Source organism: Artibeus jamaicensis, unplaced genomic scaffold, assembly GCF_021234435.1.
Source record: "Artibeus jamaicensis isolate MK-2021 breed Jamaican fruit bat unplaced genomic scaffold, CSHL_Jam_final contig_456, whole genome shotgun sequence".
NCBI lineage: Eukaryota > Metazoa > Chordata > Mammalia > Chiroptera > Phyllostomidae > Artibeus > Artibeus jamaicensis.
In genome coordinates, this window is record NW_026521839.1 from 3,885,837 (window position 1) to 3,956,688 (window position 70,852).

General features: G+C 49.5%; 1 protein-coding gene and 2 long non-coding RNA genes across 5 annotated transcripts; 1 reads left to right on the forward strand and 2 right to left on the reverse strand.

The window, feature by feature from the left end:
- Positions 1 to 12,078: 12,078 nt before the first annotated feature.
- LOC119050979 (uncharacterized) lies at positions 12,079 to 15,193 on the reverse strand. The gene is made up of 3 exons (XR_005082850.2): positions 14,964 to 15,193; positions 12,556 to 12,599; positions 12,079 to 12,184 (listed from the first exon to the last, which is right to left on the reverse strand). It is a non-coding gene; the product is annotated as an uncharacterized LOC119050979 (long non-coding RNA).
- Positions 15,194 to 18,819: 3,626 nt separating this feature from the next.
- Positions 18,820 to 31,198, reverse strand: LOC128627600 (uncharacterized). The gene is made up of 3 exons (XR_008391849.1): positions 31,109 to 31,198; positions 25,978 to 26,045; positions 18,820 to 18,930 (listed from the first exon to the last, which is right to left on the reverse strand). It is a non-coding gene; the product is annotated as an uncharacterized LOC128627600 (long non-coding RNA).
- Positions 31,199 to 31,435: 237 nt separating this feature from the next.
- Positions 31,436 to 45,896, forward strand: SPRY4 (sprouty RTK signaling antagonist 4). Of its 3 annotated transcripts, none has more exons than XM_037147648.2 (2): positions 31,436 to 31,620; positions 41,403 to 45,896. In XM_037147648.2, exon 2 carries the CDS (start codon positions 41,451 to 41,453, stop codon positions 42,348 to 42,350), a length of 900 nt encoding a protein of 299 aa, XP_037003543.1. In that variant the 5' UTR covers positions 31,436 to 31,620; positions 41,403 to 41,450; the 3' UTR covers positions 42,351 to 45,896. The 3 variants fall into 3 exon arrangements, with proteins under 3 accessions (XP_037003543.1, XP_037003545.1, XP_037003544.1); XM_037147650.2 differs by lacking the exon at positions 31,436 to 31,620 and adding an exon at positions 31,634 to 32,551; XM_037147649.2 differs by lacking the exon at positions 31,436 to 31,620 and adding an exon at positions 32,573 to 33,538.
- Positions 45,897 to 70,852: the final 24,956 nt, after the last annotated feature.

Below are 70,852 nucleotides of genomic sequence, written 5' to 3' on the forward strand. Positions count from 1 at the left end.
CTACATCCAACAGGGACAGGGTGTGGAAGTGAAGCAGGGCTGGAGGATAGAGGGTGATTCCTAAGTGGAGAACATCAATAACACTTGGAATCATGTTTTGAGGTGTTCTCAGAGCTTCTGTACCTTGGTCCAGAACCTTTAGGGTGTCAGCCACCCTCAGAAGCGCATCCAGCCTGTGGGCTCCCCCTGCCCGGGGTCTGGAACCAGGCTCCAGCAGGGCCATTTGCCCCAGGCATGGTGTGTACAGTCAGAGGCAGGGGCCCAGGGTGGGGCAGTTGTCAGTGGAGACAGGCTCAATTACTCTCATTCTGTGCAGTCAACAGAGACAGGATGAATAATGGGTCTGAGCCAGAGAAGCAAAGGTTAAGGTGAGGAGGGGGAGGGAGTGGACGGGGGACCTTCCCAGGCACCGCGCCCACTGAACACGATGCCAGGGAGGGTGAGCAAGGACGGGAAGACGTCGGGCGCTGGTCCGCTCCTGCTTTGCCGGTCCCAGCCTGAAGTCCTGGCTGCTGACATTGCACCGTGCGACTGACTCTAAATGCCTTGAGTGGAGAGCTTCGTCCAGACCTTATCTCAGTGGGCCAGCACGGGCAGGGATTCAGTAACCTGGGCACCCTCTCACCCTGACTCTTTTACCCAGAGTGGCCCCCTTTTCTTCCCCAATAATAGCAGGTCACATGACTAAGGGCCTCCTACTGCCAGGCTCAGGAGAAACTTCTGCTCCCCCAACACTTTACCTAGAAGAATTTGAATAAGGGGCCTTGCCCATAAGAAGAAATTCAAGATAACCTTTTTCTGGCACTGTCTGTACAGCAGGGCAAACTTCTAACGACCGGACATCTGCTCTTCTCACTGTCCTGCAATGACATTCCTCTGCTCTGAAGCCCCAAGGTGACCCTTAGCTCAGAATGTCATATGCACCTCCTTTTCCCTCTGTCTTTGAACCTCTGGTGCATGTCGGGTCCCCATTATTAGACCTGTCTAAAGAATCTTGAGAAGAGAGGGAAGTTTCTTCCTCCTCCACTTTACAAATGAGGACACTGAGGCTCAGAGAGGGTTGTCAAGATTGGCTCAAGCTGGTTAAGTGGCAGAGAAACACCAAACCAAGATCTGTGTGGCCCCAGAGCCCAAGTTCTCAACAACTATACACGCTCTCTCTTCTCTTCTCCTTTCTGTCTCCTCTGTTTAAGCCAAAGGCTTTCTGACACGCTCTCCCTCAGCCCAAATCAGACCCTGAATCTTCGGAGGGGTGTGGGGCTGGGGGCTACTCAGGAGACTGACCTTGGAAGAACAAGGCCCCTCAGGTGGGAGAGTTACTATTTCTAAGACTTCTCAAGAACAGGAAACTTCCCGGGCTGCCTGCAGTAAATCCAAGCCTTCCTTCCTTTGTGATTTCACCCCGGGAGCAACACTCCAGGATGACTCATCTCCAGACCGGCAGGAGATCTCCTCTGGAGACTGGAGGTGACCTTGGCCGGGCACTCACATCCTGTGCCTGGCTTCCTGATTTGTCAAGTGGGCAGCCCCCAGCCTCCCTGCCAGGCTTGTTGTGGAACAGAACAAAAGGGTGAACACAAAGCATGTCGAATATAATTTCTGAAAAGAGAATGCAAAATACTGACAATCCTCTAACTCCCACCCACGTTCCACATACCAAGCCATTATCTAAATCCTCTCCCATCTTAATTCTGGCTTCAGGAATTCGCCGGCATTCCTGCTTCCTCTTGGGTGCACAGCAAACTGCAGGATCACTGGAAAAAGGAAAGGTGGCATGGATAATGACCCTATTTTTCCGTCAGTAATGGGTCACTCCTACAGCTCCCCATCACCCTATTTGAACGATGTAATACTAATAACAGCTAACAGTCATGGAGCCCTCAATACACATGTATTTTATATCGTTTTTTTCCTCATTGAATCCCTCTGTGTCTATGACTAGCCCCACTTTACAGATGAGTAAAATAAAATTCAGACCAGTTGATAACATAAATGTAAATGTCACACAGCTAGTAGAGGTCAAAGCCCAGATTCCAAATCAGATCTATCTGTCTCCACCAGGCTGCAGTGACTTCACTGACTTCACTGTAGTTCTTCTACTGTTTTTTAAAATTTTTTCTTCTCTCACTGACTTCATTTTAAAATAATGAGCCCCGGCACTCTCTCAGCACCTTCCCCACTTAATTTTTCTCCATAGTTCTTACCCTCATTAGCAATGAATTACTGCCCTGCTCCTCCGCCATCCATGTGCGCGGGGATTTGAGCGGTGTCTTGTCACTCTTGCGTCCCGCTCAGTGCCTACAATGCCTGACACGAGGTAGGTACTCAATGCTTATTTGTCAAACAATGAATTTGGCCAAAAATCCTCATCCGTGATTTCCGCCTGCCCTGTTTACTACATTGCAAATTTTGGCAGCATCTTGTTGACCTCAGCGCCCCCAGAATGTGTCACCCTCTTCCGAGTCTAGAATGACACTTAGAACACAGTAAAATATTCCATCAATATTTGGGAGCATGATTTAACTCTTTCTATGAGGTTTTGGAATGCGCACTGGGGCGGGGGGAGTCTGCTGTTTGGGGAATTCACTCTCGGCTCCCCACAAAAAAGAGAGTGGTTAGAAGGAAAACTGAGGAGAGCTGGGAAGCAGGAAGCTTTGCTCCCTCTGGCCCTGGATTCTGCCCTCCCTGTCCTGCACCAGGAAGCTGATGCAGGGCTGATGGACAGGTGGGCTCCCCAGCTTATGCAAAGTTTTCTGCATTTTGTTGGCTATGCTTCTCTGACTCATCTTCCCTGGGCCACGGGAAGGGTTCAGTGTGTGGCTTCACAAACTCTGCTGGGCAACAGGCTTAGTTGGCATTGGAAATGTATGGGGGGAGGGGGCAAAGGATCTAATTAAGCAGAGTAGGTGATAGTGTCAGGAAGAAAAAGCAAGCAAATGACAATTTGGATATCTGCCTGCAAATAAAAGAGATGACTGTCGTTTTCTCCTCTGGCTCCTGTTTGCCCTATAAATCTCAGTTCACTAATCCAAGTGTTTTAATTATCACTGTATAATACAACATGCTGTGTTGGGCCCACTGTAAGGAAATTAAAAGGAAGGAGGGAGGCAGAGGGACTCAGGCTGCTCCAATCCTTCCATCTCGCCGTTTACATCAATCTGAAGGTGTTTTTCCCCTTTCTACGTAAACACAACGTGGGGGTTTCCAGCATCAAACACACTACCTTTCTCAGGTCACCAAAAGGAACTTCTGGCCCAGAGCTTTCTCCCCCAGAGAGGCAACTTGTGGACCAGGAGTTACCTTGGCCACCGCCGACAATCCTAAGAAATAGAAAGAACCACATTATGAATTAAATACCAAAAGGAGAGTTCCTTGATGGGAAGCAGCATGACTGTTAAGGCTAGCATTTAAATCTCACCTCCTCTACCTGCTAGCTGGGTGGCCTTGGACAAATCATTTAACTTCTCTGAGCCTTGGTTTCTAAAATAAAATACAGCAATAACAGAATTAAACATATAACACTTGGCACAGTGTCTGACACACTGTACGTGCTATGCAACACATTCCCCTCTCCTAGCCTTGATCTTCGTCATTCCAGTTTCCTAAAGGAAACTTCCAGAAAGCCATGTGGCTCACTCTTTCCCTTCCTTCTCAAATGCCACCTTATCAGCAAGCCGTCCCTTACCTCCCTAAATAAAATGCTAGCTACCCCGTGAGCTCGAGCACGTGCACACACACACACACACACACACTCCTTCCCCCTTACAGTCTTTGTATTTGTCCAGAGCTGGAAGCACTACTGGACATTTTACATATATAAATTTGTTTAAATTTTTTGTCCCCTTCATCTAAAAAGTAAACTCCAAGAAGTTTGTTTTGTTGACTGCCATACACCCAGCACCTATACAGAAGTGCCTAGCATTTAGTGGCTGTTTAATAAACATTAACTGGATGAATAAACAGAAGCTATTCTTTTTTTTTTAAAAGATTTTATTTATTTATTTTTAGAGAGAGAAGGGAAGGAGAAAGAGAGGGAGAAAAACATCAATGTGTGTTTGCCCTTCGTGCGCCCCATGATGGGGACCTAGCCCACAACCCAGGCACAGGACCTGACTGGGAATCAAACCTACAACCCTTTGCTTTGCAGCCCGGGCTCGATTCACCAAGCCACTCTGGCCAGGGCACAGAAGCTATTCTAATGATGATTGAAAGGCCTATTGGATACCACATAGGCCAAAGTTCTTCACAGGCTAGGAGACCGAGGCAGAGACACATCACAGGACCTGCACTCTGGTTCCCGCTTCCCCAGAACTATGTGGCGCTGGAGGCTGGGGCCCCGACCCCTGCTGTCTAGCTCAGCCTGATCAGACCAACGGCTCAGCACGTGGGTCCCCTGTGCTCCTCGTCTGGGGAACGGAAACAATCAAGCAGACGGTTTCCCTCCCAAGTGCTTGGGACCCGGATGCCCCAGTGATTGGCAATCTATAAAAGCAAAAAGGACAGGTGGAGATACCGCAGCCGCTCTGGAAATCCATCAACAAATGTGCTCACAGATGAGGAAAGGCAGACAGCTGCAGCACAAAGAAGCCAAGATCCACCAGCATCGAGGACCCTCCTGGCCTCCGGCACCAGCTGAAGGCAAGCACTGCAGTTTCTGGGGCTTCTGGACGACTTCCTCTTGCACAGACATAGGGGATGCTGGGAGGAGAGATGCAGCGCCTAGCTCCACCACTGCTACGTGGACAGCCCCTCTGGAAACCAACTTTTCATCTCTTAGGATCCTTCTTCTAAGGGTCAAATGAGGAAGCACATGCACAGCACCTGGCACAGTGCATCGCACGCAGCAGGCACACAATAACATGAACTGTTCTATATGGCACTGATGAGGTTCGGAGGCAAGCACGTCCTTCCCATCCCCATCCCCATCCATGTCACCAGCTTAGAATTAAGTTCTTGCAAAAGAAAGGAGCTATTCACCCTTAGAAATCCAGCACCAGTTAATTTTTTTAAAGGATCCCATTTTCCCATTCAAGCAGAGTGGAAAGAACTCAGACTCCACATCAGGCCCCCCTCTTTCTCCAAGCCACTCAGGACCTCAAAAAGGCTCCAAAAGAGAAGATTCCGGCCTGCAAGTGTCGGCCTGTCAGGTTCTTGTCACCCAGAAAGTGGGATTTGGCCTAAAGCTCCCTAAAGGCAGAGGTGACCAACACCCTCCAGCCCCAATATCCTGCCCTCCCTTCATTACCTACAAATCAGGTTTAAAGTAATAGAGACTAGAGGACCCAACCAGTAACCAGAACATGCTGACTCAGTGAGGCCTATTCTTCCGCTGCAGTGTGTGAGCTGATCAGGCTCCCCAACCCATTTGTCCATCTGCATATAAGGAATAGCGATGCCTATCGTGTGGGACTATTGTAAGGATTAAATGAAAGAAGGCAGCTACACACAGTGTCTGGCATATTAGCTGCTTTGAATATTCAAGCCAAGAAGCCCAGGGCAGCCACTTGGAATTACAAACATTAATTGCTCCAAAACAATATCCTATATACCAAAAGACAGCCCTTCCCTAGACCAGAGATCAGAGTGGACCATTCTGCCATATGCCGCAGATTCCTTCTAAGAAGAATATTAACTGCACGAGAAGCTTCCAGAAATCTTACAAAGCAATGGGGGGGGGGGGGAGTGGAGGGAGAAGTAAGGATGCAGAAAGGCACAGGTGAAACTGAGATCCAAGCAGCTTCTGAAAAACTGTGCCCAGTTGGAAATGATAGGGAACGCTCCTCATTAAGTAACTGTGGCTTTGGTCTTCCCAATGCAAACTGCCACTTGCGATGACTGGGTACTCTGAGTAGGTTCCCCAGGCAGTATGGCTCCATGGTTATCAACATTAAGTACTAGGGTGAATCGAATCTAACTAAGGTGTTCCAAAAGCCTCCGGGGGGCAGGGGGGTCCAAGAGGTGGTGACTTTTAGCTACTTGTGTAACCTCTCTGGGCCTCAGTTTCCCCACCTTCACTGGAGCTAATGATTACAGCCTCTGCAGGGAGGTTACAAGGCTCAAGGGTGCGCACTCGGGCGCTTCCAGGGTATAGCCAGACGCTGGCGAGCGGGTCCCAGCAGTTCTAGAGGGAAAAGGCGGGGCAGGAATGGGCGTGCACAGGTCCACACAAGCCGAGGTCCTTTCTCCACTGCAGCTGTTGAAAAAATAATCAGAAGAAAGCAACTGGAACGCGATCTGGGGCGCGGCGGGGGCGGGGGCCTCCCCCCACGCAGACGCCCCGGAGCCGCCCTGGGCCTGTGGCCTGGCCTGGGAGGCCGGAGGCCAGGAGCGAGCGCCCCGCGGGAGCGCAGAGGCCCCGCTGCGCGGGGCCGGGCGGGGGCGGCGGAGGCGGAAGCCGGGGCGGCCGGAGCGCGGTGGGGATGTTTAAAGGAAATTTACAATCATTTCCTCTCTGTGGTTTGGTGACAAATCAACAACATCCTGTTCTTTTGTGAGGCTCCGGGCGCCTGCGAGGCGGGGGCAGCGCTCCGACTCTTAAAGAGACACACACCGGCCCCCTTCGCCTCCACCACTCCCCTGCGGCTCCAAAATAAAAACTAAAAAGCCACAGCCTCCCCTAGGCGCCACCTCCGGGGGTGCGCACGACCGGAATGCGGAGGCAGCTGTCCAAGCCGCCCTGGGGCTGCGACCTGGATCGCTTCGCGTCCCCTCCCCCGCGGTGTCCCCCCACCGGGGACAGGAGGCAGTGGCGGCGCGCCCTTCTAATGGATGTCGCCGCCCAGGGCCATCTCCCGCGGAGGGGGCCGGCAAGGGCTGGAGGGGCGCCCGCCCGACGCTTCCTCTCCCACCCCCTAGCAAGGGCAGCGCCGCCCCAGCTTCGGACCTCCGGCTTGTTTTCATCCCATCCCGAATCCCCTCGCCTCGAACTTTCCAGCCCCAAAATACCGGACTTATGGTTAAAATGTCGACGTACGCACACGAGGTTTATAAAGCGCCAAAGAAGAGGGAGGCTTCCCCAGTAATGAGAATCAGATGGCTAGGACCAGAAAAATAAAAAAACACGAACTGCCCTCCTGGGATTTCGGCCATTCAGTCATTTAATGAGCATGTTTTACTAAGCGCTGGTCACCATTCTAGGCCCTGGCACAGCAGGAACAAGCCAGACGCCGTCCCTACTCCAAGGGGCTTAGATTCTGAAAATGAATGAATGCATCAACGATCGAACAAACGAACAGGATTAGTTCATACGCTGTAGCGCTTTGATAAAAGGGTCATCTTCTAGAACTGGCTTTCTATGGGGAGGACTCTCGGGGCAGGTGACCAACTGACTTGGGAGCTGAAGGGTGAAGAGGCGGCTCCAGAGCCCTGCACAGAATTGGTTGAGGAGTCCCAGGGTCCACCTGAAGAACACCCCGGGGCTTACCTCCTGGATACACTTATTACGCCCTATTATCATTACCTGTTTATTTGCCTGTGTCCTTTACTGGTTGGTAAGCATAAGGGCTGAAAACACAGAGCCACAGTGACATCCAAGGTAAGAGAGACCTGGGTCCTTCTACTGTAATAACCAGGGCAAGCTCCTTCCCTGCCCTAGGCCTCAGTGTTTTCATTTGCAAAACGAGAGCGCTGAAAGAAATTCAGTGGTTCGCCGCACCCTGGGCGTAACTAGGATTACCCAGGGAGGTTTCAGAAATACTCCTCCCTGATCCCACCTCAGACCAAGAGTATCCGACCCTCTGGTAATGGAGTCTGGGCACTGGTATTTTTTTAAGTGTTTTTTTGTTTACTTTTATTGATTTTTTAGAGAGAAAGAAAGAAAAAGAGAAAGAAACATTGATTTGTTGTCCCATTTATTTATGCACCCATTGGGTGATTCTTGTATGTTCTCTGATCAGGGATTGAACCCACAACTTTGGCATAACAGAATGGCACTCCAACCAACTGAGCTACCTGGCCAGGGCTTGAGCATTGGCATTTTTTTTAAGATTTTTAATCTATTTATAGACAGAGTTGTGGTGGGGAGAGAGAAAGAGATGGAGAGAAACATCAATGTGTGGTTGCCTCTCACGAGCCCCCCACTGCAGACTGGGCCTGCAGCCCAGGTATGTGCCCTGACTGGGAATCGAACTGGCGACCCTTTGGTTTGCAGGCGGGAGCTCAGTCCACTGAGCCACACCAGCCAGGGCTAGCATTGGCATTTTTTTAAAGGATCTCGGGGTGAGTTTAGCGTACAGTTAGGGTGAAAAGCCAGTGACCTAAGTGACCTGTAAAGTGTGAGTTTCTAGCACCATGAGAACTGTTTGAGTTCAGGGTATAATCAGCACATAATCTTGTGCTTAGCATCCACTAAGTGTATCATATACCAAATATGCTACGTTTATATTTCATTTTACAGCATTTAAGTCACAAAGAAAACCCCTACCAACTTATATAGGTACTACTATTCCTTTTCATGGATGAGAAAACTGAGGTACAAAGAAGACACAAAATTTGGTCAAGGGCATGCAGCTGGCTAATGAGTGGTCTTGCCTAAATCCTCTAAGCTGCAGTGTCTTTCCAGAGACAAGGAGCAAACTTCTACCTAACAGAGTTGTATAAAACACCAGTGGCTTCTAAGAGAAAATAATGGGGTGCTTTAGGACCACTCATACATCTTGGATGGAGGCAGGCGGCTGGCCTGGATGACCTCTGGGCATTCTGACGGCCCCAAAGTGTGCGTGGCCAGCGTGCAGGTCCCAGTACAGGTCCCACGGGAGAGGTTGTAACCCTAAGAAAACAGACTTCTAAATTTCTCTGCATTGATCCTCTTGGTCATTTTCAAAGATGATTCCCCCAAAACATGAAGGTTTGCTTTAACCAGGCGTAAGAACCATTTGGCAGGGTGAGGAGAGACTGCACCCCAGCATGGCCAGGGTAGCCTACAATCACCTATGCCCACATTCTCATGTGTGGGACCTGCCGCTGCCCTCTTCACCCTGACCATCTTCACATTTGAGCAGGTCCTGAGGCAGGACCCAGAGGAGGTGTGCTAAGTGGGAGCTGAAATAAGTTTCCCAGGGAAGTAAAAGCCCTGTTAAAACAGACAGTAGAAGAAAAGGAGGGTCTAGTTTTACAGTAGAACATTTTGCTGCTGTTAAAAAGGAGAAGAGAGCTGCATGGACAAACTGGAGAGATTTGCCTGTGGTATACAAGGTACACAATAGGATCTTCTTGCAGATATTTATATAAGCACCATGCACATAGGCACGGAGAGAGAGCAAAGAAACCAGCAGAATAGTGGGGAAGGACAGACTCCAAAGTGGTGCTGCTGACGCCTGGGCAGATAGATACATGGGCGTGGCAGGGAAGGGGGCACTGGGATGGAGTGTGTTGTATTAATGGTGTGCTTTAATGTCTATATTAATGATAACAATCATGTATTGACTTTCTAAGATAAAGGTACTTCTATATAAATAACAATAATAAATATTAAAAGGGAGAGTATAAAAACCCATCCTGGGAACTGTCTCCAGGGTAGACTCCTGGCAACGTCATCTGTGCAGATTTTCCCAGTGGGGGTGAATGGTCCCATTGCTCTTCCACAGTCGTCTTCTCCTTAGCGTGGCACTCTTGTGGCAGTCTCTCACCTGGTCAGCTGTCTCCCCTCTGGTCAGCGAGTGTCCCACAGGAGGTGGGTTTGAGAGCTGCCAGCTCCAACTGATATAAGAAATGACAGAGCTCATCTGAGAGGGAAAGGCTGCCCAAGGCGCCGTTTGGCAGTAGAGGTGGGAACAGGGCGTGCAGCGGTATTCCAGGGCTCTGACTTCTCTGCGTGTCTACCTGTTATTCTGGAAGCTGAGAAATGGATCTGACAGACCAAGACCTGATGAGAAACAACAGTATTTGTGCAGTTTGAACCTTACTCCAGAAATCCCCAAAGCTAGGGGCAGTGGTCCACTTGTAACAACGTACATAGGCAGAACTGTCTGTGCTAGTGAGGACTTGAGAACTCAGCAAATTCGTGGCCGGTGTGACTGGCACAAGGCCATGCTCTGAGGAGGAACTGCTGGGCCATTCTATACTTCCTCTTACTCATGTTTTCTTAGATCCTTGCAGTTTATAAATAGCATAATGTCCTGATGAAGAACATGAGCTAAAAGGACAGAGAACCCAGTAGATTCTCAGCTCTACCACCCTCACTAAGCCTCAGTTTCCTCTGCTCTAAAATGGGAATAATTATAGTATTTAATTCAAAGAGTTTTTTAGTAAAAATTTAACTAAAAAGAGATGATATAGGAAAAGTCTCGAACCCTGCACCTAGCACACACAGTCGATGGTAATTCTTGGCTTTATAACTAACAAAAATGAGATTCAAGGCAGTTATTAACTGTACCTTTCAAGTGAGAATAAGGTGCCTGAGTGTTGAGGTTTATCATCAGCATTCACACACTTACTAGCTTAAAACATCTCAGACATAAGTCTGAGTGTTGGCCTCCAGAATTAAAGGTCTTTCAGAAGACCTGTGTCCACCAAAATCTTGCATGGTTGAGCTATTACTGCATTAAAAAATGATCATCTTCAGTTCTGGCTGGCGTGGCTCAGTGAAGTAAGTGCTGGCCTGTGAACCAAACGGTCACCGGTTCCATTCCCAGTCTAGGGCACATGCTTGGGTTGCAGGCCAGGTCTCCGGTGGGGAGCACCCGAGAGGCAACCACACATTGATGTCTTTCTCTCTCTCTCTTTCTTCCTCCTCTCTCTAAAAATAAATAAATACAATCTTTAAAAAAATTATCACCTTCACCTGCAGCCATTCAGTAAGGCCCTCGTGCCAGATGCTGTACATACAGATAAAGACAAATTATACTCCTTCCTTCCCTTCACCTACGCCTGATATTCTTTGAGTCTTCCCAAATCCCTTAGGAATCCATTCATTTTTTAACTTTTGCTCCTGCCTTCCTCAGCCTAGTTAGGAGAAAGAAAGTTTCTAGAGTAGGAGGCTTAAACTAACTGATGGGCCATTAGCAGCATAACAAAGCAAAAGGAATTTTCCAGGTCACCAGCCAACAACTTTAGATCGGTATTTAAAATTCACTTGCTTAGTGGGAGACAAAGAGGTTGATCAGCGGAGGGTGGGGAAGGGCTTCTCCCAGCTGATGAACTGAGCAACACCCCTTTTGATGGCCAGCAAAACCAGTGAACACCACAACATGCTGCTTGGTTTCTGGCCTGACTTTTTATCATTGTAGTTGGAACACAGGTATGAAAAAGAAAACAACCATCTGTTTGCTGAATTCATAAATAAAAGGTTCTGCTTGGCTTCACATTTAGGGAACATGTGGATCCCTGCTCTGGCTTCGACCATGATTTGCTAAAATATTATAACGTACCCATAAATTTCTTCCGAGCCCTCTGAACAGTCTCTCTCCCTCTCCGCCGCTCTCTCTCCCAGGCACACTCGCGTGCCCATAACCTGCCTCATTCCAGCTGCGGCAAGTTCAGCAGGAGAGGAGCCATGCTCAGACTGTGCTTCCCCCATCCCGTGCTTGCACTTTAAAAAACTTATTTCTTCGTAGTCTGGAAGTCATTGGTGAAGGCGGTTTCAGCACTTAATTGGTAAGCAGATCTGTTCTGGTAGAATATTCTTCCAGGGATCACCTTTGCCGCAGAAGGAAAAATGAGCAGCAGAGTCGTGCTGAAACTTCACAGCTGGGCCGCGTGCCCGCCCCGCACAGCTCCCCTCTCCCACAGTCACGCCGCCCCACACCGTTCAGAGCCCCCAGGCCTTAAAGTTCCTACAACCTCTTGACTCCGGGGGCCACACCAAATTGCACGAGGCTGCTTATGTAGTAGTTATACACAGTTCTAGACTTTCCCAAACTCTCTAAAACTCAACAGAATTTTTTTCAAAGGAACATAAAATATGAAAAACAGATTAAAACCATTGTCTCTTATTGAAGCCAATCAATGTTGCTCAAAAGTGTCCCTAAGATTCAATGTTTGAAAAAAAATCACTATTTTAGAATATCATCCTACTATTTATCTAAGTATAACTCTGGCAGTATAATGATGTCCAACTCCTTGCTGTGCATGTAGAAGACTTTTTGATCCAACCCCCGCCCACCTGAACACCATTCAATTACGCCCAGGGTGTCTACTTCCCAGATTTGCTCCTCCGTTTTGTTCGGGTAGGTCCTCCACCAGCTCTCTGGGAAGAGATACATGGGAAACATATTTTTTGAGACCTTGCATATCTGAACGTGTCTTTCCTTTATTCTTTTTTCACATTTTGATTGGTAGTTTCACTAGGTATAAAATTCTAGGTTGTAAATCATTCCCCAACAAGCCTAGGTCTCTCTAGTGTCCAGGTCTTTGAACTAGAAATATCCTTTTGCACGGAAGGCATAGCCCCACCCCACCTCCTGCCCTTATGTAGCTTAACACCTCCTTATCCTTGTCCAGGAAACTTCCCTGCCCAGCCACCTGCCCCTTCTAGTTGGGTAGATGTCCCTCTCAGTCCCTCCCACAACACCTGGGTATTACCCCCTTAGCACACTCATTAAACCCTCTTATCCTTACCTGTTTATTTGTCTGTGTCCTCTACCAGGTTGTGCACATGAGGACTGAAAATACAGAGCCACAGTGACACTCAACAAGTATTTGTAGAACAAAGGAATAAATAAATCAATGGTTGTAGTGGCAATTTTTATTACAAGATACAATTGCTAATAAAATGTTTAACAAATGCCCTTCCCAGCTGGTGCATGCTCTGGATTTGGGGGTAAAGAACAGGATTAGTCTGGGGGAAGAAAGGCCCCCTTGGTCCTAGGAGCATTAGAAAGAACCCTTAGAATTTCTTGTTCAGTATCTGCTTTCTATGAGGACAGGGACCAGGTCTGCCCTACTCACTTCTGTGTTCCCAACAACTAGACCATAACGACAGTTTAATAAAGAGCTGTTGAATGGATGAACTGGTCCAAAGGGAGTCCTATGCATTCTGCCACCGAGAAAACTAAGAGAGAAAAAGTCCCTACACTGTCTTACAGTCTTGGGAAATGTGTAGTTTGGGATAAAAACTCAATTCATCATCTCTTCCCACCCCACCTCAAAAGAAAACCAGAACCCTCCCCCAATTCCCCGTTCCAGATATAGGCATTCCCTTCTTAACCCCGTGGATTTGAAGCCCCAGAATTGTTTGGCTTGGACCCTCTTCTCCGTAGTCTGTTTCTTTTCAATCATCAAGTCCCCTGCTTCCTCTCTCTTTACAGCCATTTTCACACTGAGCCTCCTTTTTCACCCCCCCTTGCTACTCTCGCCATTGAGGCCCCCAACAGCCACACCTAAGTTTCCACAGGCTCCCTCCTTCACTCCGAGTCGCTTCAACTCCCCTGTCAGATTAACGTCTCCGAAGCATCACTGTTCCGTGTCTCTTTACTGCCCCAAACACCTTCAGAGGCTCTTCATTTCCTTCCACATTAAGTCACAACTTCTCTGCCAGTTTTTAACCTTCAGAATTAATCCTAATGCTTTGTTTTTCCCTCCCTATGCACACCAGCTCACTTATCACACATATACAACTCACTCGGATCAGAGAGATGTTACAGTCTCAGAGCAAACTTTACATAGTTTGTGCCTTCTCTTCTCTGGAATGTTCTCCTCACCCTTAATTCAGTCCATCCTTCCAGACCTGGTTTAAATCTTTCCTCCTCCAGCGTGCCTTCACTGACAACTTCAAGCCTTGCCAATGTCCCCAACTTTAAAGTCCAAATAGTATTTAATCATCTTTGCAGCCCAATTAAACCCAGATACACACCTTATGTAAGACTATACAGTCTACATGGGTTAGTGTGGTTTTTTCCCAACTACCTGGCAGCTCATTGATGGCAAAGATGTAAGGATGTTCTGTTCTTGCACCTAAGGGCACCTTAGAGTTCAATTTACAATAGTATTCAGGAGGTAATAAGAGGGCTGCCCCAGACACAGACAGACCTGGGTTAATCCCAGTCCTAGCAATTACTGTGTATATTTGGGCAAGTAATTTATACCCTCTGAGCCTCTGTATCTTCATCCATACAAATGGAATGATAACAGTGCTACCTCATAGGGTTGCTGTGGAGATTAAATGAGATAATTCCAAGTAAAGAAATTTGCACTTGCTTTGATACATGGTAAGTACTCAATATGTTTGCTGTTGTTATAAAAGACCCCAACCCCTGTTCTTGGAGTTGAATTTTGGCCTCGAATTTGCATAAGGCTTTCTGTCACTGAGTCAGCCTTGCACACAGTGACTTCCTTCCACTCCCTACCTCTGTGTCTGCCCCTTTCTGTTCAAAGCACATCTCTGCAAGCAGTGGCTGGGGGCAAGTCCCATCATTCTAGGGCATCTCTGGCCCCGCTTCATCATCCCTCCTGCCCTCAGCACTCTTGGGTTCAGTGCAGAGTTGTCTGAGTGGGAGCCTGTGATCTGTGAATCTTCTGAAGCTGTTCTTTCTTCCACTTGTCTTTATTATCATCATTGTATTATAAAAGCAACACATGCTCATGATTTTAAAAAGAAAGTACAGAAGAGTGTAAAGAGTCAAAGTCTCACTCCCCACCCACACCTCCATTCCTACTCTCCGGAAGTAACCTGTTAGCAGTTTCTCCTGTGTATTTGCAGGCAGTGTCTGTGGCCATACAAAGAAACATATGCAGACACAGACACTGGTCTGTGACATGCTTTACTCACTGAACAACCAGCCTTGAACACCTTGCCGTACCCACACCTGATAGATCCATCACACGCTGTACAATGGCAGCTTGGATTTCTTTTGTAGAAAGCAGCTATCAGTGATTTCATCAGTCCCCCTACATGGGTACGTAGGTTGCTACTTCTAAAATACCATGATGAACATCCTCGCATAGATATCTTTGTGGGTCACTTCAGTCTCTAAGGCTTCTGGTGGCCACACACACACAACATTCAATTCCTAGACCCACTGACTCACCGGTCAGCAGCATGAGCACCTTCTTCCTGACCTCAAAATAGAAGAAAGAGATCACTGGGCTGTTTCCTCTTGAGCCTGCATAATAGGAGTTCACAAAATCTATGTTTCTCCCTTTCTCTGGGAGCAAAGAGGAAATCCCAAGCATCAGGGAACAGGACTGTAGGATCCAGCTGTGTTCTCAGGTAGCCCTCCCTGAGAAGGCCCCCCACGCCCCCCACCCCGCACCTCTGAGAAGGAAGGAAACACATCCCTGGTTCATGAGACACAAGTCCAGCTGTTTTCCGTGGGCCTGGGAGGGATGTTGATGTGACAACGAGGACAGTAGCTGAGACGGGCTTCAGGTGGTGGCTGGGAGGAGGTGAACACACAGGGCTTTCATCAGCAGTGACTCGACATTATTATCCCAGCCCACATCCGTCCCTTCACTCCGTGTCCTTTCTCAGGCCAAGGACAGGATGGAATGGCAGGAACTGGGACTGCGTACCTGTCACTCGGCCTGACTCACGGAGGACTCCCAGCCAGATACTTACTGTACTCGGTAGAAACCCCAGGGGCCTGAGGGAGCTAAGGCTGGAAAAAGGTGCCACTGGGCTGTGTCCAAGTTGCTTACTCATCACTCTGGAGCCCACAGTGAGTTACCAAACCCTGCTAAGCCTCAGTTAGCCCATTCCCCTGCCTGTAAAAAAGCAAAAGCAACACCAGCAGTCCCTGTCTTCTTCTGTCCTTGAGAGCAGGAGGTACACCAAGTACTTAACACAGGACATGACACTACAAAGCAAGCAATAAATCTTTGATATTTGCTTCCCTGGTATCTCCCTCTTGCCTAGTACAGTGCCTATTTCAGAACAGGTGCTTAATTAAGACTTTTTTTTTCAATGAATGGATAAACATCTTCATTCCTGGAGGGCAGACAGGGAAATTGCGAAATGACCTTCCAGGTCTCTCCAACCTCACATCACCCCATTGTGTTCTTTAAAACTGGTAGCTCAGTGAGAATGTGGTCTGGTTTGGTTTTCACTTGATTTTCCTCTCTCTCTCTTTCTGGCTTCCTAGGAGAAAAGATGTTCTATTCTTCCTGGCTCGTCCTGAAGGACCAGCTACCTAAGACAAAGAAGCTCAGGGCCAAGGTTGGAATGCAGGCTCACCTTAGAGTTTTAAAGAGAAACCGAGCCCCGGGACCGTGGAACATCACAGGAAGGAGGAAAGGAGAGTCACACACACATTCAATCATTACGTACCTGGAGTGTCCACTGCGTCTGGAAGGGAAACTGAAACGCTGCGGCCTGGCCCTGCCCTCACTTTCTTACCGTGCTGTGTACGTCTCGACCCCAAATTCCCGGCTGCCACCTCCACTGAAGGGGCTTCCTTGGAGGTGATCCCAGGAGTTGCCACTGCTAATCCAGGTGCTCTTTCCACCATTTCTGCTCCTCACTAGCTCTCTCTGCACCTTTCTCCTCCTTAAGTTTCCCTGGGTAACTAGCCTTCTATTCTCTTCCCGTCTCCTTTCTGAGTCCCTAATTCTTTCCTTCTATCATGGGATGAATTGTGTCCTCCACCAAAATCCACACGTTGAAGCCCTAGCCCCTTACGCCTCAGAATGTAACTGTACTGGGGGATAGGGTCTTTAAAAAGCAATTAACGAGGTCTTTAGGGCGGCCCCAACCCACTGTGACTGGTGTCCCCAGGGAGGGAACAAGGACATTGGCAGAAGGCAGGTCCTGGGGAGACAGAGAGGAGCCCGTCTACAGGCCAAGGACGGACACCTCAGAAGAAGCCAACCCCGTCGACATTTTGATCTCTGACTTCTGGACTCCAGAACTGTGAGAAAATAAATTTCTGTTGCTTAAGCCGCCCAGTCTGAGGAACTTTGTTATGGTAAACCTTGCAAACTAATACAGCCCTGTACTGTGGGACGCAGTCATTCCCCCTACACAGGCCGTTCTCCTCCGTAAACTCATCTCCACGGCTTAAACTATCATGTGCCTACCCTCCCCAATTCCCATTCAAGTCAACATGCCCGCACATGGGACTTGGACACATCCAGAGTCCAGCTCCAAAATCCAATGCCTGCCAGACAAGTCCTCCTGAATAGTTTGGCCAATTCTCAAACCTCCGGAGGTCCAGAGACTGTCTGAAGGTGGTCAGTCCAACTACCCTGTGTTACAGATTAGGAAACTGAGGTACTAAACGAAACAAACAGAAACCAATTTGCTCTTTTTCTGACTTCCCTATCCCTAAAAACACCATCTACTGGTCCCCATTCAAAAATGTGGTTATTTCACATTACAATATACAGATGATGTATTACAGAATGGTACCCTTGAAACCTAGTATGTGTTAATTTTATTAACCAATGTAACTCCAATGAATTCATTTTTTTAAAATGGGGAGTCATCTTTTATCCTGCCCTCTCTTTCATCCTCATAGCCAACTGGGCAACTTCCACGGAATCCTAAAACCACTGTCTGTTGTCCAGTGTTTTAGTTTTATCTTGCCCCACGATAAACTATTTCAGTACATGTACGTTTAAGTAAGTACTGAGTTGTTGGGCCTGGGTCGTCTGCTCTGTTAGAAAGGTGGGAAAGCGCTGAGGGTAGGAGCGCAAGCTCCAGATGCTTACACGGGTTTGAGTCTTGGTTTCATCTGTGGACTTAGGCAAGTTTCCTGAGCTCCAAAGCGAAGACAAAAATGGTAACTATATCACAGGGTTTTTGCAAAAATTCAATGTGGATTTGAATCCAGGGTGGTCTGGCCTCACAACTCTTTGTATTCTATCATGCTACCTCTTCCTCTGGGAATGTAAAGGAATCGGTTCAGTTTCTGACAGTTGTTTGACAGTATGGTGGCCAGAACCCCCTGGATGACCTTCCCAATAAAAACAGTTCCAAACATTGAATAACATTTACATAATGTCTAACTTTTTTCAAAAATGCTTGCTGAATAGGCAAAAAAGTAAGGAGTATACAGAGGCCAAAAAAGAAATGAAATGGGAACTCTGGAACATAAGGGAGTGCCCAAGACAGCTCAGACTGAGGCTATCTGCCCGAACTTGGTGATCTGAAGCTTCCATTTCGATGAATACAAAGAGTGAGGAGGACAGGGGATAGAGCCGGAACTCGCACAAGGTCAGAAGTCTAAGAGAAGCCCCTCCACAGGGTCTACAAAGAGTTACAACCTCTGAGTGGGGGGAATGAGAAAGAAATTCATGGTACAGAAGGGGCGTCAAGGAAATTTGTTTGACCAACTTTGATACCTGATAAGGGAATAAAAAAAAAATCTCCCCTGAAAATTCACATAACTGCAAGCCAGCCTTCATGCCGTCCATGAGTTTTTAGACTAAATTCATTCCACCTGTACCCTATGTAATCTGAAAAAACCTCAAGCAGAAAATTTAATTTAAGGAGCTCAAGGTAGGAATAAACCCTAGTAACCGGTAAAAGCAAAAAAAAAAAAAAAAAATCCTCTCTTAAGGGACTGCAATTTCAACCTATGCCTTAAGAAATGCCCATTAAATTCCAAGAAATTGAACCTTAAGTTAAAAATCACAAAACATAGCAGGAAACAAGGCATCATAAGTGAGAACTAGCAGAAACGACAGAGACCATAATCAGACCCACAAATATATGCAATATAGAATTATCAAGCATAGAATACGAATGGGCATGTTTAATATATTTTAAGAAATAAATGTGACCTTTAAATATATTTGCCAGGAGCAAAAGACTACAAGAGGCAATCAAGCCAGTTTGAAAAACAAAATGAAGTGAAAACTAGGCTGGATTAAATAACAGACTAGATATTGTTAAAGGCAGAATTTGTTTACTGGAAGACAGATATGAAGAAATCCAGAGGGTGATCCAGAGACACAAAGAGAGAACGAACATAAAGAACCGTGTACCTGACACTGGAGGGTAGAATAAGGTGGTCTTTCAGCAGCCAGAACGGAAGCCAGAAGGGTCTCTTTAATCTGCTGACAAAATAAGTGGCAATCAGAATTTTATTCAAGAATTTAAATATGAGGGTGAAAGAAAGTAATTTTCTTCTTCTTCTTTTTTTAGATTTCATTTCTTTATCTTTAGAAGGGAAGGAAAGGAGAGAGGGAGAGAAATATCAATATATGGTTGTCTCTTATGCATCCCCTCTGGGAACTGGCCCGCAACCCAGGCATGTGCCCTGACTGGGAATTGAACCACGATCCTCTGGTTCACAGGCCTGCACTCAATCTACTGAGCTACATTAGCCAGGACAGAACGTCATTTTCAAACCAACAAAAATGGAGAGAATTTTGTTCCAACAGAACCTTACTGCAGGAGATTCTGTGGGTTCATTTCAGACAGGAGGACGGCAGTTGACAGCATAAAGAAACTATAGTAATCTCACCTGTCCTGAGAAAACAGAGAATACAAACACAAACTACAACAGAATATAAATGGGAGAGCAGGTAGGAGGCACAGACTTAAGGGTTAAAGGTAAAGTAGTTTAAAGTCCTTGTTCTGTGTTAAGAGGGAAAAAATTGAATTAATTTTTAAATATGTCCAGAAAGTATCCAGACATGTAATATGAAAAATAGATGCATTCATCGAAGAAGATACAAAATACAAGAAACATTGCACACAGGACAATGACACCTCAGTCCCCTTCAAAGTAAGCACCTTGGGACCTGACATACTTCTCCCAATCACCATCAGCTGCCCTGTGGGACTTCCCTGAATCTCACTGATGGTCTAAAATCTCTTCCCTTCCAAAAGTGATTTTCGTTTTGGGAAAAGCCAGTAGTTTTGGGGCACCAAATCTGGGCTGCAGGGGGACTGAGTCACCTGGGTGATTTGATGTTTCACCGAAAAACTCTGCACATGACGTGATGCATGAGTGGGCACATTGTTGTGATGAAGCTGCCAATCACCAGTTGCCCATAACTGTGGCCTTCTGAATCATCCAAATAGTTTCCACAGAGAAATGTTCAAGCTTAACACAAAATTTGATGCAGGTTTGTTGCTCTACTTGCTCAGTCATTTTGAATGCAATGGTCACCAGTACACATGTTCACTCGACAATGTCAACTTCCCCCACTGACTAGTACAGGGAAGTCATCATTGTTCACACATGCGCATTCCAGTCCACCCTCATGGGCTGCCAGGTTACAGTGATGTCATACAAACCGTTCTCATTATATTAACAATGGCTGGCCTTTTTCTGGACAGACCTCGTATCTACAGGATCCATAGAATAAACAGAGAGACAGTACCTTTCAAGACAATCAATGGGGGGAAAATGGGATGCATTAAAAAAAAACTTCAATCCAAAGACAAAAAAGTAGAAGGGAAAACAAAAAAATTCCCAGAGCACTGGAGAGGTAGGTATACGTGAAATCTCTGCACCTTCCTCTCAACTTTATTACAATATAATCTAAAACTTCTTGGGGAAAAAAAAAACAGTCTTACATGCACACACACACAGGACAAACAGCATAAAATAAAATACAAAAAAATCTAACTATTTCAATAACCGTCAATTCTCATATAAATGCATACAAACTGAAATGTAATGCTCTGCATTGAAAAAATCAGACTGGCTAGAAAATAAAATACAGTTAAAAATGTCTTTGTTATGAGTAAAACAAATGAGTTAGGCTGAGCAGTTGCTAAAGTTTGCTTCTGCTTTATCCAGCCAATGTGATTTCTCTATAAAGTCCAATAGAACAAATTTGATCATTTGAGGAGACTCTGATAAAGGAATAGTTTGCAAACATGGGGAGAGTGCAGAGAAATCATACGGAGAGTGCAGCAGCCTAAAACTGGGGAAAACAGCACTCCACTGTCACCTGTGGGGCTGAAGAGCCAAAGAAGGCCGGAAAGTCATCAGAACCTATTTTGGCTCCTTCCGATCTACTTTCCACAGTCGCCAGAGTAACACACTCCCTTGAATACACTCATCTACAGCTTCAAGCCTTTTTTTTTAAGATTTTATTTCTTTATCTTTAGAGGGGAAGGGAAGGAGAGAGGGAGAGAAACATCACTGTATGGCTGCCTCTCGTGCATTCTCCGCTGGGAACTGGCCTGCAACCCAAGCATGTGCCCTGACTGGGAACTGAACCGTGATCCCTTGATTCCCAGGCCCATGCTCAATCCACTGAGCTACACCAGCCAGGGCAGCTTCAAGCCTTTTAGTGGCAACCCGTAGTCCTGGAGAAGGATTAAATTATGTATCCTACCATAGCCTTCAAAACTTTTAGTGATCTGTCCCCTCTGCCATATCTCTGGCTTTTTCTCAGACCAGAGTCTACCTCATTTTCGGCCCTGCAGTCACAGTAGCTTTCTCTTACATCCTTGGATTAGCATGCATCCTTCCTCCCACCTCAGGGCCTTCAGGGCCTTTGCATATGCAGTTTAAAGATTTTATTTATTTATCTTTAGAGAGGAAGGGAAGGAGAGAGGGAGAGAAACATCAATGTATGGTTGCCTTTCATGTGTCTCCTACTGGGAACTGGCCTGCAACCCAGGCATGTGCCCTGACTGGGAATTGAACCACGATCCTCCGGTTCACAGGCCCACACTCAATCCACTGAGCTACACCAGCCAGGGCCTCTGGAATACTTTTTATTCCACTCTCCAAACCCATTTTGTCACCACTCGTCCTTTTAGGCTGAGCTCAAATATCGTTTACTAAAGGCATTTTCCCAGAGTCATGGCCGTCATTCAATACCTTCAGGGCATCAATACATCTCCTGCAGGCCTATTACCATCCACAGGCATAAAGTCAATCAAATCAGAGAACAGGATGTAGATTTTATTAATCAAAGGAAATACACTTGACTCAATTCCCATTGTTGTAATTTTTAAAAAAGATGTTATATATTCATTTTTAAAAAGAGTGAAAGGGAGGGAAAAAGAGAGAGTGAGAAACATTAATGTGTAGCTGCCCCGTGTGCCCCTCACTGGGAACCCAGCCCGAAATCCTGGCATGCGCCCTAAACTGGGAATCAAACCGGTGACCCTTTGGTTCCTAGGCCAGCGCTCAATCCCTGAAGCCACACTGGCCAGGGCACATTGTTGTCATTTCCTATTTATATTTGTGCAATTATTTGATTGATGCATGTCCACTAGACTGGACGCTCCATAAGGGCAAAAATGGCATCATTTTTGCTCACTGTTGTATAGTGCCTGACACCTAACAGAAGTTTAATAAATTCTGATAAAGTAAGAATGAAAACATCCTTACTAAGAGAAGGGCACTTGGCCCAGAAACAAGTGTTATATACCCTAAGAAGCTTTGCCCAGTTTCATTACTCAATTTGCATTCATTCACTCACAGATCATTAACATGACATTACTCTGTATCAGACAGAATTAAAGGCAGCTCCTTCAAAGGCCTTTCCTGAATGGAAAAACACTCCCTGGGCTGCCTACATGGTGGGAACGCGGTGGAAGGGCCTCCAGGCCAGGATAGTAGGTGGCATCTCAGTAAATCTGTGGGCACTCAAGGTGGAGGACAGGGAGCACCTCCCCATTCTTGGGGAGCCCACCAGAGGCAGAGAGAAAGTAGATGAGTCTTTCCAAGGGCCCCAAATGGCAGCAGGACCATAACCAATGGCTCCCAAGTGACTGACCTGTGGGCATTTTGGTAAAGTGGGGCTGAAAGAGCTGAGTTTGGCTGGCTCCAGACAATTGCTAACCACAGAGAAAATCCTCTGCCTTGAAGGTCCCATTTGGGAAAGAAACCAAGAGCACTTCTTTTGATTAATAAAATCTACATCCTGTTCTCTGATGTGACTGACTGACTTTACACGTGGATGGTAACGGCTCTGCGCTTTGGCTTTCTCATCCTCACTGAGGAGGAACATTTTTGGATTCTTTAAGAGCATCAATAATAACAATAATAGCAGTAGCAGCAACTAACATTTATTGAACATCACTCTATGCCAGACTCTCTGCTAAGTTTTATATATGCATACGGTTTTTAAAGATTTTATTTGTTTATTTTTGGAAAGAAGGGGAGAAAGGGAGGAAGAGAAACAACCACATGAAAAAGAAACAGCAATCTGTTGCCTCTCATATGTACCCTGACCAGGGACCGAACCCCCAACCCAGGCATGTGCCCTGACCGGATAGAACTGGTGACCTTTTGCTTTGTGAGATAATTTCGAACTGACTGAGCCACATCAGTCAGGTTGTATATATACATTATTTTAATCTTCATGTAAATTAGCTCCTGTTGGTCACTTGCTTACAACTCTCCAATGACTTCCACTGATGCTAAAATAAAATAGCAACTCTTTACCATAGTCTTCAAGGCCCTACAGGGCCTGGCCCAGGCCTATTTCTGCTGCCTTTCTTCAAATAGCCCTTCCCCTTCAGACAGTTAGCTCCTGAAGCATCAGATTTCTTTCTGTGGCTCTGGTATACCAAGCCTGCTCCAGCCGGGTGGCCGCTGCACCAGCCAGCCCTTCTGCCTGGAGTGCTCTTCCCTCAGGTCCACCCATGGCTGCCTCCTTCTGGTCATTTGGGCCACAGCCCAGTTACTACCTCCCTGCTTCCCCGACCACCCCCAAAGTCATGGTCTCATCACAGCACGCTGTTGTATTGCCTCTGCAGCATGTATCTGAAATTACCTTCATGATTTGTTTGCTCTGTTATTACCTGTCTCCCCTAACTAGAACATGCGTTCCATGTGGGCAAAGCCTCTTTTGTCCTGTTTACGCCTGAATTCTCAGTACCAAGAACAGCGCCTAACACGGAGTAGGCATTCTACAAACAATGTACAGGAATGAGTGAAAGACCCTGTGAAGAGCTACTCTACTTACAGTTATTTTATAGATGAAGGACCTGAGGCTGAGTGACAGTGCCGGTGACTTGCCCCAGGTCATGGAGGTGACAGATAAACAGAGGATCAAATCCAGGCCTAGCTAGCTGGCTACAGACTTGTCCTCTCACTTGCTACACAGACCGAGATTCATCCTATGGATCGTGTCATGCACCCCACCCCATACCCATCCTTCGCACAGAACTGGTCCAAGAGCTAGGCAGCAAGGAGGCATTGATTAAAGCAGTGCAGGGTGTGAATTAGTGCAACCATTCTGGATACCTGTTTGGAAATACCCACTAAAGCTGAATCAGGCCTCAGTATATATCCACAGATATACAAACACATGTTCAACAAAAGCCATGTTCAAGAATGTTCACAGAAGCAGTATTGTTAAAAGCAAACACTGGAGCCCTGGTCGAGATGGCTTAGTTGGTTGGAGTATTGTCCCATAAACCTAAAGGTTGTGTGTTTGGTCCCTGGTTGGGGCTCATGTGAGAGGCAACCAATTGATGTTTCTCTTTCACATCAATATTTCTGTCATTCTCCCTCACCCACCTAACCTCTCTTTCTAAAAGCAATGCAAAAATGTCCTCGGGTGAGGATAAAAGGGAAACAAACAAACAAACACACACAGGAGACTATCTAAATGCCCACAAATAGTAGAATGAATAAGTATACAGTAGCATAGCCATATGAAATATTATACAGCAATGAAAAAGAAAGTACAACTGCCTGTAACACTGTGAATAAATTTCAAGAAAAGTACCTACTGTATAATTCCATTTATAGAAAGATTAAAAATGGGCTACATTTAGTGCTAAACATCAAGACAGTGATTATCTTTATGGGTAGAGGCAGGGTATGCGGTGGTTAGCGGCCAGAATAGCATGAGCGAGGCCTACAAAATGCTGGCAATGCTTCTTCTTGGCCCAGATGCTCATTCCACAGTTGTGTCCACTTTGTGAAAATTCATTGAGTTGTACACATCTCACTTACACACTTTTCTGAATGTATTTATGTTGAATCACATGAAATTGTCATCTTTGTACGACGATGAAAAGTGCTTGACTATCAGCAGTTTCATATGGTTCAAGTAATGTTATACTTCAATAAAAAGATTAATTAAGAAAAAAATCCCGCTCAGTTGAATTGCTTTGCACATGGCTCTGTAAAAACTGGTTTTGAGAAAGAGCCTGTGCCTTCTGAGAGCTCCCTGGCAGGTGGTAAACAGGCTCAGCACGGCTGTAAATTCCTCCCCAGTGCCTGAGGCTAGTACACTTGGCTGTGTACTCCAGAGTCTGGAGACTGGGCCAGCCCCAGTGTGGTGCAAGTCAGTTGGAAGAGACCAGCGTGTCTCCAGGCAGAGATGAGCAAACGGACTCTCAGACCCGAGGTGTCAGGGTTCCTGGAACACACCAGTCTGTGCCTGCCCTCGTCCCTGCTCCTCGCCGGGCCCTCCTTCTTGGGCATTGGCCTGGCTCTCGTCCCTCAGCCTTTGCATTGCCCAGAGAGGTTTTCCTCAACCTCCCTAAGGAGACCAGCTCCTTCCCACAATCGCTGTCACATCCCTTATTCTTCATTTAGTGGATTTGACCAAATCTGAAATTATGTTATTACTTGAGTATTTGCTTTTAATTATCTGCTCCCCTCATTACACTAACTGCATTTAGAAATTTCTATAACTTATTTTCTTTTTTGTTGTATTTTTTAAAGTTGATGTGAGAGAGAGAAAGGAAGAGAGAAACCCTGATGTGTTGTTCCACCCCACCTAGGAATTCACTGATTGCTTCTTGTACGTAAGTGCCCTGACCAGGGATTGAATCCACAGCCTTGGCATATTGGACAATGCTCTAACTAACTGAGATACTTGGCCCGGGCACTTATCTGCTGTTTTATCCTCAGGGCCTGCCATGGTCCCTGGCATCTAGAAGGTACTTAACTATTGGTTGAATGAATGAATGACTAAATGAGGTAGCATGAATGGAGTCCGGGGAGAAAGGTAGCCCAAGCACACCCGTTAAGTCAGGAAGAGGGGCACAGACCCCATCTGCCTCATGCAGTGTGAAAGCCAAGACTGGGACTCCAGAAAGGCACCACCCCCTCCAGAGTCCACACATCCACTCTTTATCCCCCGGTGCTTCTCCCAGGGTCCCCATCCTGGTTACCAGGGAATTGCTGTGATTTGCAAGCAAGGACCAAAGGGGCTACTCACTCTTGGCCGTTTTTTTCTTCTCTCCTGTCCTATGCTCACACTGGTTGTCCTGGATTGAGCTTCCACATCTGAAATGGACAGTGTACTTGCATTTTATGTGCATTTGAACTGTGCCATATAAATACATTCATAAAAATCTTGATTCTGTTGCCAAAGTTGATACTATGCAAATCTGACTTTACATTCACACTGACGAAGAAATCATTCCTGAATTATGTAAAGTCAGGAATGCTTCTTTTGTAATATATTCCATTGCCTTGTTCAGCAGAATAAAAACAAGGGTCTTGGAGGAAGGATGGCGAAGAGGGAGCTAGTGATCTGTACTATCATAACCAAGTCCAAATCTCCACAATTTCCCTTTTCCACAGAACAATGAGAGGACCACAAAAATAGCTGTGCACCTGGCTGAGCTCAGGCACTGGAAAAACGTCATGTGTTTGGTGCTCACGACAATCCTTTAAAGCAGATACTATTACTATCCCTTTTACAGCAGAACCTAGAAGACACGAAGAATTATGCAAACTCACCAAGTGTGTAATATCCCCTTCCCTGACTGATACCGAAACACCATCACTCAGCATATAGTCAGCATTATATTACACTCTCTGCCACTGATATTCAAGCATCTATTGTTGGCCACGGTTAACTCAACTCTTGGGTGCACCAAATACACCTAGCCACACAGCTGAAAATACCACAGCTTTTGTCCTGCAAATGTTGTGCTGGTTAAAGCAGCAATGATGGTCCAACTACTGTCATTTTACCTATTCCTTAATAAACAACACTTGGCACTTTAGATTGTTTTTTCTTTCTGAGGGTTTTTTAAAATATTTTATTTATTTATTTTTAGAGAGGGGAAAGGAAGGAGAGAGGGAGAGAAACATCAATGTGTGGTTGCCTCTCACACGCCCCCTACTAGGGACCTGGCCTGCAACCCAGGGGTACGCCCTGGCTGGGAATCAAACCAGCAACCTTTTGGTTTGCAGGCCAGCGCTCAATCCACTGAGCCACACCAGCCAAGGCATCTTCCTGAGGTTTTCATGCACCCAGATAAATGGGTTTCTCTTAAAATTCTAACTTATTCCTTGTATCAAAATGGCTGAGTATACCAAATAATCATCTAAATGTGTATTTGGCACTTATAGTGTGCCAGAAGCAGTTCTAAGGGCTTTATGTGCATTATTCTATTCAAGTTCTACTCAACTCTTGGTGGTAAGTATGCTATCAGTTATCATATTACGAAGGAGGAAAATAAGGCATATAAGATTTGAGTAACTTGTCCATAGCTAGAGCTTGGAAAGGTAGCACTGAAGCCCAGCAGTCTGCGGTCAGTGCATCCCCACGTGTCTTACAAGCTCTCGAGCCTCCAACACTGAAACAGCTGAAAACACCAATCCAGATAGTACTACTGCCAGAACAGAGTTCTAAACTGGGGTCTGATGCACCCTCACTTCCTCACAGGGCCGGGGTCCCCCTGGCTACCTTCCGTTGCTCTGGCTTTCCCACAGCTCCTTCCAGCTTCTGGGCCTTCCGCCACTGAGCCCAGCCCGGCTGAGTCTGCGTACTGCAGATCTGAGGTGCAGAGAAACTTCACAGGACCCCCAGGATATGCCCCCTCCTACTTCTCTCTGTACTCTCTAATGTGCCACTGCTGTTAACTGATTGAATCATTCTTTGATCAATTTTTGTTTAATGCCTATTTCTTCTACTTCACTATAAACAGAGGTGGTCCCAGAATTTCCATGTAGGTGGGGGTAAGTAATCTGGGTTGGGGGACTTGGCTGTCAGTGCTCCGTACTTGACAGAAGGCTGAGAAATGTCAATTGACTACAGAAATGAAGGTGCTGCACCCCACCCCTGCTGCCACCATGGTGTCACCACTAATTGTGAGCTCGATGAGGGCAACGACAGTGTTCATCTCTTTTATCACTGTAATCCCAATACCTTGGCACTGTGTGACACACCGGAAGTAAGCAATAACTTTTTTGTGACATTAATAAACATTAAAACAGAGCCTCTAACTTCTTATCTGAAAAGGAGCAATGATAAGACCCAGAACACAGCTCTTTAAAGCAACATTACATAGAAAAACATGTGGGGCACAGGTCTGGCACACAGTAGGTACTTCATAAATGTCTGTCATTGAACTGGAATTCCTGCCTCTCCTCACTCCCACTAACTCAGCTCCCAGGCCCTGACGAGGCCAGGAGCTTAATAAGAGGGCAAAGCCTGGAACTAAACCCGCTCTACCTCCCTAGCCTCAGTCTGGTAGGGCTGAAGACATCTATGCTGAAGTTGGGGTAAAAAATTGTAATTAGCATGGGCAGGAATGCAAGGTTGTTAGGATTTGCCTGCAGCGGAAAACTTATACCTGGGGAAGAGACAGAGCAGCTTTGGAATAAACAAAGTCAAATGAAGTAGCAAAAAAAAAAATCCAGCACAGGCCTACTGGCTGCCCAATTCAAAAGAATGGATGTGGCACCTTAAACCTGTTAAGAAAAAAATGCTTTGCATTCCCCCACCATCTTCCTTTCTGTCCCCTCACCCACAGGGGCTTGGACTGCTAGAGAGGCATAAAACACAAATCAGACTGTGTCACAACCCTTCTCAAAACCCATTAAGATGATAATATCTGAACTCCTCAGTGGGCCAACTTCAACCTTACTCATCAAGCATGGCCACAGAGGCCTCTGGCCAGCACCTCCAGGCCATGCTTGTTCCCACACAGGAGCTCCACCCAGGTTCCCTCTGCCTGACCTGTCTCCTCAACCACCCTCAGGCTTATTCCTTTTGTCTTCTGGACTCAATTCATAAGCCCAGGCTCTCTCCTGGAAAGATAATCTTTGGTGCCCAAATTAAAATCAGGTCCTTCTCCCCATCCCTCCATATCTCAGGACTCTATTTACTTTTCCCTCCTAGCACTTACCTGGCCTCAAATCTCTGTCTGTCCCTCTAAAAGACTAGGAGCTTCTCAAGGGCAGGGAAGGCTGTCTGTCTCTCACCAGTGAGTCTCCAGAATCAGGGCAGGTGCCAGCACAGAATATATGAATGAATGAATGAATGAATGAATGAATGAATTTTTATAACAGTTGCCTCAGATCTCTTCTCCCTTCAGGTCCCAAGTAAGAGCCGAACATGGTCCCCAGTACCCTCGTAGACAATTGCACTGGGCTCAGGCATCACAGGCTCCTTCCAGCTCAAAACTGGGGGCTCATTCATCTTCTCACCACCCTACCAGGCCTCAGTTCTCCTTACCTCCTTCTTCAGGAAAGCTGAGAAAGACCAGAAGTGGAAGGAACACTATCTCTTGGCTAATTCCTCCAATAAAAGAAGCAGAACAGTGAATACCCCAATACCTTGACTTTCTTCCACAGTTTAGAAAGGATTTACTTATTCCCGTCCTTTTTGTTTTGAGCAAGGCCCACTTGTGAGCACTTGTGGATGGAAAATTACTGCTCTAACCTTCCTTTCTTAAAATGCTTGAATGACTTGCCAGAAACAGGTTTTTAGGTTTGTGATGCTAAGAGGGGTAGTAGCAAACTAGTAAGAACAAAAGTGCAGAGGTCTGGAAAATCAGCAGTAGAACTTACTAGATGTTCCATTTACCAGGTGTCCCTTGGCCTCAATTTCTGTATCTGACAAACGGGAATAACGATATTGAACTTAAATTAATACCTTCAAAGGGAAGACCTGAACAACTGTAAAACACTCTATTGTCCTCATATAGAGTTTTTCTTCTTGGCTTTAAGGAAGGCCTTGGCCCCGAGGGATGACTGAGGTTCCCCTAGGGAGGGCCTGCTCTCCCAGTAGCTGAGTGACTCAATCGCACTGTAAAGCTGCATCTGAGTAGGGAAAAACCATTTTAGACTGAGGCTTGGTGACCTTGGGTTCTGTTCTGGGTTTGCAAAATGTTCCTCCGTTGCCTGTCTCCAGAGCCCCAGCCCAAGGCCTGTCATCGGCTCCTCTGACAAGAGCCACACACAGTCCTATGGTGGCGTAGTTAGAAAAAGACAGCCTCACAACCTTCCGGTGAAGCCAGAATACCAGCAAGACAAATCGCACTGGGGATTCAGGCCCCGGCCCAGCTCTTATCCCCGCATCAAAGCGACCCCCTACCCCTGACTCCCCGGAGGCTACAGCCTCCTCGGTTCCTGGGCGGAGCTGAGCCTGCTGCGAGGGCTCCCCACCTTGCCTGGGTTAGGCCTAATGGCGAGACCTTTTCTTTCCACTGATACGCTCTTCTGCTGATACGTTCCCCACCCACCTCCACCTCCACTCCCCCCCCCCCGGCCCCCTACATTAACTGCAAAGAAAAGATCCCCGGCCATTTCCATTTCCTCTGCGGCTCAAGAGCCCTGTTATTTAATCCTGCGGCCACCCTGGCAGCATCCTCTGCGCGACCGGCTCCACCCATCCACCTGGCCAATTCTCCGCCGCTCCCGCTTCTCTGGAGGGGAGTTGGTGGGGGTGGTTGGGGAAAAGCGACTACTGCAGCGGGGGGCAGTGGCCGTCGGTAGACGGAGGCTCTCAGTCCCGCATCCTGAGAGGACTGGGAAACGTACGGGGAGGCACAAGGGGGCAGCTAGTCAGTAAGGCAAAGATCGGACGGCCGCCGGGGCACTGCGGACGTTACAATGAGGCGAAGGGAAAGTGTTGATGCGAGAAGAGAGCCAGCTCTCCTCCGCAGAGTAGCCACCATCGCCCCTGAGGGATACTGAGGCCGGAAGAGGCCTCGGCCCTGTCACTGTCCACACCCAAGAAAAGGGGGGGAGGGGTGGTCTGTCCAGGGACTCAGCCTCCGGAAAGGATCTACATTCACTCCGTAACCCCCACTCCTCTCCTCTTTGATATGGACGTTTGACGTTTTCTTAATTTCGGGTAAACGCGCTTCAAGACCCCTCCCCCGACGCCTCGAGTCTAGAGAAAGAGAAGGCCCCCACCGGGGGTCTTCCCGTTCCCCGCCCCCACGACTGACTGCAGCGGGTAGAGATCTCCAAATTTAGGTGTGTCCTCCCCCGCCCAACTCTAGGCCTAGGACCCAGAGGCCACAGTGCCCCCGCCCCGCCCCGCCCCCCTCAGCGACACTGACGGTTCCTGCCCTGGCCCACAGTGGCATGAAGGTGGCCTTTACCTCCTCTCGCAGGCTGGGAGGGGGCACAGTTCGCGCAGCTGAGCCCGCTGCGACAGTTGCCGCCGCCCTCCATTCATTTAATTAAAAAAAAAAAGGCAGCAACCTCCACCCCTCTGTAAAAAACGACGGCCCCTGGAGGAGCGCGAGTCAGCCCCAGCAATCACGGGTTAAGTTCTTTTCCGGCCCCCCATTCATAAAAAAAAAAAAAGCGTGGCGCATGCGCGCGCGGGGGTCTCTTGTGCCCACCCATTCATAGAATCGCGAACGGCGCGCGTGCGCACTGGAGCTTCTTTCCCTCCCATTCATAAAAAAGCCATTTTCCCAGGCAGTGGTTGCAACACCGCCGCGGAGGCAGCTAGGGAAGCTGACAGCGCGGAGCTGGCGGTGCAGAGCTCAGGAAGCAGTGCCGGTGTCTTCGGCTGGCGTCCGCGAGGACAGCGCCGTCTGAACCGCTCTGGTTAGGGGATTTGCACAGACGTGGAGAAATGCTTGTGACTCTGTGGCTCCTCAAAGTAAGTCCCTGGCCGGTTTCGGGATCCGAAAGTGTCCCGCTCTGGACCGCGACGCGACTGCCCCTCGGGCTGGGGCAAATGGTGCGCTATTTCTAGGCGCGCCTCAATGTTTCTTTCCTCTCCCAGCGCCTCCTTGAGCCGCTGCGGTGCGCCGCAGCTCTCAGACGCCCTGGGCTGGGCCGGCACGGCGCCGGGGGTGTTCACAGCCTGGCACCGGCGTTTCCAACCCCCGAGCATTGCCAAGCCTGGCTTCTTCGCACTCTGCGACTCTGGAAGCCCCGTGCGTGTCCTGGGAGTTTGCCTCTGGTCTGGCCCCTTTTCTCCCGCCACCACCCGGCTCTGGCGCTGGAAAAGGAGGCTCTGGGCTCCATAAGGAGCCACCTTTTAAGTCCAGCGGGCGTCCTCGCCCTGGGCGGCTCGCCCACCCCGGGCTCGCTGCCCACGGTGCCAGTTATTCCGTAGATCTCCCCAGCCCGCAGTAGCGGCCTATGCCCGACGTAGGTTTTTCTTTTCCCATCGGAGTCGTGACGGGCAGGCTTGTCTCCCTTTCTCTGCCTCTCCCCTCGATGGTCAGCGCTGGGCTGGCCCGGGACTGGGCATTTCTGCTCCCTCGTTTCGGCGAACCTACTCCTCGCCGCCTGACCTTTGCTCTGCTGCCTCATTTTATGCTGTGCAACAGCCCTGCAGTTGCCTTTCCTTTTCTCGGCCTCTGCAGGGCCTGAGGCACCTCGGCCTTCCTATCCCCGGGCACCGAGCTGTGCCAGGCGCCGGGCGCTCTGGGGCTGTGGTGGGGGCTGAAGGTGCGTTTACATAACGCCGGGCGTGTGGGAGCTGGAGGAAGAGGTTGCGTGCGTAGGAGAGATAAGGCTCCCGCTTTCCCTCCTTCCTTCTTGGTGGTACCAGGCTTGACATCACCGAGAGGATAGAGACGGTACGTTCTGTGAAATCTAAATCGCCAAGGCCACGGGGGCAGAGAAAGGGGGGCGAGGGCGGATTTTGGCCAGTTAGGGCAGCTGGAGCTTGGCTCCATCACTGGGGCCAGGGCTCTGCCCAGTTCCATCTATATAGACTATCAAAAAGCGTTTAGACAGTAGCTGCTCTTGTGCAAGAAGACGGTTTCTCAATTCTCTGAGTAGGGTCTGGGGGTTGTGGGCAGAGGAGACCAGAGAGGCGGAAAATGGTTGCATGGCTGAGCAATGGATGGGAGAAGCGTACTAGGCTGAAGGGGCTGGATGGTGGGAGAGGGGAGAGCTTCTACCTGCTTTATTTCATCAGCTGCTGGATGGGCATTCATATTGCCAGGCCTGGGTGAGGGCAGGAGGCTTTGGGAGTTACCCCAGTATGGTTAGTGTTGAAAGGTGTGGGTTCGGTGGAGTGGCCAGACCCAGTGGGGAACCCCCTTTTTCCTCCCTCCAAATCAGTGGCGTGATTATCTCCAGTTTGGGGAGGGGCAGGAGCAAGTGCATGCTGTCTGTCTAGTTAGCTGACCAGCGTTCTCCCATCTCTCTGATGAGCCTCTGGGAAATACAAAGCTTTAAGCTGAAGGCCTAGAGTATTTAGAAAATGTGGGTTTATCAACCTGAATAAGCTTAGGCTGGCCTGAGCCCTACCCAATATTGCACTGGTGATTTCACAACGTTTAGAGTTTTCTGGATCTTCACACAAATGGAGCATAAACATCTGAAATTTTTAGGCTTTTTCCCTTTCCATGTGTGGGTGTGGGGCAACTAGAAAAGGAAGGCTGCAGTTGGTCCCTTCTCTCAGCAGAAGGGTGGGAACGTTGTAGACATGTCCTGTGTGAAATTGAATTTCCTTTTTCCCCAGCCCTTGGGAGGGTCCTCACTTGCCAACAGGCTCCAGGCAAATCCTAACCAAGCAATGCACACACTGACCGGCTGAGCTGTGTGGCCAGTGCCAGGTAGGGGGCTTTTTGGTGGTGGATTTCTGAAATTTTGATGGACACATGTTGGTCAGCTAGGGTAAGGAACACTTTAAAGACACCTCTTGATTGTCTTCCTTTTTAGATTCTGAACACAGGAGTCATTCCCTTTTTGTGGCTATAAATGCTCTTCTCATTCCCACGACCTTTTCCAGATTACCCTCTGAAATGGCAAGGTCTCCTTAAAAGCTTTGGCTGGGCTTGGTGGGAGGAGACAAGACACAGAAGAGGCCGATTCCTGGTTAAAGCAGGGCAGAAACTAGGGTCTGGTGGCCATTTAGACCTCTCAGACAATATTTTTGTTTTCATCCTTCCAGAATAGTTGGAGAGACAAGGCTCTTGCACCCTAAGTCCCATTCACACCCAGTTCCAACTCTTTTACTCCCTCCCACCCATAAACCTGATGGGTATCATTGCCCAGAGTTTCACTGATTTGAATAACAAGGCAGCCTTTCAGTGCAAGAATTGATAGTCGGTAATTTAAAAATTAAGGGCGGAAAAAAACATCCATTAACATCCCCAGAAATGGCCCTTGAGGGGTTGCTACTCTGGGGTTTAATACGTGGGGATCATATATGGGGACTTCTTTTCCAACTGCTGATGTTAAAAGTCCTTTGGGTGTGACATCTTCCAGCCCCCAGTTTTGGGCTGCCACAAGCCTTCCGGGTCTTGGTACCAAGGAGGCTTAGAAAGGAGTCCCCTCCCTTTCTTCAGAGAAGTTCTGCGTTCTTAGAGAGTTATAGCAGTTACAGCGTTTAGTTAATTCTGAGTCCATAATGCCCGCCATCCTGTCCCTATTAAAGTGGGAGTTTCCTTATGAGGAAAACTTGAGGAAGGATTCTTGCACAAATCTATGGATCCAGTTGGAAGTTTGGATGTGGGGTATAGATGAAACAGTGTTGTGACAGAAGAAGAAGCACAAGAGTGGAGAAGTTTCCTTCTCTTGGCCAACTCGGATCTCCCCGACAGAAGGGAAAGCAGTGACTCATTGGGATAGATTTTTGCTCTTTCAAAAAAGCCAGAAAGGTGATAAAGAGCAACCTAAGGAAAATAGTTTTTACTTCTTCCAGATCAAGGCAGGAGCTAGGTCAGAGCAGATGGTAGCCAGGAAACCTGCTAAGCTCTGGGCTTTAGTCTCCCCATCTGCAGAATGGGGAGAAGGAACTTCTCCCATGGGGCCAGGGTCAGTAGAACAGCGAGCAAGCATTGCAGGGCGGGCGGGGCGGGTACTGACACTTGTTCTGCTGGGCGCCTCGTCGGAGGGCCTGGTTGTAAGGGAGCCCCTTCCTACACAGGAGGTATGGGGTGTTACATGATGTGAGAGGCAGCATATTCTTGGCTTTCATGGGTCTGAGGCCACCCTGCAGATCCGGACAGCTGACAAGGCTAGGGATGTATCCGGGACATGTGGCAGGGCTTAAGAAGCTCCACTGCTCAGCTGTGCTCACGATTGTTCTTTCCAAGGACAGTCAGGAGAGGAAGCAAGGGCACTGGGGAGGGAGCACAGATGTGCTGGATGTAGTGGAGGAGGAAAGAGGCCCTTGGGGGGCAGGTGGCCATTTGCAGAAGAGTGGTTTCCCTTGTCAGGTAGTCTTTCTTTTTCTGCTTAGGGGGCAGGGGGAGCCATTTCCTGCCCCTCCCAGGAGTAAGCTGAAATCTATTATAAGTTCACTGGTTCCTGGAGGGTGGTGAGATAAGATGATCTTGGTGTCAGTGAGAGGAGGCCCTTCCCTGGGGTGTCTAGGTTTCTGTGCCACCTCCCCCCGACTTTGATGTGGGCCAATTGTTCAGTGTTAACAGGCTTCTTCTAGCCCCATTCGACTCTGACTCTTGACTTCTAGTCCCTCTTTAAGGGCATCTGAGCAGGCAACAATTAGACGGGTAATGCATTGAAGCCGAAATCTGAAGCCAGTTAGACTAGTTCTGAGCCCAAGACCCTCTCCCACTCCTCCTGGGGCTGGGGCTTTGGAGCTCAATTGATTGGTTGTGGAAAAAGAGGCAGAGAAGAGGGTTGGGAACTGATAACTGGTCATGGGACAGTGTGGTGAAAAGCAGCTGTTTTCTTTTTGTGAGGTTAACAGATTATGGCCAGAGGTGAGCTCCCTAGTGCTGGCCAGGAGTGGGAGGTAGGACGGGGAGCAAGGATTCTCAGACGAATCCAGCTGCCTAAATGTGCTTTTTTCTCCCAACGGACTGTTCTCAACACAGATGCAGAGATTGTCCTCCCCAGTAGGGTGTAGGGCAGGCAAGTCCCTGGCTTCCCTCCCCCTCCTCTTTAAAGCCTTTTTGAAGCAATAAGTCATTATTTGGTTGGAACTTAATTAACTTAAACGGGGATGTTGTCACAAAGAACCCAGCCACAGGGGCGGATAGTGGTGGGCAGGCTCTCTGCAAGCCTAGAGACCTTTTTCCTGAGCTGTGAAAGGGTTAAACAGCCTTCACTTGAAAGAACCTGCTGAGACTCAGTGGGGCAGTGCAGAAACTGCCCATTCATTCAGATCCTCTTGCCAGTTTGTCTCGAACTGACCTGTAGTTTTCAAAGCACACTGTCGCCTTTTCCTAATATTTCCCAACTCCTCTTCCCAGGATAAGTCAAGGGGAAAGGGCAGAGGTGGCTGGGTGGTGCTGACATTTACCAAGTCACTTGATTCTTTTTAGCCGGCCTGTACCGAGGCCCCGGCTCAGCTCCTCCCCTCAGGTACAGATGCAGTGTCAGGCACACAGCCGGCCAAGCCGCAAGTACAGGGCTGTGTGTTCTGGGCTTTCCAAGTCTCCTGCTGACTCAGTTTTCTAGGACTCTCTTTTTCTGGCTTCCTCCAACCCTGGCTTCTCCTTCCCTTCCCCACAGCCCTGGGCCAGGATGTCCTCTCTATGAACAAGCCCTTGGACCCTAAAGTTCAGGGTTATGGGTGGGAGGAGAGGGGAATTTCCTCCCATTCCTGGGTTTCCTTTCATTCGTGGTGTGGGTGCTACAAGTGAGACCCATTCACTTTTAAGAAAACTAAAAATGTAAAAAAACACAGCAAACTGGGGGAGAGGTGATGAGGTGACAGAAAGGAGAGCAAAGAAAACAATCGGAAGTGAAGATAGAAAGTGGCGATAATAATTGATCTCTGAGCCTTCTTGATGGCAGATTTCAAACCCAAGCCTCCACTTTCCACGCTGGAAATTCCCTGACCTGGAGGCCAGTCTCATGTCAGCCCTGCATGGCTTCTTTTCCCTGTTGGTTTGGTTAAAAGGACACAGATGGCCTGATGTCCCTCCCAGAGGGCTGGTGGCAGACTGGGGAGACAGGTAGAGTTCATGGCTGTTGTGAAAGTGACCGACATTTTCGTGTGTTGTTCGCTTCCGTGAATAACCAGAAGTTGTTGGAAGTCAGGGCCAAGGTGGCAACCTCTGAAGCATCTACTATCTGGGTTTGAACCCTTCCCTGATGACTTGCCAGTTCTGTGACACTTTGTTCTAATGCTTCTTCCTCTGCAAAATGGGTGTTCTCCTCCAAGGTGATGGTGGGGATTAAATGAGAAAATCACTGAGGGCTTAGCATACAGCCTAACACCAAGAAACGTTGCATAAATATTAGCTGCTTCCATAATGAGTATTTATTCGTATTAGAAGGTTGGAGTGGAGTGAAAGTTTTCTTTCCTCGTGCTAATCCCTCAGACCACCACCTAAAACGCGGCAGAGGTGCTTCTGGCTAAGTGGAGTGCTGGCTTTGTTTCTCTGTCCACAGTCTTCCAGCTTGGCCATCGGTCTTCCAATCAGCCTAAATGAGGCAAAGCCTCCTCTCTCCTATTTATATTATAAATATCTTCCTTCCTTGCAGGGGAAGCAGTACATATTAAACTGCACTTAAGTTCATCAGCGTTGCTTAGATTCTGGAGGGTGGGTGTGTCCCTGGGAGTCGAGATTGATCTTCAAAACCAACTGAGGGTTGGGGATTTTTTTCCCTGAGACTTCATTTAGCTGTGCTGAGGGGTTATCAGACAGGCTGTTCCAGAAGTTGTTTTTCTTTGTCAGGCAAATGAATTCTCAGCCCTCCTGCAGAGGGGTCCCCGCTAATGGGGAGGTGCGGCCGGGAGGCCTAAGAAGGTCCCAGCTTTGAGCCAGCTGATCGTTTTTGCTGAGCTGGTTGCCTGAAGGCATACTATGCCTGAGTTATGATAGGAAAAGATACGCTTATATTTTTATAAGAAAGAGGCCTTTTCTTTCCAACTTTTTAATTTTATGTTTTAATTACAGTGGCCACACAATATTAGTTTTGGGTGTACAACACAGTGACCAGACATTTATGTACCTTACAGAGTGACCCCCCGCTGAAGGTCGCCCATCTGACAGCCAGTTGCACACTGTTAGTGACTACACCACCACTGCTGTACGCACGCCCATGACTGTCTTCACAACTGGCAATTTATACTTTTATACCCCTCTCACCTTTTTCACCCATTGGCCTAGCCCGCTTCCATCAGGCAACCATCTTTTTGTTTTGTTTTTGTTTTTTAGATTCCACATGTAAGTGAAATCATGTAGGATTTGTTTTTTGTCAGACTTATTTCACTTATGATACCTTCTAGGTCTATCCATATTGTCACCAATGGTAAGGTTTCATTCTTTTTTATGAGCGAGCAATATTCCATTCTACAAATGTACCACATCTTCTCATCCGTTAGTCTGATGGACTCTGAGGTTGCGTCTGTATATTGGTTGTTTTAAACGATGCTGCAGTTAACATGGGGGAGCATATGTGTTCTGAATTAGTGTTTTGGATTTGGGGGAAGATGCATTTTAGAAAGTGCCTGCTGGAGCTGTCTCGGATGCAGCCTGTCCCCAGAGAGCGTAGTCATTGTGGACCGCACTCCCGCCCTGAGTCTGGCTCCAGAGGCCCGGATGCCGATGCCGACGGCTGCCCGGGGCGGGCGGGGGGGGGGGGGGGGGGATGGGAGCCTTCTAAGGCCAATATCCCATTCCCTGCAGGCCCAGTTCCCACCCTTGCTTCCTGGTGGGACTTTTCCATGGGACTTTTTCTGTGAATCTGCCTTCTGATTCCAGAGCATGTTAAAATCCCTAAAAGCGTGGCTCATGCTTTTTGCTTCATCCACAGAAAGTGGTTGTTTTTAAAGAACCCCAGAAATAGAATTGGGGAAAGAAGAGTGGATCCTCTGCTTGGGAGAGGGAGCACCCACCCTTTTTCCCGTAGCATGGCGAGTCCCAGTCCTGGTCCTAGGAGACAAAAAGCCCACTAGCATGGGGAAATCCAGCCTTCAAACCGCCACAGACATTTCGTTGGCAGGACCGTGAGTATTCGTGACCTGAGCTTCTGAAAGAAGGGAATCGTATTGTCTTTGCCCGGGGTGGTGGTGGTTCTGGCTGAGGCACCTCTCGGCTGGTGCCAGTGTTATCCTCTGCCTCCGCCAGCATTTCCCATTCTTCTGCCTAGTCACACCTTTTCCTTCAGCCAAAGACGTGGGGCTCCTAACTCTCTTCTGTTGACCCCAAACCCATTTATTCTAGGAGCAGGGCTTTGGGACCCCTGCGAAGGCTAAGTTTGGGTAGCATTTCCTGAAGTACCTCCTCCTGGCCAGCTTGATCCTTGAGAAAACTCCTCTCCATGGAGCCTATTTGCCATTCCCCCATCCGGCCCTGACCACAGCAGGCCGCCTTGGCAATGGACTACTTGGTGGCAGACCTGCCAGACACTTAGAGCTAACTCTGCTGTGGGGGTGTCTTCCAGTTGAAGATGACACTGTCTTCTCATCTGGAGGGAACATGCAGGCAGGAGACAGGCACTGCCACTAGGCAGACTTTCTCCAAGATGGAAAAAATCTCAGAACAGAAATACCAGCGTCTTGGAGGTGGGTAGGGCTGTGGGAGCAAAGCCAGCAGGGCATGCCCTGTGCTATGGGCAGGGTCAGCGGCTGAGCACTGAACCTCAAAAAGAGGTTGTTTTGTGTTTGGCGGTATCGGTGATACACAGATGAGAATCCTGCGGATAAGCTCCCTTTTATCCCCTTCGCGAACTTTGCACCTAGAGCTAGCTCCCATTTTCGGATGGGCTGGAAATCATCTAAGGAAGCCCTTTCCCAACGATTTAACCATTGCCTAGCACAACGATGTTTCAAGTGGGGAAGCGAAGACTGTTGTTGCCTTGAGTGCCTTTTTGTTTCCCCTTCCCTCCTTACTATAGACGATGAGATATGGGCGAGTCACCTGGGCAAGGTGTCATTCTCCAGTGACTAGAGTATTGTATTGCGACGGACTGACCAGGTCCCAAATCTGGAGCGATGGTGTGGGGACGTGGAAATGTACCCACACCCCCTTCCTAGACATCACCTTTGTGACAAGATGAACCTCACAGCTGAGGCACAGAGTCTGCTCTCCTAATGACAACCTCATTAGCATCTTGAAAAGCATTTATTGAAACCCCACCCTATAACACATTGTTCCTGTGGCTTTTTTTCTCAGTATCTTTTCTTTTTATCCACACAGCCCGTTTTCTCCCCCCACACCCCACCCCCACCCCCGGTAGAATCTTCCCAGAGTCTAATCTTTCTCTTGGATTCCAAATCATGTCCCCTTGGGCAGAGGTCTTGGCCTTCTGCTGCTATTTCTTTAAATTGATCTCCAGCCGAATTCCGAATGTAAAGGTCAGCAGGCGAGGAAATGGCACTTCTAATAGAAAACAATGTGCACTTTCTAAATTTGAACCAAGCCATTTCCGCTCTTTGATTTAAGTGACTTCCTGGGGTTCCGTGTCAGGCGCTGCAGTTGAATCTCTGGCGGGATTCCAACTTAAAATTGCACTCTCTCGGTGAAATTAGAAACTGATCCAGGGCTGGCTTAGCTATTCTAGTAAATAGCATTTAGGCAGAATGTTCAGCTCAGCACTTGGAAATGGGCGATATGAGTGCCCCTCGAGAGGATTTCCCATCCAGCTTGTCAGAAGCGCACCTACCCGTGGGTTATTAGCCACTGGAGGTTGCTGCTCTTACAAGTGCTGCTAATAAGTTAATATCCTGGACGTGCTGGCATCAGCTACAGCCCTTCCTTCTCTTGTGACTCTCTGAAATAAAGGCCTTTGTTTATCCAGCTGATAAGCTTTATGGGAGCATCCAGGGGCTGTCTCTTGTGGTCACCACATCCTCAGCACAATGCTTGGCATGTAGCGCTCATCAGAGCTCAGGAAATGCAAACTGTGTCTCTCTCGGGGACGGTGATGGATTACTGAGCACTTGCTGTCACCAGGCAAGATGTTAGGGACTAGGTATATATTTTCTCCTGTAATCCTCACCAGAACCCATTTTACAGTTGACCACACTAGGGCATAGAGATCAAAGAACAGCACCTCATTCACAGCAGTGCTGCTAAGGGAAGGGAGAATTCAAACTTGGATCTGGTCCCGGAGCCTGTGTTGACAGCCGTTGGGCTACCTATCTTAAATAAGGAGCGAGTTTCACAGAGACGACAAGAATGAACTCGGAGAGCCCAGGTTTGAGTCCTGGTTCTGCTGACAGTTTTGTGTGTGACTTTGGATAAGTTACTTTGAACGTGAGTGTGCTGTAGCTAGAAAAGGAATAATAATAGTATAATAGTTATGTTTCACAGTTACTGTGAAGAGAGTGATATTTGTGATACTTATCAAGTGCTAAACAAGTGTAATTCCTACCGCTTACTGTTATTGTTCTTGTCATTACTGACCAGCTAAGCCTTGATGCTGGAGAGTCCACCAAGGGGGAAATCAGTTCCCACTTCGTTTGGGCTCACGAGGACCAGATGGGGGTAGGGGTACTGATGGGCCGAGTACTGATGCCCGGAATCCATTCTCTCTTCCTCCTCCCATACCCAGGGTCCCTAGAAGCCTGTTTTCTCAGTGCAGCCCAGGACCGCCAGCCCCATGGAGCCCCCAATTCCACAGAACGTCCCTTTGACTCCCAGCTCAGTCATGGTCCAGCCCCTTCTTGACAGCCGAACGCCCCACAGCCGGCTCCAACACCCACTCACCATCCTCCCCATCGACCAGATGAAGACCAGCCACGTGGAGAACGACTACATAGACAACCCTGGCTTGGCACCCCCAAGTGGCCCTAAGCGGACCCGGGGTGGGGCCCCGGAACTGGCCCCTACACCTGCCCGCTGTGACCAGGATGTCACCCACCACTGGATCTCCTTCAGCGGGCGCCCCAGCTCTGTGAGCAGCAGCAGCAGCACATCCTCTGACCAGCGGCTCTTGGATCACATGGCGCCACCACCCGTGGCTGACCAGGCCTCTCCCAGGGCTGTGCGCATCCAGCCCAAGGTGGTCCACTGCAAGCCACTGGACCTGAAGGGCCCAGCAATCCCACCAGAGCTGGACAAGCACTTCTTGCTGTGCGAGGCCTGTGGCAAGTGTAAGTGCAAGGAGTGTGCATCGCCCCGGACGTTGCCCTCCTGCTGGGTCTGCAACCAGGAGTGCCTGTGCTCAGCCCAGACGCTGGTCAACTACGGCACCTGCATGTGCCTGGTGCAAGGTGTCTTCTACCACTGCACCAACGAGGACGATGAGGGCTCCTGCGCCGACCACCCTTGCTCCTGCTCCCACTCAAACTGCTGCGCCCGCTGGTCCTTCATGGGTGCCCTCTCCCTGGTGCTGCCCTGCCTGCTCTGCTACCTGCCCGCCACCGGCTGCGTGAAGCTGGCCCAGCGCGGCTACGACCACCTGCGTCGCCCTGGTTGCCGCTGCAAGCACACGAACAGCGTCATCTGCAAGGCAGCCACCAGCGATGCCAAGGCCAGCAGACCCGACAAGCCTTTCTGACACTTTGGGTCAAAGCCCCCTGCACTCCTCCTGACGACCTTGTTCCCTTCTGCCAGCTGAGAAGACTGCAGCAAGGCCAGAGGTTCTGCGTCCTGAGACCGACCTTGCCAGTCTGCCCACCTCAGCTTCTAAAGAAACATGACAGCCCCCCACCCCCAATGCCTACTCTCTTCCTCAAAGGGATGAAGAAGCACTTGGGCTTTTTCAAGGCCCTGGAACTTTGTATGAAACAGAGTGGCAGGGGTGTGGTGTGGTTTTGGGGGGATTTTTCTTTTCCAGAAGACAGAACACAGATGTGGCCACGTATCCGGAAGTTGCAGCTGCTTGAACGCCTTCCCAGTTCCCGCTCCTCCCTCCCATTCTCCCCGCTCCTTTCCACTCTCTGTGACTGCCTGGGAGGAACCACTAACTGAGTGGCCGGAGGGCCTTTGAAAAAGACCCTGGAGTCTTGATGGCTATTGTTTTTTTCTCCTCCCTCTCCCCAGTTTGCCCAGCATCTTGGGGAAGGTGTAGACCCTGGCTGTCCTTGTACATACATGGGAGAACAGGACGGCCCACGAGACCAGGCCTTGCTCCTCGCTGTCTTCCTGGAGCCACGGATGGATTTAGGAGCCACTCCACAGAGCACCTCTCCCTTCCAGCTCCACCACTGTGGGGGAAGTTGCGCTCCTAACACCATCCTCCAGTTCTTTCTGAGTCACAGACTCACCTGCCCGCTAACTTGTCCTGAGTTCTCTCTACCCAGATTCTCTCCAGAAACTTTATGGGTTGAGAGGCCCAGGGCAGCAAATGCGAGACCAAATACCATTTTGCCAATGAGTCTGAGGCTGTGGTCTCTGGATCCAGTCATTATGTTTTTATAGAATAATTAAACCAGATGCTAATGGTGTTTTAGAAAATAATAAAACACTTGCTTCCTTTTGGGCCACCCCCAGGAAGGGCTGATTTCAAAATCTGGGGGGTGAGCAACCTCAAGGAACACAATCCCCCTCCCCACCAAGAAGAGGATTCTAACAGCAAAGAAGAGATGCAGCACCTCCCGTTGGCAGTGGAGCCGAGATGGGCGCTGGGTTCTTCTCTTCTGGTTCTGCTGCTTGCTGTTGTAGCCTTTCATGTACAGTGACGTGTCTGTACCTTTCATGTAAATAGACAGATGATGGGGAAAAGTCTATTTTAGTGTTAGGAAGCCCTGGTGGGGGAGTCAGAAGAATGCGGGTGGGGGAAAGATTCTCCAGGGGCTCTCTGGGGGTGGAGCCCTGCTTCTGTGCATGGCCACACCGCCCACCGGACAGCCCCCGGAGACGTAGCAACTCTTCCTCTCAAGGTGCTAAAGAACTCAAAGTGCAGCACGTCCAGTGGGTAGGTACTTGTTGCATGCAAACGCTATAGTGTGTCTGGTCCTTCTCCCCAGCTGCTGTGTGGGGATATTGCTTCACGTGGTATTCTGTGTCCCCTGTCTCCCCCTCCCCTCAACAAGAGGAAGTGGCCTGGGTCAGGAAAGCGCCCCCCCGCCCCGGGGAAAATGGAAGTGCATTAATTGTAAAGCGTTTGTGGCATTTCCAGTTTGTCCTGTAGGCACAGAACTGCTTCCAGGAGGAGGCAGGGCGCTGTGATAGGCATAGACCAGTGGTTCTCAAGAACTTTCTTTTCCCCCTTCTTGAAGACTAGTAACAACATCTTATGATTCAGAGTAAGTTCATTGTAACCATAGGTATTTATTGGTTGGAGGGAAGGAGGGGAGGGTCTTACATTTCAGACTTTATTTATATAACATTTGCTAGCTTGTAAAAGGCAGATACGAAATACTGCATCTGCGTTGTCCATGGCTGATTCACATAGCTACCCTTGTCACAGTCGTGATGGATGTTCGGATGTTCTTGCACAAATGGAGGGGATGGTAGGAGAAAACACACTCAGCCAACCACTTACACTAATTGAATGTATCAGATGTGTACTGAACGGACTGGAGATGTTCTCCTCAGAATTCCTGTGCAGAGGCTTACCCCCAAAACAAGAGGGCATGAGTCCACTCTCCGGGAGGCCTCAGGACACTCCCCGAGCCCCTCCCTCAGGTGTCTCCACGGGAGACCTGACCCAGTGGCCAGGTGCACTTTGGCGATGGAGTCCTGCACACCTGTTCTGCGGGGAACTGACTCCTATAAGCTGTGTGTACACAGGCTCCCTCCTGCCCGCCCTCTGCCCACGTTGACCCCAATTCCAGCAAACAGCCTCCTGAACCTGACTGTTTGTGTACATAGTTGTAAACACGGATTTTTCTGGGTTTTGGTTTTCTTTTCCCTTTTTTTTCTTCCCCCATTTTGACTTGTTCTTTTTAGTTTGCGTTCAGCCTGCTCATGGATGTCTGCAGAACCCCCAGGTGTCCTCTGTGCTCAGCCGTGAAGGTGGAGAGTGGAGTGACTTGGACCCCCCCTCCCAGCTCTGCCGCGTAGCAGTCTCTCCGCGTGTGAAGGCTCGCTTGCCTGGGGACCCGTCAAGGGCCACTGAGGGACCAAGCTCTCTGTAATAACGACACATTTCTGTGGCTGCTCTGGCTAACTGTGTTTACTGTCACCAGTGGCTTGCTTGGCTGGGCTAGTCCTCATCTTAACCTTTTTTGAAAAGTGCCAGCTGGTTTCCACTTCTCTTCAACCTGGAGTGGGTGGTGGTTCTGGGCTGCTTGCCCCACCCACCCCGCCCCTGTCCAGTGTGGGTCTGTGAAAGCCCTGGGAACAGTGTAGGGGATAGCAAAGCCCTCCCAGGTAGAAGATGAGGCACAGCGAAGGCTTTTCTGACAGTCTCTGGCTGGAAGGAGGTGGAGACCAGCCCCTGCTGACAAGATGGAAGACCTTTGGGTGACGCATCTAGGCCAGTCAGCATCCTGCAGTCTGCGTGGGTCCTTGTTGCACATGGAGATGGAATGAGACCCCGTCAGATAGTGATTTGTCCGGGGTTGCACAACACAGAAAGTGCTGGTTGGGGCCAGCACCTGGAGCTCGGTCACCTTGGAGCTTCCTATTTTCCCACACTGCCCTGGATGCCTGACAGGGTGTGGGTGGCACGACTTTGCACTGTGTGACTCAGTTCACTACAGCATCTGTGAGCTTCACCAGCCCTCTGGTTCATTCCTTTGGTAAGCATCTTCATGCCCTCTGCTTACTGTGACAGTTGGTGACAATTCCTGCGCTGCCATTTTTTTGCTGTGGGTAACTCCCGTGTGGTGTCTTACCTTGCTCTCTCTTCCCACCGCCCCCAGTGAGGCTTCCTGTTGCAGCAGGAAAGCCGGCCGGGCTTCCCGTCCCGCCACACCGCTCCCTTCGTTCACCCTCTTCACTGTAGTCCCTTCTCACCCCACAAGTTACCCAGAAGGTTCCCTTTGTATAGAATATTTATTTTGAAGCTCTATTTTAATAGTATTTATTTTAGAAAGTCTACTATTGTAAGAGTTCTTCTGTTTGTGAAGAAAAAAACAAGTTAAAACTGAATGTACTGATCTAGAAAATATATATAAATATATATTGTTAAATATACACAGGACTGCAGTTTCTTGTGTGTGTGTGTGTGTGTGCACATTCATGACCCCTACATGTCACCCAGCAAGGAAGGCCTCATGTTTGTCGAAGACGACTCACTAGTTGGAAGTGTGTACCCAGGCTCTGGCAGAACAAGGGGACTGGCGAGAGAGGGCTTCCTGGGCCAGGGCCTTCCCTTCCCCTGCCTCTAGAATGATCGGAGAACCGTTGGAGGAATGCTTCCTTTTCTCAGGAAGCTGGACCCCGCCAGGTGCTATCCGCCCACCCCCCAAGCCCTCCCGTACACGGGCAATTATGTGTGACAGATGGGTGGCCAAACTCGAACAGGAAAGTGTGTTGGAGGTGGGGAAGGATCACCTAACTTGTGTAGTTTACATGGTTCTGCAGCTTGTACGCCCTAGTTTAGCCCCCAAAACATTTCCATCAACGTACACACTTTGAGGTGGCAAATGCACGCCGGGGCCAGACTGGCGGGTGTTGCCCTGAACCAGTCCCTCCCACCCACCGAGTGTCTTGCCTTCACCCCTTTGCCCTCACAACGCACCTTGTCAGCTCCCCAAACACTCAAATGTGGTAGAGACCTGGCTCCTTCTCAGTTTGTGTAGCTGGGGGAACTTTTTCATTCTTTCAACTCACATGCCAATTACAACAAAAGTTGGACTTATTTTGAACATGTGTATACACGCCTCCTGTTTTCTGAAAGAAAAGGAACTGAGCAATTTTTTTTTCCACCAATAAGTAGGGGCAGACAATTGCCCCTGGGCGGGTGGGGCACAGGGATGAAGGGAGAAGACCCCTGTGTCCAGTGTGGGTTTCTCTGGTATCACCAGTCATGGTGGCTTCCAACAATGAAAGCCTCAGGTTCTTCAACAAGAATACCCTGGTCCTGCCCAAAAAGGCACAAGGGATGTTCCCCGGTGTGGTCTTGCCTGCTCTGTAAACTTGAGAATGAAGATCGGCCGGCTTCCCTTGGCCAGACCACGTGGCTTGTCCCATTCCCGCAGGATGGATGAGGGGTAATTAGTGCTCGGGTGTCTTGCTTTGCTGATGAGGTAAGTACCTGGCACTGAAGGATGCTTTTTAATTGGCTCAGTTCCAATTACAGGTAACCCCTCCTTTTAGAAAGTTTGCCTTACAGCACTTTGTAAACAGTACCTGTTTTGGCTACCTGAAAGAAATCGGAAGAGGATTTTTGTTTTTGTGAAAAAAGGTGAAAAGCGAACAGAAAATAGCATTCAGTGTTTGTTTTGCAGTGAACTGACAGGCGTCCCACTCCCTGCGCGGTGAGAAAAGCCCAAGCAGGCAGAGTGGCCCTGGCGCCTTCAGGGAACCACGCTGGGCATCTGGGCAGCACGCGGCTTTGGGCACCTGTGCGATTCTCTATTAGTTTCATGCATCCGTTAGTAAGACATGTCCTAAGGTATCAGAAAACTCCTAAGAGAACTTGTAAGTGTTTTTGCTTGGCCTAAAATTGGACATAATTAAGTGTATTTGGTATGATTTAGTAGGTTATATTTTGGGTCTGAGAGCACTCAAAAAAATTTCCATATAAATTAATGGTAATTGCTTCTTCACTTTATGCCGTTTTGGCCGAGGAAACGATTCCTGGGGGCGCTCTGCTTCAGGAGAGCGGGAGCCCTCACACCGCACACAGGGTCTGGGTCGGTCTCGGGTTTCCTGACGGGAAGGTGCCCGGTTCACTTCCTTTCTGTTTCTAGTGTTGGGAGACTAGAAATAGCAAAAACCTGTACAGGGCGTTGGGCTCTTGGGGGAAACGGGAGTTGAGTGGCTGTGTGCTTGTTTTTGCTTTGTTTTGTCTTTTTAATTGGTATCCAGAGAAAATTCCACATGTGCCTTCCTCCTGTCTGCTGGACTGGCCCTTGGCCCCCTGGTTCCCAGTTACGCAGTGGCTGTTGGGTAATGAGAACGCTGAGACTTTGTTGAACAGTCTCCTCGTGCCAGGTACTGAACATGCGCGTCAGATACCATTGTCCCCACTTAGAGGCACAGAAACTGAGGGTCACAGAAGTTGTCACATGCCTAATAATACATGGTTGAGGGTAGGCAAGAAAAAGGAAGAGTTGTAGGTTTTAGCATTGCCATTTGGAGAAAAAGCATAGGGTGGACTAAAAAGACTCTTCCTCAGTGACCAAATTTTAAAATAAGGGTGGAGAAAAACGCAACCCTCTCTACCCCGTAAACTGCACACCCCGTCAGGGTACCACAGACCTGGCACTCAGCCCACAAAGAATGGTCTGGAGCGGGGGTCCCCACCTCTAATGGCAGACAACTAAAACCTCCTGGCATCTTTGTCATCTCGCTGGGAGGCCCCCAAACCACTCCTGCAGCTCCCCAGCTGGACCCTCCAGCCTGCTGAACCTGCAACTTGAAATGGACTCAACTTTCCAAAGAACATTTGTGGACTAACCAGATGGGCCCAGGCAGACAGCTCCGTGCTGGAGGTGTGTTATAGATGAAAGCCGAGAGGACATTTTTAAGAGAGCCTTAAGTTTATTCATCAGAACTTTAATAAAACAATATGTCCATGGCCTAGGGCAGGTATAATTTTCATAATTTATGGGTCTCTGAGACAGGAAGAGCTCTCAGGGTTTTATTGTGTTTTGCACGATAAATGGCATTCCAATTGTCTACATGATGTTCTTTAAGGACTCTTGTCTGGCAGGAACACAGGCCTTCTGGGGCCCACCTGGGCCTTGAAGCCCGAGGCAAGGGATAATTATGAATACATCTGTATCTGTTAAGCAGGAGATGATTGAAAAACTCCCTCGCTTCCTTCTGTCATTAGAAGACACTTCCTATGCCGACACCTATATTAACATTTAACTGCTGCAAGGTTTGGAACCCTCCCTGTTCCCTTCTCCTCCCGCTTCTCCCTTAGGTCTGGCCTCTGTCTTGCCTGTGCTCGGAGAGACTTCGGGTCACCTGACTGGCTCCCTTCCCATTGGGCATAGTGAAGGGGGGAGTGGCTTCGGGCTCCGAGTACAAAGTCCATTATCCATAAAGCAAGAGAATGGATGGAGTTCCAAGTGATGCTCAAATTGAAATCAGTTAGCTAGAACACCTGCAGTCTTTCATAAGCATTCACAGGGTAACAGAGGTTAAGTGGCCGTATGAAACCTTGTCCAAAGCTACTCCTTCTGAGTAGACTACATTATCATTTACAATCTTGAAGTTAATCAAGTTAGACTGATAGAATGAATCTCATTGTAGAGATGAGAAAACAGGCTCAGAGAGGTTAAGTCACTTTCCTAAGGCCACAATGCTGCTGAGTGATGGGCTGGAAGGTCCACACCAAGCCTGTGCACTGCATGGTAAGGTTTGCACTCACAGTGGTCTCACACACACACACACACACACACCCCACTTTTTAACCTGCCTGGGCTCTGCTGGTACAGGTTTGTGTCAAGTCTGATTGGCCCTTTTGAGTAGTTCAACCCAAAACATTACGTCCCAACCCTCATCTAGAGGGCCTCCTGGGGGTGCCTACCCTGCAGGCATGACCCCACTCAAAACCATCATCCTAGAAAGGACATCTGAGGTCACGGAGGCCTGTCATTCTTTGCCAAGGATCTGTGGGGGTTTAAAGGGAACCTCTGACATTGTAGATAAATAAATTTCTGTATATTCGTGTCTGAGAGACACTTTCCAGATTCTCGGGGAGGAACGTGACTCCCAAAATTAAGAACCACTGGTATAATCCATCCACCTTCTGTATATGGATGGGGATGCACGACCCTGTGAGTGGTGGCTTGTCAAAGGTCACAGTGGGTTAGCAGCAAAGCCAAAAATAGCAGCCAGGTTTTCCGTCTCCCGGCAAACTAGTTTTCATACGTTTTTGAGCCAATCTGTAGTGTCTCCTACCAAAAAGTCCCCCCAAAGTGACACCAGCTGTAGTGATGCTGTCAGTAATGCCCCAGCCCGCCCCACCCGATGCTCTCATCTGCACATGGCCCCTTCCTCGCACCCCTGAAGCAGGCAGTGATATGCAGCCCCATTTACTTGTTCACGTCCTGTCCCCCGCTGGAGCATGAGCTCCACGAGGACATGAAACTCGACCTCATGGTCATGACTTCAGTGCTGCCTGGCTTTTGTCACAAGGCACACAGAAACTGTCCAGGGGGGTGAACCGACAAGGTCACCGGGCACTCCCTCCCCCACACCACGCCCACTGCCCTGAGCATCCGGGGATCAGTATTTTGATACACCCCACTCCCGTTGGGAAGCTTCCAGCACAGCATCTGGCATATGCATGGCAGTCAATCAATGTTTGTTAAATGTATTAATTAATTAATGATATGCTGAGAGGAGAGTCAAGGAGGAATGGATAAGTGGCCTCAGGCTTTATTTCTGTCTTAACGCTAGCCACATGGGAGGATGTAGCATTTTGCCTGACACAGAGTATTTGTTACCTGCCAGGCGCAATGTCAACCAAGCACTTTTTACCTGCTACTTCCTTTAATCTTCATTTTGTGTCAGTACTTCATTACCCCATTTTATAGGTGAAGAAACCGAGGTTCTAGAATGTAAAGCCATGTGTCCAACGTTCTGCAGGCCTGACTCCAGGGTCCCTAAGCCACGCATCCACCTGTGGGCACCGAGACAGGTGTGAGCAGGTGTCTGACCCCAGGTGCGGGGATGGCTGGCCTGTGCGAGGGGCCTGGGCTGGAATCCCTGGCTGCGTTCCTGTGGCGCCCGTCACTCGTGGACCGTGAGGTGCCTGGGGCCAGCAGTCTGCAACACGGAATCTGGCAGATTCCTGGCCCTCAGTCCCCTTCACCACTTGCCTGTGACAGAACACCCCCGCGGAGGAACGAAGGAAGCCAGTTTAGGGACTTACGCCGCTGGTTTCTCCCGGCCCTTCCAGCACATGTGTGGTTGTGGGAAACATGTACTAACAGTTGCTACTGGACATTCACCATTTGGACCAGGCCAGCATAAGAATCACTATTATTATCAGCTTTGGGAAAAAGAATCAAGGTACTGTTTAATTTTTTTTAATGTTTTTAAAATTTGGATTATCTTTTCAGAAAATTACATGATGGATGCAAAAAGGAAAAGAGAAGAAGGGAAAAAGAAAAACAACTCCCCACCATATTCCCAGCTTCAGAGTAACTTTTTGGTATACACAACTCATCCATTCATTTAACAAAAAGCAAGCATCCGCTCTGTGCCAGGGACTGTCCTTCCATCTTTAAAACCACACATGGGACCACCCTGCCCAGAACTGCTCTGCAACATGCGTTTTTCACTCAACAATACACACGGACTTTCCTCTATCTCTACAGGGCCACTTTCCCCTTTTCACAGCCTTGCATGTCACGGCCTTGCCACCTTCCCTGCGATGTGCTCTGTTCTCCAAATCCAGCCCCACGGCTCACCCGGCCCTCAGCAGACACACCCTCTGCTGGCCCCACCCAAGGAGGCCAGTGGTCAACAAGCGGGAGTGTGTGTGTGGTGAGGGCAAGGAAAGGCTGCACATAGGACAGCCTGATGGGGCTGGTAGTGGGGCCACAGGAAATTCCTCTCTCTCCCCAGAAGACCTGCCAAGTGACACATCTCTGACTTAGGGCAAAATCCTACATGGTATGGCATTCACCTCAAAGATGATCACAAAAACAAACAGGAGGGAACAGGAAAGACTCCTGTCTTTGAGATAAACAGCTATCACTGGTCCACCAGCTGCCAAGCCTGCACTACTTATTTATCCCATCCTTTCTTGTCGCTGCCCTTTTAAAACCCTCTAGTTTCTCCCTCTCCTTAGGTGTGGGCTGCACTTAGTGACTGGCTTCCGGAGAGCAGAGCATGGAAGAGGGGAGGGGCAACTCCATAGCAGCGGAGTCTGGCAGACGGCTCCTGGCCAAGCGGTCAGGGTCACACGTCACCTGCGGGAATCACAAGGATGCCGTACACTCTGTGAGACGTGATGAGAAGGGGGTGCCGCTTCTGTTCTTCCCCAAAATTCCTAGCTCTAATCAAATCATGAGAAAATAGCAGATAAAGCCAAACCGAGGGACATTTGACAGAATGCCCAGCCAGCAGTCTCGACCAGTGTCACGGCTGTGAGAAACAAGCCAAGACTGGGAACAGAGTCTGTGGTATTGTCGGGAGTCACTTTCCAGTGTTGATAAACATACCGCGGTTGTGTGAGATGTTAACATGGGGAGGACGTGGGGAAAGAATATTGGGAATCTCTCGACTACTTTGGCAACTCTTTTACGTAAACCTAAAACGATTTCAAAATAAAAAGGTTCTTTTAAATAAAAATTTTTTAAATAATTTTTTAAAGATTTTTATTTATTGTTTATTTATCTTTAGAGGGGAAGGGAAGGAGAAAGGGAGAGAAATATCAATGTATGGTTGCCTCTCGTGCATCCCCTGCTGGGAACTGGCCTGCAACCCAAGCATGTGCCCTGACTGGGAATCGAACCGCGATCCTTTGGTTGGCAGGCCCGCGCTCAATCCACTGAGCTACGCCAGCCAGGGCTAAATAAAATTTTAAGGATTTTCAGCCTCTTCCCATTGAACTTAGAAAGTCAAAGTCCTTACGGAAGTCCTTCGCTGCACTTTCATCTGTGGTGATGTACACGTGTTACCTGCTCATTTACTATCTGTCTTTCCCCACCACGGGCAGATTACTCACTGCTGTCTCTGCAGCATCTAGACAGTGCCTGACAAATTGCTTATCAATAATTTATTCCTTTCCTTTTTATAAGTGAACCCATCTCCTATTGGTGAGCATTTAAGTTGCTTCCCAAGTTTTGCTCTCATCACTAGTGCGGCATACATACACCTTGGTTGGTAGCCATTCCCTTTTAGTTCGCAGCCCCAGGTTTGTTCCAGGGTTTACCTCTTTACCGTGTGGTTCAGGAAGAAGTAACTCTAGTCACAGTCCCAGGGACAAATCCTAAGGACAATAATCAAATCATATTGGCCCCTTGCTGGTGATTGGTTCAGTGCACAGACACAAGATACGGTGATGACCAATGGGGATGTGAAGGGAAACCTGCTGGGGGCTTTTGGGAAAAGTCTCATCTTTTTGTTTTTTTAAGATTGTTATTTATTTTTAGAGAGAGAAGAAGGCAGGGAGAAAGAGAGGGAAAGAAACATCAATTGGTTGCCTCTTGCACACGTCCAACCAGAGACCTTGGCTTGCACCCCACGCATGTGCCCCGACCAGGAATCAAACCAGCGACCTTTCAGTTCACAGGCTGGTGCTCAGTCTGCTGAGTCACAGCAGCCAGGGCATCATTCTTAAATGAGAAACAGGGAAGAAAGGAATACATTGTAATGTCTTGTGACACTGGAACTGCAGCCTTAGTGCCACGGAGGGAGCTGGTCTGTGGACAAAGGCCAGAAGCTGGATGACAAAGAGAAGGGGGCAAGAACCTGGGCCCTTCGGCCGTTGTCGAGCTACCTCATCAGTCCATCCCAAAGTCATTACCTCTGGAGACATCTTTTCCGTAAGTGAATACATCTTATGATTTAACCCACTTTGAGCTGGATAATTTTTGTGGCTGGCAGAGCTGGTGCATCTATTGCTTTACAAGGCTAGAGTTAGAAATACCACAGGGTTGGGAGGGGCCTTCCGAGTCATCTTGCCTGTAACCTCAAGTGTGCACGTACAAGAAGTCACCATTTTCAACCATTTTTGAGATTTTCCTTGGAGCTGGTGCCACAAACTCTTGTCTCAAGTGGGTCAGTGACTTTCGCAGAGGCCACGTCCTGCTCTGTACATTCAAAGACTTTGGCTACTAGACTTTCCCAGAGGTCGTGGCGCTTTCTACCCACAGATAAAGAAATGTGGGAGGAGTTCTAGGTTTTTCAAAGTGTATCCAATTAGTTTATTGCATATCCTCCCCCTTTTTCAAGGTGGGGATACCCACAGAGCTACAACTCCTACAATCTTCCAAAGTAGATTCCACGGAAGGTTGTCTCTGAAATCAAAATCATGTTTTCCTTGTAATTCCAGGAAAGAGGGGGGAAGTCAGATCTTCAATAAGTCCCGAATTAGAAACAGCCCCCCCTAGCCCACCCCACCTCACACTATGCAGCTGGACAAGCGTCTCTCGCGGACTTTCAGATTGGAGCACTGCCAAAAATGTGAGCAAGAATTTGGCCATTGTTACTTTAAATATCCTGTGTCGCGGGCCATCTAGGAATGTCTAAGTATGGGAATTTTCCTTCTGAGGTCTGGGGTGTAGATATAAATAACTCGTTTGTTAGATTCCGTCTCCATCCTGCCTCTCCTAGCTTCAGGGGCCATGAACAAGCCAGCCTTGTAAATAATGGTTACCAGCTCACTGGATGGGTGGGGCCAGCCGTGTATTGCGTTAGGTACATTTTCCCCCTCTCTAACAATAACCTCTCCGTGCCAAGCAAGCTGGAGAGTAGCTGTTTCCAAGATCATCCCAAACTTGTCTTGAAAACACAGTCTGGAGATCATGGTTGAGGCCGATGCATCCAAAGCCCTCATCCCCCCCACCATGTTGAAGTTTGAAGAGCTCCTACTAGTTAGGTCAAATAGGAAGAGGTTTTTACTTCTGTCCTTCTCACCACTTCTTTCCAAAGAAGGATCTGCTGGAGTTAGCCTTCTGCTTACATCGGTCACAGAACTGGTGGGAACAGCCTATAGTTGCCTCTTTCCTTCCAGCTCTAACTTCCCAAAATTTCTCTGTCCTGAGGTTACAAAGAAACCAAACAGGTAGCACCCAGACTAAGACCAAAGCGGTGCCCTGCTTCCCAGGCAGGAGGACTCAACAAGGCCGAGTGTGCGTGGAGGGTGACCACAGGGTGTGGCCTCACAAGCCCGTCCGGCCTCATCTCCCCTCACACCGTGTCCTCACCAGATAGCACTTGTCTTCTGTCTGACCCATGGCCCAGCATACTGGGTCAGTGTCCGGGGACCTGGGTTCAAATTCTGCCTGGACTACACACTGGCTGGGTGAACAGACAGGACCCAGAGTCCCCCTAAGCCTCCATTTCCCCATCTGAACAGTGGGGACAGTAACGACCCATCTCATGCGGACTCCTGTCAGGGATCAGCAGGGGTCTGTGTTTAAAGCACTTACCACAAGGAAAGAGCACCGCAGAGGGAAGGAAACGGCACAAAGGGAAGGGAGAGCAAGAGGGAAGAGGAGAGACAGAGGCAGATGGGGATGGAGAAAACATGGCAGGGAGAGTCACGGAGAGACGCGGGGACTTGGGGGCGGGGGACACACGGGGCCCAGATCCAGAGGGAGACACGAGAGGTGGGGTCTCTGCGGTGGCTGGGGAGGTCCTGAGGGAAGGGGAAAAGAGGGACAGAATGATTTCCTCCCCTGGTGGCGGCGGGGAGCATATCTGGAAATGTTCACTCCTGGGAGGCGAGCAAGGTATTCATCTCAGAGCCCCCATCGCCAAGAAAGGTAACAAAGGTGCCACTGTCCAAAAAGGAAAAATGATAACTCGGGGGTCTTCTCACGGAGCTCAGAAACCCCCCAAAGGGGCCGGCGGAGTGCCCGGCCTGGCTCCCGCAGGGCCCTGCGGCTCACCAAGCCCGGTGCAGGCCTGGGCTGCAGGGTGCTCACACTCCGGAGAGAAGGACACAGACCAGGGCTACATAAGGAACAGATGTCCGGAGAGTGTCGGGAAACCGCGCGAGGAAGGGAAGTCAGGTGACCTGGTGGGAATGGAGCGGGGAAGCCTCTCTGAGGAAGTGGCCTCGGAGACATGAGAAATGCCAGAGGATGAAGACACGGCTTCCCCGCAGGCCCCCTCCCCGGGCCTGGGGTGTGCGAGCACACGCATGAAAAAGAATTCAAAGGAAGATGTGCAGGAATTGCTGAGGTGGAACATGACTGAGATGGACTGAATGGTGGGTTCTTCAGAACTTGGTCCTTCCCCCTCACGGGGCACAAGCTGGAAGAGGCTGCCCGGCCCTCGGGAGGCCCCTCCATGGGAGGGGGTGCAGGTGCAGACAAAGGGCCACGCGACCATCTCCCCACTGCGGGCTATTTCCCTTCCTAACCGTGGGGAGCCTGCAGGCTTCCTCTCCCAGCCGGCGCGGTGGGGGCCGGCTTCACACTCCCGGCCCACAGGCCCCGGCCCATCTCCTCCTTCCCTGGGCCACCAGGACCATAATTTACGGACACAAATGCTTAGGAGCTGGGGGCCGGGGGGAGCCAGGCAGAGTTCAAGGCAGGATGCCTCCCCTTGACCCCAGTACAAGTTGAGTTGAAACTGCTCTCTTCGGGTCAAAGCTGCCGAAACAAAGTTAAAGGTGTAAAAACAAAGTGAGAGGTCACACAGGAACCCCGCCGTGGGGCAGGGTGTGAAAAGGCCTGGACTGAAAAGTACTTTCCAACCATTTTAACTACAGACGCCCCTCAGCTACCATCAAAAGAGTGTGGGAAGGGTGGGTATGCGGCACCAGCAGCCAATTCCGTCCACCCAGTGAACACGTATTTTTACGTGTTTTGAACAAGCCAAAATCTTAACTTTCTCTCCCAACCTGCTCTTCCAGCAGCCTTTCCCATCGCAGTAAATATTTAATTTACCCAGTTGTTTAAGCCAAAAATCTTAGGCTCATCCTTGGTTTCTCTCTCTATTTCCCACCCTACATGTGACCCAGCAGCAAACTATTGGTTTGCCTTTGAAGATATCCAGAATCTGACCCAGAGTCACCATCTCCACTGACACCAACACCGACCAGCCACCCACATTTTCTCTCAGCTGGGTTACTGCACAGGTCTCACTGCTGCCCCCTATAGCTTTTCCTGAGCAGTGGCCAGAGGGAACTTACTGAGAATGTCCACCAACTGAATGGCCTTGGGCAGGTCATTTCACTCCCTTGTACTTCAATCTCTGCAACTAAACAAGGGAAAATAATAATAGCTGCCTCATGAGACTGTTATGGAGATTAAATGAAATCAAATAAGAGTGCCTGGCATGGAGTAACTTCTAGTATTATGATTTGTCTGACATATCACTAACCATGCTGTGTCATAACTAGTTTTTTGAGTCATCTCTTCTCACTAGATTGTGTATGGCTGGAAGGCATGGACCATAACACCTAAGACTTAGCACAAAGTCAGAAGTCAGTCCTCTGCTTGGGCTTCTCATTTCACTTAAAACAATATATAAAGGCCCCACTGTGGTCCCAAAGATATCATACGATCTGCCGCTGGCTGCATCTCCTCTGGTTCTCCTTCCTCTTACTCACTTCCTGGCTGCCACGTGGCCTTTCTGGAGGTTATTCCATCACTGCACGCATGTTCTGCCTCTGGGTCATTGCATTTGCTGGTCCCTTGGTCTGGACAGCTCTTTGCCCTAATAGTTCCATGGCTCATTTCCTTCCTTCATTCAAGTCTTGGCTTCATTGTTACCTCTTTGGAAGGCCCACTCTGGCTTCCCCAGCCTATTTTATATTTGGCCACCATCTGCTTTTATGTTACATGTACATTTTTTGTTTACTGGTTTATTGTCTGTTTTGCCTGCTAGAATGTAAGGTCTATGAGGTCAAGGAGATTGTCCTTTTTACCATTATATTCTCAGTGCCCAGCACGGTGCCTGGCTCGTCATAGGTACTTAATACAAATTTATTAGCTGAGCCCTGGCTGGTGCGGCTCAGTGGATTGAGTGCTGGCCTGCAAACCAAAGGGTTGCTGGTTTGATCCTTGGTCAGGGCATGTGCCTGGGTAGTGAGCCAGGTCACCAGTTGGGGGCGTGTGAGAGACAACTGATTGATGTTTTTGTCCCCGTCTTTCTCCTCCCTTGCCCTTCTGTCTAAAAAATGCACAATTAAAAAAATGTGTTGAATGAATGAATGAACTTATTGAGCACTCTGCACCCTGGCATGTGAAAGGCTCCTTACATACTGCACACGCTTTTGTTCAGTCCTCACAGTTATCACCCTACTAAGTGGGACTCCTATCTTAAAGACAAAGGAAACCAGGTCAAACCCCCAGCCTTTCACAGCAGGCTGAGCCCCAAGTAGAGGAGTCCCCACATGCTGTCCTTTTGTCCCTGCTCACTCCTGCCTGGCTTTTTTGCCTATTGGACCTTGAAGGTCACCTCAGACATCATTGCTTCTGTGTGGCTTCTCCTGCCCAGGGCTGGCCAGGTACCCCTCTGCCGCCCAATATAGTCTGCCTGACTTTCTGTTCCACCTCCAACAGTTAGGTGGCCTTGGGCAGGTCACTTCACTCCTCTAAAAAGTTTCTGCATCTAAAAAAAGCAGAGAAAATAACATTACGAGCCTCCTGAGATTGTTGAGAAGATTAAATGAAGTAAGATAAATAATGACCTGTGAAGATTGCCTGGAAAGTAGTAATTCCTAATATTATGTTTCCATCTTTCATGTCACTCACCAGGCTGCGTGGTAACTACGCCAGCTCCTCCTGCTACCTGGGTGTTACAGGAAGGTACAGACCATCGCTGACACCTAGCATGGCTCACAGTAGATTGGCAATCACATTTTTGCTAAGTCAATAAAGATAATAGTGAAAGCTTATATTTAGTATGTCCTTTTTATGTGCTGGGCCAGCTGCTAAACATTTAAAATGGATTCACACATCGAAGCCTTACAACAAGCCTATGAGATGCCATAATTTTTGCCATTTAACTAACACATAAGGAAACTGAGGTTTTCAAAGTTGAAGCAAACTGCCACCCCAACAGTAAGTCGAGAAACCAGCATTCAAACTAGGAGGAAGGAAAAAAGGAATGAAACAAATCAACTTGACCTTACTATTGGCTTAGCCAACCCAGGGCTCAGGGAGATTAGTGTACACTTGCATGTAAAAGGGAAGACAAGAGCTAATAAACTTGCAAATCCCCCACCCTGAGTCCCTTACCGCTCTCTAGCTCCAGCCTAAATAATGCCGTGGCAGGTGATGGTTTACTGCTGCCCAGATGCTATCACTTTGGCAATCAAGCACCCAGCTGGGGGGGTGGGGGGCGGATCTGGAGCACTGTCATTGTCCACCTCTGGGTGAGGGCTGAGGGGCAGAGGGGGACTGCAGCTCCACAGGCTTCCTTGAATGTCCGCTTCCCTCTACGGCAAATTCCTGTGGAGGAAATCATCAAGCCCCAAGGGGCCCAGCCCAGACTGCAGCCCCGATCCTGCTGACTGTTTCAGAATGGGGAGAGGAAAAAAATTCCACCTCTGAACACCACACTGGGGGAGCTTTCCACTTGCCCTGAGTTTTAACCGCCCCCCCCCCCCCCCCCCCACCGGGGACTGTCGGAAGCGTGCAGCCGAGGGCTGCCAGCACCCAGCACGCAGAGCAGTTTGGGCTTGTCCGAGGCTGGAAACAGACTCCGCGGGTGTGTCTGGTCTTTCAGGAGTGGTCCTGCTAGCCCGGGAAATGTGTGCGGAGAAAAGAATGACAGGTGTACAGTTTGAAAGCCCAGCTGGCTGACCTGGCCTGGGTTGGAAGTATGGGGTAGTCCCACGAGTCCAGGTTTGGGGCCGGCCCTGGGTTCAACGTCAGCTCCACCACCCGCTGTCTTTTCTTTGCCTCATTTTCCTCATTTGTAAAATGAGGAACATAAATCTGACTTCACACTGTTATTGGGATTAAGAGGGCCGATGGTTGTAAAATGCCAGGGATAGAGGACATGATAGGCACACAGCAACACCTTACTCAGTTCACATCCCAGAGGGAGAGTAGCGCCTCAGCCGGAGGCCCAGAGGGGCTGAGGGCCGCTGCTCACAGAGGGGACCCCCTTCCCGATGGCAAAGCATGCCGTCACTGCTGCCAGGCCCCATGGCCGTGACTTAGCTGCTGATTCTAAGTCACCATCACACTTGAGAGCATGAGTTGACTTTCAGGGGACTCTGAGATCCCTGGCTCATGTCGTAAGCATGTCTCCTGGACACTGACTACAGCGTTCAAGGCTTCTCGTCAATAATTAACTCATCCAATTAATTGTATTGAGCACTGGCTGTTTGTCAGACCAGGATCCGAAGTGAACAAGACAGACATGGAGACCCCCCACCAGAAGCCTGGTCACCCGGGTGGGAAAGCTGAATGCAAGCCTTTCATTGTGTAAGCTCTGCTGGGGAGCCCCTTGATTATGAGTTTTTAGCAGAACCCCTTTTAAATATGTGAGATGAATATGCTATTTGTTGAAGCAAAGAAAAGGAAACACACTGGAGCGGCAGCACCCACGGGTGTCGTCGCAGTGCCGGCCTCTCCCAGCAGCCAGCAGAGGAGGCCCCTTGCGGGGAAGGCTGCTGGGACTCAGAGGCCAGGTGTCCCTCACACAGGGACCACCCCCTGCCGGAGCCAGGATCCAAGCCCTGGCTCTCCCCACCCCCGAGCTGGTGTTCATCCCACTTGGTCACAGTGGGAAAAGTTAACACGGCACGTCCCCGTCCCCTGAGGATCTCACACCCTCTGAAGATGGTCCAGCCTCAGGGAAGTTCGGGGTCAGACCTTAGGGAACCTCGAGTGCCAAAACCACACGTTCAGTCTTGGCTTCTGGAGCAGGCAGGTAGCACATTAGGAGCTGTACCTGAGAAAGGAGAGTGCGGACGGGCAGCTGCGACCACAGAAAGGGCGTAGTACCCGCTCCTGTTGTTGGCCCTGTGCTCGCCCCAGTCCCGTGTTATCCAGGTCCGGCCAGAGACGGGGAGGAGGAGGGTCGGAGAGGCTATGTCATCTGCCCAAAGTCACGTGGCCAATAACAGGGATCTAAACTCACAGCCCGTGTTGCTGACTGCTGCCCTGCCCTTCTCGGTAAGAGGTCAGGAGCTGCAAAAAAGGTGGTGGGGAAGGAGAAGCCGGTGGCCAATGGAGGAGACCTGCCAAGAAATCTCAGGGGGCTTGTGCCTGCCCAAGCCCTGGGGTGGCCCTGTGTCACTGTCCCATGACAGGCTCTGCCTTTTCTGCTGGGTCCCCTCCTAGTCGGCCCTTCCCCTTCTGGTCTTTTGAAAGCTGACCCACCCATCCCAAAGACCACTCCCTTTCCTGACTCCACTCATTCTTGGTGCTTCTGAACACCAACCCAGCATTTGGAGCCAAGATCAAAGCCTGAACCTGTCACCTCTTGGCTATGCAATCTGGGCTTGTCTCTGCCTCAGTTTCCTCATATGTCATAAGAACTAATTCATTGGGGTTCCGTAAGAATTAAGGGCAACAGAGAATATGCATGTGCTCTAAAAATGAAAGAGTGACATTTTTATGTGAAAAGTTATTCCTCAACTGTGCCACATTGCCCCACTAGATTATGAGATTATGAACCAAGGGTGTTTTTGCATCTCGTCTGTCCTTCCGCGGCAGATTCCACAGCGGACCGGTCCTGCCGAGTCCTCCACTCTGGGCGTCCTGCTGGTGAAAGGCCCTGGGAACCTCCCCACTGCCCACCAGCCCCTTCCTGAGTCTGGCCTGGCCTGTGGCTTCCGAAGGCAGCTGCAGCCCCACGCAATCCACCTCCTTCCCGTGTAACCCTCTTCAGGATTAGCCAGCCCAGGAGGTCATAAAATGCAAAACGGTGGCATCATCCCACAATTGTAGCAACCTGGACTCCAAGGAAATAACCTGTCTGTTGGTCTATCTGCCTCTGGGGAAGTGGGCCATAAATCCTTGTCTTGAGGGCTGGCGAAAGGATGAGAGCTATTTATTAAAAGTCTGGGGCTTTTGAACTCTTTAAAGAGGCAATAGCCTCCTCTCAGGTAATTGGGGTTTGGTATCAAGAGTTCAGATGCTTCCGCGAACAAAGCAGCCGGTGCCCATGGGGAGCGTGAGGTGGGCAGTGTGTGTGCCAAGGGGCACAGGGGCCCGGAGACAGGCCTGGCCAGTCCTGCCGTTCTCCTGAGCCCCGGGCCCTGGCTGGTCCCTGAGCGTGCACAGGTCAGCTTATGCCCGAGACCTGCTCGCTCCCTCAGAGAAGGAGAGGAGGCCATGGCACCGTCAGTGTCCCTCCAGGTTTGCATGACATGCCGTGTGGCTTTGCACTTGCTGTTTCTCCCACCTCGAACACTCTCCCCCCGTCCCTTCTTCAATGCCAGCTCCTCAGAGAGCCCTTCCCTGACCATGCTGGCATCTTCCACCGCATGAGTCCACTGTATTTTCTTCGAGGAACTCTCAGCCATCCGAGAGCTGGGCTTCACGGCCACTGCCAGACCCTTAGCGCCAGCATGCTGCTTGGCATGGAGAAGTTGCTGCCTTGATATCTGTTGTCTGGATAATTAAGTGAGCATACAAACCACACAAGGAAAGGGGCCCAAAACTCTGCTGGGGGGTGGACTGGACTGTGAAAGGCTTCAGACAGAAGGTGACCTGTGAGCACGCCCTTCGGGAGGAGTGGCCCGAAGGTGCAGGCCAGATGGGCACTGCCTGCCTGCGACGGTGGAGAAGGCGGGAGCGATGTGCCGTGGCCAGAGGCCGGGGCAGGCGGCACGGGGATAAAGGAGGGTCCCAAGTAAGTTATAAGGGTTGTAAAAGCTGAAATACAAGTAACGTTGATTAGAAAAAACTACGGAGGAAGGGAGGAATGAAGAGGCAGAACACAGAGGACCTGTAGACCCACGAAACCATTCTGTGTGACACTGTAACGAGGGGTAAATGTTGCTGTACTAATCTGTCAAGATCCATGCACTGTACAAGACAAACGCGAACCCTAATGTAAACCATGGACTTGTTAATAATAATGTATCAACATTGGCTCATTAAACGTACTACACTAATGCAAAATGTTAATAATAGGGGAAATTGGGGAGGAAGGGGTAATGTAGAAGCCCTGTACTTTCTGCTCACTTTTCTGTAAATCTAAAACTTTAAAAAATACAGTCTATTCATTGAAAAAGAAAAACTATGTGTCTACCGATAGGATATCGAGTGAACAAACTGTGATAGAAACACAAATAGAGAGCTAGGCAGCCCTGGAAGTGACACGCTGACATGGGACGATCTCCAAATGCTGCTTGTTGAGGATGACACAACCCCTCTTAGTAACCATTCTGTGTGCTTGGCTGGGGCCGGACTTACCCGAAGTGACACGGAGTCACGCATCACTTGCAGGTAACACTTATTTTAAAAAGACACAGAGTTTAAGATTTATCTGTACATTTAAAAACCTTTTGTCCTTCAGGTCTAGCTTATAGGTACAGCTGAAAAGAAAACTCCAGGGCACAGTTCCTGTCTTCCGGCAGCTGACGGTCCCCTAGCACCATCTGCTAAGCATCGATGACACTCACAGTGATTAATTATTCCTAAGCATATACCATTATTTGTCCTCCCTGTTAAAGTGTAAACTGCTTGAAGGGATTGGTAGTATCTGTCATAGATATTGCCGTATCTCTGGTGCCTGCTGAAAAAGGTCTTTTAGTAACTATGTTGACCTATTTATTAATAGCTTAAATTCAGCCTCCTCCATAAAGACTTTCCTGATTGTCCTATGGGAATACCTCCTAAATGTTAATGTCTGCCTGATTTTTTTCTCTGATTTGTTCAGTAAATACTTACTGAGTGCCTGCCTTGTAACACAGTCTGTTGCTCATCTTTCCTTCCCCCTCCATTTGAACCCTGGTTAGGTGTGCCAACCTAGAAGGTCGCCTTGCACACAGCATGTGCCTGCACACATGAGTGGATTAATTAATTCAATTCATATTCTAACGGGATGGGTTGATATAAATAACTAACACAGATACCTATAAGCATTGATTTCCCATCCAATCTCACAGCAAGCCACTGAGATCAGCCCACTTCTGCAGACGAGGAAGCTGAGGCTGGAGACATTCAGTGACTTGCTCACTCGGAGCCTGGTGAGAAGCGGAGCCCAGTCCTGGCCCGGGCTGGCCTACCTTTGGGAATTGGTGTCGTGTAGGGAGCTGCCGTGTTACTTTCTTGTCCAGGCTCCAGGCCACATTTCTGAGCCAGCCTTGAGAGTCACACAGGGGACACAGGGAACATTCTAAGGCCTTCTGCCACCCCCTGCCCTGACTCCCACTGTGGGCAGTGGCAGGGATGGATTGTTAAAGGGATCACTTTAATGACAATGGTCATTTAGTAACAGTGGTTCCACCTGAGCACCAGCGCAGAGCCCACGCAGACACACCGCACAGGCAGGGCCACAGGTAATCGAAGTGGACTGCCAGCCCCTGCGGGAAGTTTCCACGGGAGAGGCTAGTGGGGACGGGGGAAGGACAGTGAGAGGCAGGAATGGCCAGGACAAAGCCTGCTTTTATTCTAGTGATAACATCATCATCCCCAAACCCGTCCCAGCCTGGTCAGAGAAGGGCAGGGTAGACAGAGCTGCAGGGAGAGCAGTCAGGCCTCTGCCAGTCCTCACGGTGGTTGTGCGAGTGACCGTCACAGAGGAATACGCGACACGAGAACCGTGGAATAAAGCTAAGTCCCTCACCCCGAGTAATCCACCAGAACAAGCAGAAAACCTCTCGTGTGCAGGTGTGCTTGCTGGCTAACACGGGTGACTCCTACAAGCATGATTCATTGACTGCACAGGCCAGCACTGTGAGAAAGCGCTTTGCATCTCATCCTAGGCTACCTGACGACCCGCTGAGCAAGATGCTCTGGCCAGGCATAGATGAGGAAACAGATCCCTTGCTCGGGCCTCACAGCTGGGAAGTGGCAGAGCAGGTGTTTGAGCACATCTCAACGCAGTCACGGGCATCAGACCCCTCTCCCTTGTTAGATGCTGTGCCAGACACTCACCCTGTGTTAGCTCACCTTAACCCTGCGGCCACCTGATGTCTAGTGTTGTCAGGGCCAGGGCCAGGGGGAGCCCAGTGCCCTTACCTTAACTGAAAACAGGACCAGTGTGACTGAGTAAGAAAGCTTTGGCACATTCACACACCGGAATATTATGTGGCCGTAACAAAAGGGGGAAAGCTTACCCTTTGCAACAGCACGGGGGGACCTGGAGATCACTGTGCTCAGTGAAATGAAGCAGTCAGAGAAAGGGAAGCACCACATGATTTCACTCATATGTGGAATCCAACGAACAAAATAAACTAACAAACAAAACAGAAACAGACTCATCGAGAGCAGGCTGACAGCTGTCAGAGGGGAGGGGCATTTTGGGGCAGGTGGAAAAGGTGAAGGGATTAAGGGGGGAAAAAAAGCACCCTCAAAGACACACGGACAACAGCAAGGTGATTACGGAGGGAAAGGGGCGTGGGAGGAGGCAGAAGAGGGCAGAAGGGGGCGAATGGCAATGGAAGGAGTCCCGGCTCGGGGTGCGAGGACACAATACAGTGCACAGATGGTGTGTTGTACAACGGCACACTTGAAACCTGTGTTATTTAACCAATGTTACCAATGTAACATTGGTACCCCAATGTAACATTGGATAACCAATGTTACCCCAATAAACGATAAAAAAGTTTAAAAGTTCTGATCCAACATTTTTATTATGCAGATAGATGCAGCTTAAGAGGCACATTGTTTAAGGTGGTTTGCAAAACATTTTGTAAAAAATATAATAAAAATAAGAGCAGGATCAATATTTACTGCTTTTCTCTTCTGCTTTAGGCTCTGTGGGCCCTTCTTCACTGAAATTCTTACTATCTGTTCATGGTGGGTTTTTACATTGGCTTTGCCTCTACAAATACTGCTTTCCATCATTATTTATCTGATCATCTAATTTTGGGGGGTACCCCTTATATTCGGTACTCAGAGTGATGCCTCGCCCACCTCACCTTGGTCCTGGCCCTGGATTATGCCCACTTTGCAGAGGAGGAAACTGATGTGCGGGCCATGGGTTCTATTCTTTGTCCTGATGACAGAACTAGTAGGCGCGAGAGGAGAGACCAGAGCCCAGCCAGTCCAGAGCCCACTGTCTGAAGCTGCTGTGGTCCGTTCTTGGGGGCAGGTTTTGTGGTCAGGGCATTTTTACCTCGGCTCTGATGCTCTCGTTCCTCATTCTGCATATTTAGGTATCAGACCCACCCTCTTTGCTCCAGTCTGGTCTTTTGTCACCCCTAGACTCGGCCACAAACCCTATCTGTTCTTCCAAACCATGCCCCACCCAACCGCCTCCCTGGAATTCTTCCTGACTTCCTGCGTCTCCCAGACCGGATGTGGCTTCTCTATCCTCTGCATGAAAGGCCCTCTGTGTGTATCTTCTCCACAGCACGTACTCGGCCCTCCCGGCAGTGGGTCAAGCCTGGGCTCGCCCTACCCATCTTCCCAGACCACCCTTCCTATCTACCCTCAGCTTCCTGAGAGAGGAACTGCAGGAGGAAGCAGGTTTGGTCCTACTCATGTTTCAATGCCCTCAGTGCCCAGCCCAGTGCTTTCTTCACACTAAACACTTTAGGAAGCATATTTTGAAACCCATGTTACTGATGGTTAGGAGTGCAGACTCTGCATCCCGGCTGCCCACATTCAGTCCGAGCTCTGCCGCTCATTAGCTGTGTGACTGGGTGAATCACACAACCTGCAAAACAGAGAGGTACCACTGACAGCTCACTGAAGGTTTCCAGCAGACTCCTGGGTTCCCAAGACATTGCCAATGTTTGCTGTAATTATTAAGTACGCAATATAGGCAGTAATTGTTATTAGGGAAATGAACGTGCCAGCCATTCACAGGGCAGACGAGAAAAGCAGAAGACAGGTCCGAGATTAGCCAAGTAGACACACGGCTGGAGTGTGGTACAGAGGACAGAAAATGAGGGGAACACTCAAGGTGCCTGGCACAGGGTAAATGGAGTCAAAGAAGTCAGGGGGTCGGGGTAAAAGCGCTGTTTGGGGGGTATGTGTCGGGGGACCAGTGGCTCCTAGAACCTGTTGTTGCCATTTCTGCATTATGGGAACCACGGTCAACCTGCTCAGACAAAGTGATGCTGGCACTTAAAACACACCATGGAGAAGCCGGATGCGAAGAGATGGATAACCAAACAAAGGAAAAGGCTCACGAGCACCTCCTGAGGGCCGGGCAGTCAGGGAAACTTCTCGTCCTTTCAGTGCACAGAGCCAGTGGGTGTGCAGGCACAGCCTCCCCTCCCAGGCCCGTGGTGCTGGTTCCTTCCCGGGGGGAGGGGTCCCTGGGCACACCACCCGCCCGGACAGCTGTGGGGCTACCCTTGCGCCGACAGGCAGGAGGAGCATTTGGTCAAGTGGCAGGAAGGAAGCTCCATTAGAAGGCCATAAAGGGGGCAAGCCTCCTGACCCAAGGGCCTCTGGTCATATGGAAGAGGCTAGGCTCAGGGCAAACAGAGGGACCTTCCGTGGCAGGAAGTGGACCAGAGGCTTGATTGCCTCCTTTTCTTCCCACCTCTCCCTGGTCTGATGGCCCCTCTGCCTCGCTGAGCTGTAAGCTCCTTCCTCTCCACAAAACAAGAGGGTTTCAACCAGGAGGGGTGAAAAGAAGCCTTTCTCCTACAGAAGTCTCTGGAAATAAAAGGAGCTCTCTCCCTGGGTGATGGGGTGACTTGAGGAGGCCAAAAGGCCGCCTCCGTTTGGTGCCCTAAGTTCCCACCCATGACTACCGCCTGGGGCCCGAGCCCAGGGAGGCGTCATTATCACCTATTAACATCTTAGGTAAGTTTTAATGTTCTGGGAGGGGCCGTGGAGGCCCAAGGACAGGGCTCCAGACCAAACCTCCCAGTGAGAAATCCCCCAGTGAGACCGGAAAGAGGGCTCAGACTGAAGGGGACTCAGAGGGCTGAAGAGACAAACGTGGCCTGTTTCACAGATTCCCAAGCACATCCTGTCTCCACGAGACTTCCTCAGGCCCCTTTGTGCCTTCGCTTCTCTGCCAAGACCAGTCCAGCTAAACTCCTTAAATGCCATCAACCACCACCTCCTTTTCTTGGTACCGCGGTCCCAGACTGAGGAAAACAAAACAAAATGCAGAGATTTCTCTTTACCTCTGCAGAACCCGGGAATGAATGTGCCGGTGAGGCCCAGCGCTCTGCAGCCAGGACATCCAGCCGGGACACCAAAACTGCCGACATCTTTACTCCCCCAAATCTGTTGTGAGCTTCCCAGAGAAAAGGCTCAAACCGAGCGCCTTCACCAAAGAGCCTGTGGGGAGAATAGGGCTGGTGGCTGTTGCTGTGGTTAGTGCTGCCATCCATCACTCAACAGGTGACTGCTGAAGGCCCGAGGGGTCCCAGCCAGGGTGGGCAACACTGGCACTCTGGCTGCGCTGCTGACTAGCTGTGTGACCTGGGTAAGTTACGTAAGGTTCTGGGCCCCGGCTCCCTCTGACATAAAATGGGGTTGACCATAGCAGCTGCCTTGCAAGAAACCTGAGAGGATGAAATGTTTCCCACTCCGAGGGTAGAGACCAAAACACCCGGTTCAGCCTAGGAAGACTGGCAGGCCCTGGGCCACCCACCGGCCCATCCCCGCAGGCCACTCTGGCCCTCCTGCGTGGCCCGCCGGCTGCCTGGCTCTATCTCGGGCCTCGGCACCCGGCGAGCCAGTGCCCTGGAAAGTCTCTCCCCCTGCGTAACCCCTTCCAATTTTAACTTACGTGTCTCGGCCTCAACCCCCACCCCCTATCCAGATCAGGCGCGTTTTAATCTCCCGTGTCTGCTCTTCTTTCCCTTCACGGCACGTGGCACTCTGCACCATCCGACACCGGTTTCGGTGATGGCGTGGTAAGGCCACCTCTCCGCACTGCACTGCAAGCTCTTGGAAAATAGAGACTCTTGTCTGGTTCGCTGCACAGCCCCGGCATCTAGCGCATAGCTGGTGCTCAAATAAATCCTGTATGAAAAAATAAATAAAATGACATGGTGCCGGTAAAATGCCAGGCACAGTTCCGGACTGTTAACAGCATCAGCCACTTTGGCTGCTGCTCTGTGGTCGCTGATCCAAGACCCTTCAGGGGAGAAAACGAAGGGAAGCGGCCACTCCCCACGAGCTGCTGAGAGAGGGGCCAGGAAAACATGGTCGACACCAACAGGGCACAGTGAGAGACAGCATCGAATTAAACGTCCCACGGTGGTGTAATTGCTTCCGAGGCTCAGAGAGAAAGGAGCTCATCAGTGCAGAGAAAAAGTGTACCAGAAAAAAACAGCCCGAGCTGACAGAAAAGTTGCCTTGCAACAGCCAAGGAAGGAAGGTAGAATCCCAGGTGGGAGGGAGATCAGATCATCCTCCCACAGCCCCCACTGACCACGAGGAGCGGCCGCCGCCCGGTCGTCACGGAGCCAACACTCAGCGTCTGCACCGGGCCAGGAGCCATACCAAGCCTTCTGTGGAATTATTTTATTTAATCTTTGAAGTACCCCGAAGAAAGTTCTTTTATTATCACCACTTTCAGCTAAGGAAGTTGAAGCTCAAGACTGTCCTGCCATTTTCCCTACGGCTCATAAGCAGATCTGAGACTCGCACGCAGGCCACTTACAGGCTGCGTGGGGCTCGGGGAGCAGAGGCTGGGGGAGCAGAGGCTGGGGGAGCCAGGCAGCGGTGTTTGCAGCAGACATGACAGCACACTTGGAGCCGCATGATGCTAAGCCTTGCGGGGAACGATGTTCTAAGAGCTGGCTTAGGCATGGCTCGCCTGGTCCACTCTAGCACAGAAGGTGGGAGTAACGCTTCAGGGTCGACAAGCTGAGCCCTCGGGCTGGACTGGCTGTGGCGAACATGGAAAGGAAGGGTGGACAGTGGCAGGAGAAACAGACCGCTCTGTAGAAATGGACAGGGTGCAAGGGCCAGTGTTAAAGGGTGTCATGTAAAGAGTACTCTCAAGTTTTAACCAAAGCATAGTGCAGGTCCATCCCCCATCCTGTCAATAGTACTTAAGGAGTCTTTCAACAATCTGCCCTAGAGCTTAGGAAGCACTATTTCCTCCCACTCCCCGGCACTTTCAAACTATCCTTCCCGGGCCAGTGGTGCGCCGGCCTTGGCTCGGAACAGCCGGTGGAGTACACCCCTTCCCACCTCCAGGCTCAGCGACATCACGTGGGGCGCTCCAGATCAGCCACAGGGGGAGTATTTACACCACTTACACTGTGGAAATCGGCAAATGCTACAAATCAGTGCTTTTATCTCCCTGGAGGGTGGATTATTACATATTTACCAGCAACAGCTGCCTGGATCCAACTTAAATTTCTCCCACCGTACATCAAGAATATTTTCTCCCTTTCTGCTCTGAATGAAGAGCAAAGAGGGAAGACGAGTGGAGCTTCCCTGTGAGGAAAGTCACCTCTTGAGCTATAGGTCATTACAACAGCCACCAATCCCTAAAGACCACGCTGTGCCAGAACCTGGACTGAGAACTCACTTAGTCATCCCAACAGTGCTGTAAGAAGGTTGGTCCCCTGTCACACCCCTCTTGCAGGTGAGACACCGAGGCCCAGGGAGGATAGGTCACTCGTGCACAGTCACTGATGCAGTAAATGACAAAACTTGATTCACTCCTTGTATGTCTGTCCCCACGTCCCTTACAGGGGAGCTGCTTCTCTCCAGGAGACCTTAGCAGCCTTCTCTCCTGGCCAGTTCTGACCAGTCCTTCTTTTCCTAGGAGTACTGGCCTCCACCTTGGCTAGTCAGCTAGGGTCCTCCCCTGCAAACGCCAGAAAGCAATTTTGATTGGGCAGAAAAGGGATTTATTTAAAGGTTACCAGGTAGCTCACAAAATTACCAGGAAGGTAAAACAATTAAGCTTGGAAAACAAGCAACAGTCGAGGGAGGCCCGGTCGCCACAAGGTCCGGACGCCAGGGCTGTCGCTGCACCACTGGACATCAGCATCAGCTTTGCTGCCGTTAGAGCCTGGGTGTAGGAGCTACTGCCAGGGATGAATTTGCTTTTCCTACATCTCTGCATCGCCTTCCCAGATTCCGAGCCCCAGTGGGAGCACGTGGGTGGCTGAGCATCAGTCACTTGACTCTACCTTGACCTCCAGGTGGTGGGGTGGGCATCTGGAGCGGGAGACAGCTCCTCTCATCAGGATTCTTACAGTGGGGCATGGCCAAGCACAGGAGGGGATTCAGGTGCTGGGGAGTCTCAGAAAGTTCTATCACTTTCACACACCAGTTTTCCCTGACT

Bases quoted from the DNA above. Each gene is read 5' to 3' on its own strand.
- SPRY4 (XM_037147648.2), top strand. From the start codon at position 41,451: ATGGAGCCCCCAATTCCACAGAACGTCCCTTTGACTCCCAGCTCAGTC.